A 72089-nucleotide genomic window follows, 5' to 3' on the forward strand; every position below is an offset into this window, starting at 1 on the left:
TTTAGACGTTGTTTTGAATTCATGCTTTTAAATTGTGAAATTCAACTTTAAATCATATGGTTCTTATCATGTACCAACACTTTGACCTACATTGGTGAACATATTATTTTTCCAGTATTTAAAGCTATACTTGGAATAAAAGTACTAAGCTGAAGCAGTAATACAGTCTCTACTTCCATTAGACCACTTAGGGCTCAAAGAGAGGGTTGCTATTGTAATTGATAGTCTTTACGTGCATCAAGGAAACAGAGGAGGCCACGTTTCGCAGCTCAGAGCTGAGGGGAGAAATGCGGTCTAAGTGTTGGAGAATAGCTCGCTCTGGTGGATCAAAGCTGATGTTGCATTGCTACGGATTCAAAGGCAAGGTGATGATCATGGAAAGTCATGCCAAATCAATGCAAAGTAGACGAGGCAGAAAAAGAACAGTGAAATTCTTTGTTGTTTTTTTTGTTGTCGTTTTGTTTTCATGTCTAAAAGAGAAAATAAATCAGGGAAAGATGATAGTGTTACCGCGATCCAAACCAGACTGGATAAAGTATTCATTTTATATGGTTGTTGTCTTTCTAGTCTGTGACATCTGACAGTGAAGAAAAAAGAGAGGAAAATCAGAAAATCTCAAATGGCAGTCATGATACAAGCTGAGGCAGAGCGACTCTTTCTTCATATGAAACGCAGATTTGTTGCCTTGACAACAGCACTCTCAAAGCTTCCTGAATTTGGCTCTACATCAAAAAAAAAAGAAAAAAAAAATCATTGCATGGAGAAACAGTCTCACTCATTTAGCAAAGAAACGTCACTTTGGGACAAACACACAGCATAGCCTTATGTTATTATTATTATTATCTTTTTTTTTTCAAACATTGTGGATGTTTAATTATAAATTTGCTCAAGTTTTGCTTGTTGTACACAAACAAAAACTGTTAAAAATCAGCCTCTTCAGTTAAAACGATCCCAAATGTTACTTGATCAAAGCTATCAGTTCTAGATAATGGTTCAAAATTGATCTTTTTTCCTCACCGTAGGTGCGATTTAAATTGATTCCTGCTTCCCTCTGTGGTAATGGGAAATATCTATTGATTCATTTCCAGCCTCCCTCCCACAAAAAAAGATCCAACATTAGTACTTTAAATATGCAGTGTATGTTAATGTAAATGATGTAAATGTGCAGGAAGAATATTTTGGTACTATTTGGTCGCATGTTTAGTTCCAGACTGCTGTTCAATGCGAGTTATTTGGTTTTACCTTAAATAAATACAATTCTAAATTAAAGGCAGTATAATTAAAAAGCTCAGTGAGTGGTCATTATGATTAACGGTAGTTATCAAACATAAATTGTCATATCACCAGTGGAAACATGTCTAAATCCTGTAAGCAACAATTTCTGCAAATTTTTCCATTCATTCTTAATTTTCTTGTTTTATTATTTTTGAGAGATTCCTGTCTCATTTCCTTTTTTTAAAAAAAAATCATACATCTTCGTTGAACAAATCACAAGGTGGAAAGAAAAAAAATGCAACTTAGGCTGGTCAGACCTATGTGGGTTTTATTTGCCATGATCTGCACAACAACTCTGCGTGCAACTGTGGAGTAAAAGTGACAGAGGGAGCTGCTGCCTGGGCTTCATTTGTAGCGACAGAACGTGGGCATTTTATATTCATTGGGTCAAGCAAAGTTTTGAGACCACTGTGAGGCCATCTGTCTGACTAAGGCTCAGACAAGCAGTCGCATCAGATTAATCAAAGAAGAATGGGCAGCCATGTGAGAAATCTTAAATCTGTCAACATGCAGCCACAGTCACTTTGCTTTTCTGTCGCAAAAATAAAATATCAGATCACTGACATACAAATCCTGTACAACAAGTTCAAACCATTTACTTTAAAGCAGAAGTGACCTGACCTATTTAAGCAAGATGTGCCAAGTCTTTAAAAAAAAAAAAAAAAAAATGTTCCCAGTGTTGTTATAAATTAGATGTTTGTGAACGTTTTGGTCTGTCCATACATTAACTCTGGGGACTTTATTCATGTCTGTGTAATAGAAAGTCAGATAATTGCAGCTCCTTCCACCCGGTCTCTATGATATGATAACATTTAAAACTGAGATAGCAGAGAGGTGTGAGTGGAATGATAATGTGCTTCCTTATATTTAACACTCGGTTATTTTTTTCTCCCCCTCCTGCTTCTTTTTCCTCTTCTTTTTCTTCCTCTCCTCATACAACCCCCTCCTTCCTCTGAAGGAGCACTTTACTCTCTCCCCATCCATAGCTATGTCTTTAACAGGATGAGGGAAAATCATGTTAAAGGATTTAAAACCTCTGCAGTGAGAAGCTGCAGCTTTGCCAAGATGACTCTGTGTCGTTCAGTCTCTCATTCATTTCGTGATCCCCCCCTTAAGCCCCCTCCACCACTGAAACAGTCTCTCTTCTCCCTGAACTACTTAGCATTGGCTAGCTCTGTTCAAATCCACTGATCCAGACTATTAAAAAAAAAAAAAAAAACTGCAGCTAAACTAAAGAGCAACTACAAACCTTGTATCAGTGTGTCTTTTACCCACAGATACGATGATGAGGATCTCTAGCGAGCGAATTAACCAGTCTCAGACAGAATCATAAACTCTGATGGATCGGTCTTCGGAGGAATAAAAAATGCAACGACTGCCTGCTTCTGAGGAGCCAATCCCGAGCAATCACAAGTGTGAAACAGAGAGGGTACAAAGCGTGCCGCCATGTCCCAGTTTCATCATTGTGTCCACATTTGCAGAAGACCTTTTGAATCAGTTCGCATCCAGTCAGACGGCGACAAAAAGGGTTACAAGTGCCGTTCTGCGGAAGCAAAAAGAGCCCTCCTGAGGGATTAAATTTGAGTGGCTATCAATGTGGGTCATTCGTGTTTTTTACAAACTACGCTCATTTTTGGATGAATTTACTTGCTTCCATTTAACCTGCTTGTGACTTTAAGACACCCTTCATACCCTTCCACATTGAATTTCACAAAATATTTCCATACTCTTGGTAATGAAGTTGCATGACTGTACTAGTCGTTGAACTAGCAAATTGTAAACAACAATAGACAATGAGATCCTCGGAATAATATCGCAATTTTCTCACGTTCGTTTCACCCTCTCTGTACCAGGATGCCAGAGAGACATGTGTAGTGAATTGCAAAAAAACTGATGAACAAACGAGCCAATTATTGATCGGAGGAATGCCCTTGTGGTGCTCTTCAAGGGTGCAGCAGGCGCCACCGAGAGTCACTGGCACTTCCCGTGCAGCAGGAGGTGCTGGCTGACTGCGCTTCGCTCTCGTCATCTCGCTCTAATCCATGGCAGCTCTGTAAGCAGGAGATAGTCACGGTCTGCGGGTAAGACCATCAAGGAGGAGAGGGAAACCGGGATCGACGAGGAAGATGGGAGGATACACGGGCACCGGGCAAGGCAAATGGTGCTTTACCAAAGGTGTTAAAATGAAGGAGGGAGCGGGGCGATGGGGTGTAAAAGTGTTGCGAGTATGCACAGATGTGTGTGCCAGAGTGTTTAAGTGTGAGTGCGTGTTCTCAAGTTGGATGAATGATCCTGAAGGACATGGTTTGCTTTAGTTGAGCCACTTTTCTTCTCAGTGGCAGCCTCTCTTTCTTTCTGGTCTCTTTTCTTGTCTTCCCTCGCTGGCTACAGACCAAACCTTGCTCTACTGTTACATCCCTCCCTCCCCCATCTCTCTGTTCTCTCTTTTCCCTTCATCACCCTGTGAAATACCTCCTTATCCCTTTTTCTCCCACAGGCCTCTGTCTCTTGGAGTTGCAGGTGAAATTTGGTGTGTGTGTGTGGTTGTGTGGGGGGGGGGGGTACAATTTCCCGCAATCAGCAGAATCTGGTCTTTAACTCCACAACCTCCTCCTGTGTCCCGCCGTGCCGCCATCCAACCACACGTTCTCACGCGATTCCTCAGACCCTTGCTGGTTGGCCTGGGCTAGAGGAAAACCCGACGGTTTCAGTGAGAAATCTCCTCTCTGTTTTGGGGTCACTTTGAAGAGGATCGGTTGCAGGATTAGGACAAACCAGCGAATGCTTAGATGGTGGGTGATGCATGCGATGCAAAGAAGTGGGAAGACTGCGTAGAGGAGTGACAAAAACGAGAAAGATGGGGAAATAAAGGAGCGGCATTGATATAAAGGAGGGAAATCAAAGCTCTTAAACATAAACCCTACATGGATGCACACACATATACACACATAAATGTGCACATCACACACTGAACCAATCTGCCATGGATAAGAAGATTATGCTTCTGAGTTTCCTGGAACGTTCTCTGCTGTACCCCCTCACTGGCACCACCCATCCACCCCCACTTGCACAAAACACTGTCTGTCTCTCTCTATGTGTCTCTTCTGCAGTCCTTGGAATCGGGCAGGGAGGCTCTGATCTTCTATAACTTACATAAGCATGGCCCCACCCTTTCGTGTGTACCCTACGATGCCCACTCAGTACAAGATTATGGGCCCTTTTTTTATTCAAACCCAGCCACAAACGGTCTCAAAAAGTCCCATTTGCTCAACCAGCCCACACAACCAGCCTTAGACTGGATTTTAGCTCTTCCACAGAGACAAGGTCATCCAAAAAGCACACATTTTGTGACGACTTGGATTTTGCTCACAAATGTTGGCAGCACTTCCTTGTCTCAAAATAAAAAAAAGATCAAAACCCAACCAGGGCGTTTCTGTGGAGAGTCTCCATTGTGCCTATGTGCAAGTGTTTCTCAAGATACACTGCCTTCTTTTCAGGGTCCAAAAACCTCCTTGTTAGGTTAGCTGGTCACTAGATTCTCCTGTCTGTGTTGTGTTTCTTTCTTGCCTTCATGATGAACTGGCGACCTCTCCAGGATGTACCATTCCTCTTGCTCAGTGACCCTTGACCACTGAGATAGGCATCGGCTTCCCCAAAGGACACTCTAAGGAATGCAGAAAATGGATGAATGAACATTTTGTCATTCACTCCACCTGCCCACGTTTCTTTTCAGCTACATCTTGTTGCACTTATCCCACCTAAATCAATGGACTTTGTTTCAGACCACTCCTTTACGAATTTGGAGTTTTGCCTGATCAAGCCATTTCAAACCTCCCTTCTAGTGATGTTGAATACAACTGATAGTTTACCACATGCTTTGTTAGTACAGTTTGTGTGTATTTATCAGACAGGACGAGAAAACCCTGTTGCATATTTTTTGAGTACAGTAATAACTGAAGCAAAAAAAAAAAAAAAAAGCCACCATGTTTAACTTATCTGCCGTTCTTGATGAGTTAACATTAGGCGTATCAAACTGGAATTGCTAATGCCAACTAATCAGAAATGACTGAGAAGGATTTACCAAACGCACAAGGTTTGAGTTATGCTAGATAGATTCTCTGACAAGAGTAGACTGTGACATTTTCAGAGACATTTTTTTGCTTCTGACTGAATGACACTCAAAACCATGATGAGAAGGTTAGGCTGTATTCACTCAAAGATGCCAATTATGGGGCAGAAAAACAAAAACAACAGATTGGTGATGAAAACCTTCAGCTTTGCTATTATAAGGCAGAATTTAAAAAAAATGTTTTAAACATAGTCCATTGTAAATAGAGCAAAAGAGGACAGCAGTGATACATTTCCCCCCGCAGAACAAAGCCAGAGTATGAATGTCTAATACAGCAGTACTGTGAAGTGTGCAGCTCTCCAGCAGCCTGTGTCTCCTAGTCTTGTTTTGAAGGCCAATGTTGAATATTTTCAAGTTTGCTAACAAGCTGAAATAAATAGTGTTCTGGCTCTGGCTCTGACTCGATTAATTAGTATTCTCTTTGACTGTGATTTTTTTTTTTTCAGTTCAAAAAGGAAGTTTTGGGTGCGACATAATTGGCCATGGCTCAGAACCTTTGAAGTAAAATTGCTTGGGTGAAGTCGACCATTGTAAACTGGATTAAGAGTCAAGGGGGTAATAAGTAATCAGTTTTTCTTTCTATATCAACTTTTGCTCTCAGACTTTTTCGACTTCTTTCTTACTTTCTCTCTGCTTGCGTCATCTATTTCACTCGGTGGAGCTGTCTTACCAGTGCTGTTTAGTCTCTGCTTCGTTTTCTATATTTTAGATATCCAATAGCCATATTATGGCAATAGGCAGTCACAGTTTACATTATGATGTCATGTCCCTACCACGGGATGCTACATCACTTATAGACAGCATCTTGTATTATTATAATAGTCTAACTTTACACTAAACATTTGAAATAAAATAGAACTTTTATTTTGGGGGACATTTATTCAGAGGAGGGGGAAAAAAAATCCAATTTTAAATTTTATTTTTGCTACAATAAAATAATTGGCCTAAACAAAAGATGTTAAGGGCAAAAAATATCACTTTTGGCAAAAAAAAAAAAAGACAGACCATTATTTTAGGAAGATAACACTATATTCTTATTACACAGAAATCTCAGATGACATTTAAAAGCTGCTTCAGTTAGATTAATTTTATAAGAGTTGGGAGTCTGTGTGGGAGCCGTGAATTTGCTAAATTTATCATTTCTTATCATGGAGCTATTTTTCCCAATCAAATGTTAAACTTATCTTAATTTGTGTCCAATTATTTTACTGAAAAAAAAATAATAATAAAATAAAATACAGCAAACAACTGCCAGACATTTTTGCCATATTTGTGAATAATTGCTGAATGTGCTGGACATAAATATGAATTATTAGCTGACGGCATGATATACAAAAAATCCAACTGGATAGGTAAAGAAACCAACTCAGATTATGTTCGGCATATTAAACCAGCATGTTCCGCTTCTATGCTAGAAAACTTGTCAAAATAAAGTAGCTCAAAGACAAACGGATGGATGGATGACTTGATGAGGAATTTCTACGGATTCACACTTTATTAACCTACCTTTTAAAATTAAATAAACGATACGGAAGAGCTTATAACACAGAAAATGTGAAATTGTCCTTATATCACCACAAATTATTGGATCTTGCCAGACACATGGATAATAAGCATGGTTATTGGCAACTCTGTTGCTCTATAAAGATTGTGTCAGGTTCAGCCTACTGGCTATTAAAATGTGCTTTTCCAAGAATCCTGTAGCAGATCTTAAATACAACAACATGAAACACGATTGATAACTAAAAAAAAAAAAAAACACATCCCCATGCCACCACTTTTGCAATGCAATGTGAAACCAAATTACAGTAATACTTTTTCTGCTGAGGGCAATAGGAAGTAATGTCACTGAACCGTTGTCAGTTCTAATCAGCATGATTTCCAAGTACCATGAAGACTAAACGTTGCATATGATGCCCCAGTCATTACAGTTTAACTTGAGTAGATGATGGTAACATTGCATTTAGTCAGTTGACTGAAATAGCATTGAGACAACTCGTATTGAACGTTTTAAAACTCATTACGAACAAACCATTTGGCTTCCAGCATTTATGTAGCAAAAACTCATTCGGCCAGTATCTCTTCAGCAATGATCTTTTCTGGCTCACCCTTCATTTGCTGATGGTGCCAATGACTGCAGTTGGCTTTTGTTACCTCTAATTATCAAAATTAAGGAAAATAAATGATTGAAATATATCCCTCTGTCATAAATCTACATTTTCTTGAATTCAATTAAAAAAAAAATGAAATAAAGAAAAGTTCATCCTCTTACAAAGAAATCAGCCTCCTCTTTCTCTCCAACAAGCATCCACTCGGTCTGCATCGGTTTCTGTGGGTACTCAGCAACATCTGCACACATTGAACGCTGCCATCAAACAATCCGCTCATATCAATGTCAGCGAGGCCCATCTGTGGGGACGTGTCTAATGGTGGGAGTAAAAGGTATCATATTAATATTTTAATCACCCACTGTTCTGGCGCTTCTGTGTGAGACGAGCTTATTGCAGTGACAGATGAGGGTTAGGGGTAAACAGGGATTTGGCTGTCCTCCATAGGAACTGAGAGGACACAGTTGGTGGATTTAAACACAGTTTTGGCTCAGTGGCACCTTTGCCTGCAAATATTAAAAGACCGATTGGAACCTACTCGATAAAACGGCGACAACTGAACAAAATGTGTTTTCAGGACGAGCGAAGGGAAATCCTGTCACTTCGCAGGTACTTTTTTTTTTTTTTGCCATCTTCAGGCAATATGCAGGTGCTAATTAAGCTGTAGTGACAGACTCTAGTGGGTCACTGATTTGCTCTGTTGCCTCGCAGCGTGAAGATGCTGTTTCCTCAGAGGTGAGACTATGACCGCGATGGCGTTAACCGGTTCCAGCCTTGTAATTGACTGCTAGCCTGCCAAGTGCATGCTGGGATAAGTTCCTGCCCTCTGCGAGGTAAGTATAAAGCATGTCATTGTCTTATTTTAGTCACACAATACGTTAACAAGGACACAAATCTCTCAAAAAAAAAAAAAAAAAAAAAAAAAAAAAAAAGAATAATCTGTTACATAATCTTGATCATGCTTTGATCTTTGCTGACCCTGGACAGAATCCTCCAATTTCTAAGTTGGAATTAAATTACATATGAGCGACTGGCACAAGCTTTTACTGGATATGTGTGTGTGCGGTGTGTAAAAATACAAGCTTGGACCCCGGCGTGCCGGATTTAAAGTTGGCTCACATGACAAAAAAACAGCAGCTTTTGACCGCTAGATTAAACATGGCACACCTCACTTCAATGCACTGTGGCTCCCAAGACAGCAGGTAGAGCCAGGCATGGTTTTTAGGAACTGACAGTTATTTTCACATTAGAAAAAAATAAAAATAAAAAATAGAAACGTTGCGCAATGGGCCCTACAGATGGGACGGTGCGATTTCACCAGGCGGGTGCGTCTTCCACAGCAAATAAATAACTGTTTTTGTAAGAGATGAGATGTGTGTGTGTGTGTGTGTGTAGACAGGAGGGTGTGTGTGTGTGGGTCAGCGGGTGGCTTGTGTTTATATCTCAGCGGGGGGCTAATTGTCATATGGCAGCAAAATTGTGCTTTTTCATTCAGAGTCAGTCCCGTATTTTCATTTGTCAAAGAAGAGACGCAAGACCGATGGCGTCAGCCAGAAAGACAGTCTAGAGAAAAGGAGGATTGTTTAAAATGCAAATATAGTCACTTACAAAAACATTTCTACCCCTAAATAACCTTTTATTTTTTCCACATTGCGTCACATTACAACCACAAAGTTTAAACAATTTTGTAAGGATTTTATGAACTACAAAAGTAGAGAAATTAGTTAAAGAGGTGGTATTATATTATATATTTTTGAGCTGTACATCTTCTTGCCAATGTTTTTCTCTCATCAAAAAACATACCTAAAATGTTGCTTTGATTATTTCGTGCATGTTTGAGAAATGTTATAATCTCCCATGGCAACCATTCAGCTGTGCAAAACACGTGGTGGGACTGAGCACCGCCTTCAAGGACGAAGCTCCTCCTCTGAGCTGCAGATAAGTTTCCGCTTTACAGAGCAGCCCTTGTCCGTAAATCCCCCACTCAGCTCCTTCAGACTAGCCAGCAGCGATTAGCTAACACCTGCTGGAAGTGCGCATTGTATGAGCTACATCTCAGTGCAAGGCTGTTAAAGTGTTAACAGAGGAGCAACGTTGCGATGACTTCCTGAAGGCAGAGTGTTGGAAAGAGCAAACATTTCTTAAAGAGTCAGAGGCCCAATTTCAAGACATTAAATTACAAAGTCAAATTTCTTTTAAGTGACATTTGATATATACAGCATTAGCAATATAACTGAGGATAACCACCAGTGAACAACAATTCTCAAGATTTATTTTTTACCGATTCTCAAGTCAGATTCAGGTCCAGATGATGACTGGACCATTCTAACAGACCATCATGTTTTGATTTAAGCTGTTGATTGCAGCTCATGCTTTATGTCCAGAGTTGTCGCCTTTTTCGTTCTCAGATCTTCCAAAGACCTCTGACCTGCTTCCCTGTCTCTGGCAAAGAAAATCATCCCCACAGAAGGACGATGCTGCCGGAACCATGTTTCACATGTTCTCGCTGTGTTCCTTGTGCACCACGCATAGCGTTTTGGATGAAGGCCAACAAGTTGGTCTCGTTTAACCAGATCGCAATAGTTGGTTACACTGGATTTTATCCAGAGTAAAGTACGATACAAAAATACTTTGCAAATGCTCTCCTACTTTTATTTTGAAAAACAAAACAAAAAAAACGTGTCTTTTTTTATTTTAATTCAGGTTGCTAACAATGACCCTCAGCTTAGCCACACGCCACATAATAATTAGCAACAAATCCCTAGCCAGTGAAAAAACAAACACTGGGATCCCCATGTTAATTTTTCCAGGCTGGGCCATATGCGAGGCGTGACTTATAGTAAGCTGATAAGAAAGATCTGCATGGTTGGCTCACAAAAGCCCCCAGCAAAAGACTTGACTGCAATATCCATTAATCCACTGCAGTTTCCCACAGATTCAAAAGCTGTCTTGCAGCAGAACTGTGCAACATCAAAGAGAGCGCTCTGTTAAAGGGTAGCAATGAAACGAGGAGCTCTCAGCTCACAGCCATCTACCAAGCTGGAGAGGAGTCTCTGGACCTCACCAATAGACACAATTACAGCTGGTTTGATGACAGTGACCTGTGCATAGATGAAATGTGAACGGTTAAATCAGTTCTTTCCCTCTGCTCCCCTGGTTCTCTAACGGACTCATTAAAGGACTGCAAACACAACAGTAGTTGTTTCTTTAAATCTTATAATTAGGGTTTACAGTGTAGTCGTCTGTATTGCTTCATGCTATCCAAAACCAAGCTAAACAAAAAACAAAAAACGGGATACATAATACTGTGCTGAGTATCATATTTTGTGTATTGTGCTTTTATAAATCAATCGTTATTTAAAAGGGAGGAAGAAGAAAAAAAGCATAATCATCAAGTCCTTTCCAGTTTTTTTTTTTTTTTTAAGGTTTCTTTGGCCTTTACTCAATAACAGCTGGACAGGAAGAATGGCAGAGAGAGAAGAGGAAGGAATCAAACCCAGGACAGCAAGGATTGTAACCTCAAAACATGGGTTGGTATTGGTAAAATATTTTTAGAATTGGTCTACTATTGAGCCTCACAGCAGACCCTCTATGTTTTATAAGGAAAATATTCATCTAACCCAGAATAATGACACCCTTCGCCCCTTTGCCCTCATATTACAGATAACTTGGAACTTCCACAGCAAGGAAAACCAACCTATCAATCATCATGTGACAATTCAGACAACGCAGCTACGAGTCCAATGCGTGTGGCTTACAACTCACAACTTTCACTTCTTTTGCCTTATTGTAGTTTTTCACCCATTTTTATAATGCGAGTGAAATGTACTGATTTTATTTGTCTCATTATTGTTTATTCAGTGGTGTTTTCCTGACCACATTCATTTTGAAGTAAGGAGGTTAATTACAAGCTTAAATTGATGCTTCTAAACATGATGGTAACAAAAACAAACATAAGTACTAACTGTTTCCTTGTGGTTAAGGAATAACTTGAAACTACCTTAGCTCATCTTCAAATCATTATTTCTAGCTCAAAACTCAGTTGCAGTACTTAAGTGGCGAAATCGCTTCGATCCAGTGAAGCTGTAGGTTCTACTAATTTGTTCCAGATATCATAACTCGCCTCCTACAAGAGTTGGGTTGAAATTTGCAGAGAAACATAATAAGATAGAAACAGCATATTCTTAAGACATGATTTTTGTTTATCAACTTTGGATCGAGCATTGCTGAAATCTAACTTTATCGAGCAATTGTCAACTAAAACAAACTGGAGTCAGAAGAAAAGCAGACGAGAGACTCGTCAGGTGAGAGGTGGGATTTAAAAATCACCAAAAAGCAGGACTTCCAACACTCTACATTCACCAAGGCGTCTTCGTTAATCCTCGAGGAAAAGAAAAAAGAGTAGGCAAGTTTAATCTCACAGAGACTTCACCTCAAGAACAAATGATGAAACAGTAAGACAAGATTGCACACAGGTGCAAAGGAAATGTAGAAGTACTCTAAACCTGTCTTTACAATTTACTGAAAAGATGCTCTGCGACAGACTGGCGACCTGTCCAGGGTGAACCCCGCCTCTCGCCCAGAACGTTAGCTGGAGATGGGCACCGGCAACCCTCCCGACCCACTAAGGGACAAGGGTGTAAAGAAAATGGATGGATGGATGAAAAGATGCTTTTAAGTAAAACTTTCAACAGAAATCGGATAAAAGATACCTTGGCGAAAATAAAACAACATGAAACAGCATTAGCCTCTGTTTCTCATCCTTTCTAAAGCCAGATGTTGTATCACTTGTTCTACGCTCTGCTTCGTACAGAGAGACCGGAAGACCGTCCTCGTTCATCCGTTTAGGAAAGTCTGTGGCTGTAGTTCCCCAAACTTAACATAAACAGGCTTGTGCTATATATAAGTGATAGTATGATATTGATAGTTTGCCACATTTATCAGCTTCTAGATGTTGATAGGTAAATATCAAAAATAGTTGATAGTATCAAACTTGTCTTTAATAAATGAGTCCTACTTAAGTTTTCATCTGTCTTTCTACATTCTCGTCAACCGTGTCATTTCTGAATGAGTTTGCTTTGTGGCTTGGACAAAATATTAGAGATTAGTTTGGCTTTGGAGAGCCCGAGCAGGTGGTTCCACATAAGCTTTCCAGTTGGCCTGTTATGTCATAAAACATGAGATTAGTAAAAAAAAAAAAAAAAGAAGAAAAAAAAAGAAACAACCCCAAAAAACTATTCTAAATAGATTAGCAAAAGAGTGACAAATAAATACCATTTAATTAACATTTTACGACACGTGGAAAAAGGCTGAAGAATAAAGGAAAAACATTTATCCTAATTTTAACATGGTTATCTACTGCCACTCAGTGCAACAATGAGCCTTAGTCACAAGTGTTACACAATGAAAAAAAAATTAAATGAGAGAGAATTCTCATCCAGTACTGAGTAATGAATAAAACCTAATTATCAGAGTGTGATCTGAACAGGGCTTAATAAAAAATGAAACCCGGTAATGTGTTCCACTAAAAACTAATGAGTAACTCGAGCAAGGGTCACGGTCGCAGGAAATATTATTTCAAGAAGCCAGCCTTTCTTGCATACAGATTTTGTACGGCCGCATAATAGAGGGAGGATTAACAAAGAATACCTCCTGTCATCTCTGGACAGTATGATGAGCTGAGAGGGGATTGAAGGAGAGAGAGTGATGAAGAGAGGATTGAGGAACAGACAGAACTAGGCCAATTGTTTTAAATGCACAGTTAACTTTCCCTTTGGCTTCACGGGCATATTCATCTATCTGTAAACACAGTCGAAAATGGTTCCCCTGTAAGGGGAAACTTTACATACCAGGCTGACTTAAACATCTTGTAACTGCCTGCTCTTTTTTTGTGTGAAGGAATTCCCCTTTGTTTCTTTTGTATCCAACGATTTGTAGATATTTTTTGCAAATGTAAGAAATGCTACCAGATTTATAGGTTGGATTGACCTGAAAAATGATCACATTTAGCGTATGTTGTCGTTGGGCATGAATGGCTCCAATTGAGCATTTTTGTGCAACTTAAATCTGCACTAGGTAACTTTTGAAAACAAAATGTTTCTTACATGTTTGCTAAAACTGTCACAATGTCTTGACAGTATAACATGAGTCAGGTAATCTGTGAAAAAAATTGAGCTCCTCTGCCTTCTTCAGAAATGCAGGTATATATAATGTTCTATACTCTTACACATAGTAGGTTTTTATCATCATCTACTTGGAAGAAATTCAGTCATTCTTTCTCTCTGGAGTTCTGGTTAGACATTTTTGTCTCCTGTTGTAGAACTGACATCTGACTTATGGCAACAAACTTAAATTTGGCCATTTGTGCAGAGGAGGCGTCTAGCTGTTAGGTCACATCCTGTGCAGCTCGATTGTTAAATGACTCTTAAAATGCAAATGTTTGATTCCATCTGTCAGCGCTGTTTATATGTGTACTGTGTATGTATCTCTGTATTGAAATCCAATAAGTGGGGGGAAAAAAAATAACATACTTATTTTGCACTTTTCTATTTTTACTATTCAGATGATGCCTTCTTTAGAGCTAAAGAAGGCAGACCTTACTTAAAAGTCTATATGACTCTAAACCTTGACAAAATATCTAAGTTGAAATTATGGCTATGAATATATTTACCAATAAGCCATTGCAAAATGAAGTCTATGCAGGCTGTAGCTTTAACGTTAAAATCAAGTCTGCTCCTCACTGGGAAACTGAGTGTTTGAGATTTAAACAGGTCAAACCTCCTTCAAAATACTACGAAACAATACTGTTTATTCTTCAGTATTGCTCTGTTTTGCTGTAGCCTATCTGTTATTAAAAAAACAAAAACATCTGCATAAAGAACTCATTTACCTCTGCAATAATTAAACATGCCATTGACTCATTATATTCAAGATGCTTTACTCCAAGCAAATATGTAAAGCTGTTTTTCCACTACATTGCAATCTGATGATTGGACTCCGCAAGTCTTGCTGGGTTCATCTTATTAAGCTGACAGTTTTTCTTCCGTATCATTAGGAAACACCATTTCTTCATCACAACACATTTAAAGACGTGCTCAGGTAAGACACACAGCATCCCTGTATGTGCATCTATTTGTTACATTAAATTACAGTTTTACCCAAAGCGATTTATGATTGAGGATTGTACGGAGCGGGGCGTAGTTATTGCACCAAATGAGCTCGCAACAGCGCTACACTCATTAGTCATGCACACAACATTCCAACCGTGTGCACAAATAAAACGCTCCGTGATTTATGCTTTATTTTAGGGGCTGAGGCAACCAGCGAAGTTATCTGATTCGCAGCTGAAGAGCTATTCTCACCCACAAGTAATATTGCTCTACAGTATTTTTATGGCTCACTCAGAAACTCGGCCGAGGAAATACATAAAATAACTGCCACAAAAGTAACAGTAAAGTGGTACTATGTGTGCCACGGAAAAACCATCAGCGCTGAACTGTAATGTACCATGTAATAGAAAAGTGCCGTAAAGTGTGACGACGTGGAATTACAACGATGTGACATTAGAGTGTCTTTGCCGGCATATTTCGCACACACAGGAGCACCGGGCTATGTAACGTACAACGTGGCTCTTCGTGGAGCAGCGTAATCGATATCAGGTTTTGTCCAACGTGATATGATCATCAAGGACTTAGCTTTAAAGTAATTAAGTCAGCTCAGACATTTTGATAAGTGCTAACACAATTTTCTTGAAGTGCTCTTTTGTGCTCTACCTGTTTAAGCTAACAGGTGTTAGCTTAAAACATCCAAGGGCAGGAATACGTCTAGGCCTGTCACAATAAACAACAAATCAATTAATCGCATGAAAGCTTAAAAGAAACAAAAATAATTTCCACCTTGCTTGAGCTATCGTTTTTCTCTCTTTCCCTCAAAAACTGAATGATAAAAGTCTTCAGTCTGGTGCTTTGGTCTCAACTAGTAAAGACTGTGTCCAGTGAACTGTAGATTTACACAATCGTGTCATGATCCATAGGACTTCTGAGTTTAGTTTTCTCTTCTTGAGAAAAAGTTCTGTCTTGTATTGAGATTATTTTATCCTTTGCCATTTGGCTCTCCGTGTTTCTTTAATGCTTACCTATGTCAGTCATAGTTTAGTTCCTCCTGTGTTAATTTTGCTTTGTTATTTCACTTCATTTGTCTCAGTTCCCTGCTCCTCTAAAACTTTTCCACATTCAGTTGTGACACCTGAAACCTCATAACAAACCCGGTTCTGCTGGTCTGCAGGTTTCTTTCTGGAGAAAGGAACAAAACCATCTTGTACTATCATGTATTGTCATCCCTTTCCTCTCTCGCCCACATTTTGTTCAGGTGACAAATTAATCGAAAACAACTGCGTTTCCTCAGATAACATTTGACCATTTGGCTTATGTAATCAAAATCAAACCAATTGTTTACCTTTCTCTTTTTTGTATCTGTGAATCTTGAAAATTAAGTGTTGGTTTAATTTCTCGGGGCATTCGGGTTTCTTCCTATGAATACTCTGAGCTTGCTGGGGGAATGGGTTGTTTTTAGCAAAACATCTTCATTTAATCGCCTTTTAATATTAGATGAAGACAATTCCTATAGAGACACATGATGTAATATTCATTTGCTATACTTCTTACTTTCAAAGGGATGTATGCTGAATTTTCTTAATTTTAAAAAGACTTTTATGATGATTATCCAAAGTTTTGGGATGCTGTAGAGCATATCCTGAATGGATCAGATGTGTATACACGTCTAATTTTGATCTCAAATCAAATAATTTATATTGTACAGAGTCACAACATGGCGAGTTTGTAGCTGTTAGGTGTGCTGTGCTCATAGAGGCTCTTGGATCTTTTTGGAAAAGTACAAGATGGTTTCATTCTTAATGTGTTCACTTGCTTTTTGTCACAAAATTTCATTAGAATGATGGAAACATTTCTTAACCTTGAGACAGTCCCAACTTAGCTTTCGTTTGGTGTAACTTGGCGTGTACTTGCAAGCAGAAACAATCAAGACAGAGAACAACTTTTGGCAATGTGCGTAATGCAATGTCCATTAGGAGATTGATTCTCAACCCAAAGCAGGAAGACAAGTGAGTGACTGGGGGGACGGTTGGTGAATGGCGGCAGGGAGGGGTGGGGACGTCATTAGAAAGGGAGAGAGGGGAAAAAAATATAATCTTTACTGTTTCCACATCAATACAAATTAAATTCCTTCATCTGCGGTTCCCTTTCCGCTAACCCCACCTTGCCCTCGTCCTTCCAAAGAGACGGAACATCTGCTGTCACCTGCTAATCAAGCGTTGACAGCCGGCGCCCTTGTTTGGCATGGTTAGAAACTATCGCGATTGACCTTGCTTTTTTAAGTCATGCTCGCTGCTGGTTTCCCTGGAAATTGGCTTGTAAAGGAGATCCCAAGCCACATAAAATGGGATTGATTAGACCTCCGTTAAGCTGATTTATCGGGTTGTAGTTTAAGGGTTTGGACAAGAAGGAACGCAATTTTTTTCCCAGTGTTGAGCTCTGAATCAGATTCCATAATGAGGTATTCGCATTTTGTCTACGACTACATTTACTATTTAATCAAAAGATTAAAGTTTTTGCTTGGAATGACAAAAAGACTGTCGATTGGTCAGCTATTGTTTGGTGAAAATAAAACACAAAAATATAAACCTTGTTTGCTTAGGAAAATTAAACAGGGCAACAAAAGATGGGCAAAACAAGATTGTTCAGAAATTGGTTTGAGTAGACTACTGTCATGATCCGTGTTTCTGTGTATTTATTTTAAGGTTTTTCTGTGTTCAGTTTCTGTCCTGAGTCTGCTGTTTCTGCATCTTCCCCGTTGATTGCTTCACAGGTGTGTCTCATTCCTTGATTACCCTCCCTGTGTATTTAATCCCACCTGTTGTTTTTGTCTCTTGTCGGATCCTTGTCATATGTTGTGTTTACGTCATTCATCGTTGGTCCGCTTACCTTCCCAGACGAAATGTTAAGTCCTGTGTTGGTCTAGCTCTCGTTTTCAGTCTTCAGGTTTTCAGTTGCTACCGGTATTTAGTTGTGTGCTAATCTTTCTGCCGTGCTGCCTGATCTGGACTGTTTTTGAGCATCTTCATTAAATTCATCATTTTCTTCTACAACCTGGGCTTCTGCGTTCATGCTCACCACCCCCAGCCACCACCTCACCTCTAGAAATTGTGTTTATTGTCCCACAAAAGGGGGCAATTCAGAGTAACTCTCTCAAATAAATGGAAGTGGTGTAAAACACTCCCCCAAAATTATAGCTTTTAAGTGAACAGTGTTTTATTGATTTTTACACTTTATTAGCCTGTTGCTGTGACAGGCAAAGATTTACACGTTCAGTTCCAAGTACATTTCACATATAGATCATCGCTGGCACACTGCTGCCTCGCTTTTTTGCCCCCTCTGTGTAAATAATCAACAGCTTCTCTGTAAATCACAGTCCTATACAAATGTGACAACAATGTTAATTAAATGCTGTTTACATGCTGCTTAAGCATACAACTGCTTTGGTGTTGTTTGTTTTTGTTAATGTAGTTATTTTAGCTTACATAACTCTCCTTGGATCTTAAGTAAAGATCCCAGCTAACAGCTAGCCTAGCTGTTAGCCTCAGCTAGTCTGGATTTATATTTAATCAAGACACCAAGAGGTCTATCTACTGTTGGTAAGACATTAACTGGTTATGACCTTCAGCAGAATTTGCTTTATTTGAATTTGCAAGCGGTTTGCTTTATTTGAATTTGCAAGCGGTCCCACACCAGCCACTCCTGGCTGGTGTGGGACCGCTTGGAGCACCCTTTGGTCGTTCTGGTGTCTGTGATGGGTCTCGGGTTGAATTTCCGAAATCATCTATTATATTTGACCTTGAAGTCTTGAGAATCTAACACGAGGATCTTCCATTGCGTCCTGTGTGAATGTTTGTTTTTGAGTGGGTGATTTGCTACTCTCTGGTTGCTCAGACTTGATCTGTGTTAAGTTTGTTTGTGTGTTTGTTTTTCTTAGCTGTCACACTGGATCTGTCCAAGTTTGTGCTGTTGTCAGAGTTAAGGTAAGTCAGCGGTCGATATTAGGAAGCAAAATCACTTGATTTATCCTAACCCTAACTTCACTGTGGGAAATAAGGGTCAGAGAATTTAGGATAAACACTAAACAGAGATGGAGATTGATATCTGTACGATGATACTGCCCTCTGATTCAGGAACGTGTTGGAAAGGTATCTCAGGGTGAAGCTGTTCCTCTTGAGGAGTCAGAAAATTGTCACAATCTGCTCCTCTGTCCTCTCCTCCCTCCTCGTGTTCGCCCCACCCCCTCTGTTTCAGTCTGGCAGTCAAAATGATTTAAGCCTTTTTTTTTTTTTTTAAGGGGATATTTCTGTAAAATAACACAATTGTGCTCTTTGCGCCGTTTCCCGTCTTCCTCCCTCATTTTTATCCTTTTTCTAGGCAAGCTCTTTTCCTACACATCACAGCATCCCCTCATCCTTACCTCCCCCGTATATCCTCTCGCCACAACACCCCACACCCCTCATCTCTATTTCTCTCTCTCTCTCTCTCTCTTTCTCATGAATGTCACCTCTACTGATGGTGGCTGCCGAAATCCACACACACATACTCTTGCAAGCGCTCGCTGACTTTGAATGGGAGGGGGAAGAGAGGAGGAGGAGGAGGAGGCGAGGGTGGGGAGGGGGGGATCTGTGAGGGCTGTGGGAAAGGAGCGTGCCATCCGGAGGCAGAAGAGGAGTCTCTTGTCTGTCTGTGTCCATGTCTCCGCTTTGTTCTGACAAAGACCCCCAGCGTCCCTCCTGCTGCTGTTCTCCCACCTCTGGATTTAAGTCGGCCGGAATACCACCGGGACCATCCGCTCATCATTCCGTGGTGCCACGTTCGGATGGGAGGCAAAGTTGGACCTCTGTGGACTGTACGATGGGTGACAAACACTTTGGCTTTTCTTGCGCTTTTCAGAGTTTCCTAGCATCCAGGATGACTTCACTTTTCTTCAGTCGAAGAGTTTTTATATGTGACACAAATTGAGCGCCTTCTCTTTTGCTTTTGTCTGTTTAAAAGTAGGTTAGCTATTTGGGAATATAACATTTTGAACTTGGCTTGTGAGGCACCTCTTGATGTGAAAGATGAGTGGGGAAGAAGGTTAGAAACATGTCTCCGTCTCCCTCCCCACCCACCTTTCAGAAGTCAGTTCTAACCTTGTTCTAAAAATGTGACTGTAGCACATTTTTGTGCTCTTCGATACGTTTATGTTTTTATTATTTTTGTCCTTGACTGGACTCTTTACGGTGGACTACATCTGATTTTACAGATCTTCCCTCTCCAAGGGAACTGTCAAGTTAAACTCTGTGCTGTTAACCCACTTAGTTGCCCAATCTCCCCTTTGGGGGTTTCCTTCAAACATCTGTCCTACTCTAGTTTTCTTGAGGAAAGCAAAAAGACAAATCAGCAAAGGGAGCACAGGGAAAGAAGACACCCCCCTCCCAAAGGTGTGAGGGGGGCAGAAGATGGCAGCTCTCGCCAGCTCTCTCATCAGACAGAAACGGGCAGTAAAGGACGACCAAGCCAACCGACCGGTCGCCAACAAGCGCAAGCCCTGTCCCAAGAGCAACAAGTCCTTGTGCCAGAAGCAGATTCTGGTGTTGATATCCAAGGTTCGACTATGCGGGGGTCGGAAAGGTCGTAACGAGAAAAGACCAGGTGAGTTACTCATGTTTTTTCCTCGTCTTTCTTGCTAATTGCTTTTTAAATTTGGAGATAAGAGTTTTTAAAGTTGCTTTAAAAAACAAACAAAAACGTAGTTAATATATTTGCCTGTTGTGGTTATCGTGGTTTTACTAGTTTAAAAAGAGCTCTTATGCGTACAGTGATAATCTCCAGCCAATCAAAAGCCATTGCGCCATTAAAATCCCCATAACTCATTTGTGTTGCTACAACAACCACAACAGACTTATCCATGTGACATAAAATTATAAAATGATATTGTGCGTCAGTCATTTCTCTTAGTATAAGCACGCCGCTTCCCTTTTAGACAAACTCAGAAATCCGTGGCTTTCAGGAAAAAAAAAAAAACAACTGTCTGTTTACATAATCATACCAGATGTTTGGCTGGCATTGCGGTGCCAACAGAGGCGGGGTAGGGTGGGGTGGCGGCGGAGAGGCGGGGAGGGGATATGTGGACATGAATCAAATGCCTCTAAGCTCTACACAGAGTTACTGCATTATCATTATGCTTCCACGAAAACGTAAACATTTCCTGGGATGTCCCGTTCTCTGTGTTAGCTGCCAGGGTTACGTGAGGTGCATTAGCTTTTTAAGGGTACAGATATACTGAGAGATCCTTAGAGAGGATTTATATTCCCAATTGCATGTGGGATAAAGGATGAAAAAGGGTTCAGCACAATACGCTGCAGCTATGGCTCACATGTCTATTTTCTGTCTATGTAAATAGCATCTGAAGTTTATTTTTGAAAGAAAAGACTCAAGAGAAGACTCTGGGGCTGCATATATCCTATCATGTAATATTGAACCTTATCATATGCAGGATTAATGATTCAGTACCGAATTTTGGCAAGTTCTCTTTAAAAAAAAGTTCAAAAATGTGTCATGAGTTAATTTAGTAGTTTACATTTCAGGAAGTTTTATTGCCTTTGCTTTTAAATATGTATTTATAAATACTAAATGGGTAATGGACAAAGCCAATAAAAGACAATTCCATGTTGAACTGACAGACGATGCTGCTGCCACTCATCCTTTCCTCGTCTGTCATCTTCACTTGAGCTGACGTGCATACGTGACGACCCTCAGACCCTCGGCTTGTGGGTTCAGCTTTGAAAAGGGGAAAACGCGCATCAGGCAAGCGATACTGGTGCCAAAGTTGGAAAATAGAATGTTAAATTTAATTTAGTACACAGCCCTGTTTTGTAAAAACCAAGGGATCTTTGACAGAATGTCTTTCCACAATCTCTTCAGATCAACCTGGGTTTGTTTCATCAACTCTCTTTTCTACAGGTCATCCACATGTTCGTCTACCTGATTGACTTTGGGAACTCTGATTGTTAGGAAACATTAAATACTTATTATTTCACTGATGAACAAGTTATGTGTTATCAATCAATCAGGTTCATTTGTATAGCAACAAGGCAGCTCAAGGTGCTTTACATAATGAAAACACATCATGTCGTCAACAGCTGACGACAAGTAACAGACATTGCATTTTGTCAAGTGCCATCAGCAAACTCATCAATACACATCAAATATATTGATATATATATATATCAATATATATGAGTTTTTTTAAATTAGTTTTTTTTTTTAATTATTTTTACTAAGAGTGCCATTTAGAGCACGACACCTGGTTAAAGAAAGAAAGCTTGAAACTTTACACACGGTAAAGTAAAAACAGATTAAGGGATATTTCGTCGCTACACAAGCATCTTCTTAGAGTGAAAATATGGTAATGTATTCTCTTACGCAGCAAACAACTTACAGGGTCTTACATTTTAAGTAGCAGAGTTTAACCTGTCATATTAGTGTCCCGTCAGAAATGTGCTCTCCTGATGTTTAAAAGAAGAAGAAGAAGAAAACAAATCTCCCACATATTTACTACTACCATAAAGCAACAGGCTTCCACAACTGTAAGGACAGCCATAAAACCTGCTGCAAATCTGTGACGGAACGAGATCAGTGACAAAGCACAATGCCGGCCTTATTTTAGATGCTTCTGTTCTCCTCGTCAGCCTCCACCAGAGTTTCCGGTGCGATCTCCGTACTTTGAAGAAGGGCCCTTTGAAGGGGGTGGCCCTTTCGCCATCAGCGATCTGCAGTGTTGCCCTCTTTTACGATCAATTCAGCTCATTAATGTGTCGCGATTTATCAACAACCCACCTCTTGGTTTGCTCAAGGGTGACTCTAGCTCAAAGGGGAAAGGGGTGGGCGTCTCGGACTGTAATGTTTGCGCCGCCGCCGCTTTGTTTTGACACGGTTTATTTACACGGAAATGTCTGCGGTGACTGCTGAAACGCCTCGCAGTGTCAAAACCTCAAAAGGGCAACAAAAACTGCTAGCTGAGTCATTACAAACCAGAGCACGCAAACATTGTGCTAACCTAGACATCTTGCAGCTGTTTGGCATGGAGAGGTGCAGTAGTATGTCGTAGGAGTAAGCATCCGAGGGGCCAGTCGAGTGTTGGAACACAAACGTAGGCCCCGGCGGGCGGACAGCGGACCGGGTTACAAGGAGACATCCAGCACAGGATAGGATTAAGCTGACCCCAAGAGATCAGGCCGGCAAACTCGCTTACTCAACAACACCTGATCAGACAATGCAGTGTTATGTAGCTTCCCATCAGAACTTTACTGACTGTGGCAGGGGTCAGAGATATAGAATGGGTGCAGGGCGGGGGGGGGGAGACACGAATCTCTGTGGGGTAAATATGAGACTAAAGAGAAAAGCAGTGATTTTCTGATTTTTAGAGGAATCCTCGTCCAAAGAAAGTACAGGTGGCTTTCAAGGCACATGATGAGACAAATAAAGAGCTCAGCAAAATCACTCTGAAGTGAAAATACTCTCTGACCTTTTTTCACATTCGGTCATTTCTTACATATGTATGTTTTATGGTGACATTTTACAGTAAACTAAGCCAAAATAGTTCATAACATTAAAGTGGTAGTGTAATAAAACGTGGTTTTTGATGAAAATTTGAATAACGTGTTGAGCATTTTTATCCATCCCACTGGAAATACTTTATAGAACAACCGTTTGCTGCCGTTACGCCAGTAGTAAGTAGCTTACCTTATTTATTTATTTATTTTTTTAACCTTTTTTCTTCTTCACAAAAGTGCAGCGTGAACATGGAGGTTCAAGAGCCACAGCTTGTTCTGAGAACTTGGGAATGAGACCAAATTAGCTCCAAAAGCTGAAACTATTTATGCATGTTCAAACAACCAAATAAAACACTACTTTACATAAATAAAAAAAAGTCTAAAATCATTTGCTTAGATTATGCTCTTGTAGACAAAGACAATTTTTCTAAGGCAGTTTTTTATTTAAGTCTAAAAACTGAAAGCATTGTGTAATTTTCATTCCACGTTACAATAATGTACGTCTTGGTGTTTTCATTTCTTGTGAAGTCCCAAGGAAATGCATGACATTGCATTGTACAAAGCACTATGAGTGCATTATGATGGTGTTTGTGGTAACAATTCACATTATTGTTTGACTTTAGAGCAAACTGATGGAATAATATTTCTCTCATTTACCTGTTTGCAAGTTATCACATTTCTTTAGCCTCAATGAAGCTGAACTGCCTCTTTGCAACCAGTGTTCATCAGATTTGAAGAAGTATTTATCATCGAGACAAATAAAAGATTAGCACTTGATTACTGTTGAACTCGTGCCACCAGCTTCTTAGGATTTTTCAGCTTTAAACAACCCTTAGCTCACCATGGGGATCCAAACTGTCAGGAAACAGATGTTGTGGCTGCAGCTGTTTGTGGCGAAAAGCAGATGATGTAGCTTATCTCCAAAAATGTTTGCCTGAGATACACCGATCAGATTAAATTCCCACTGAAACCTAAAGTTAATTTAATCCTTCGGTGTTCTGTTACATAAAAAAAATAAAAAATAAAAAAACACATAAGCGATGATCAGAATTCTCCTTGTGGTTTAAAAAAAAAATTTGCACAACTGTTTTATCTACGGTTTTCTCACGTGGGAGCAAACTGGAAACGTGAGTTCGATTACTGGAGGTTTTTTTTTTTAATCTAAATAATCCCCGTCGACTAAAATACATCCCAGTCGAAGCAATAAGGGGCATGTGAGATGTGCATAAAATGAGTACCGTGTTGTTTTGTTATCCTCCCGAAGGTCCTACCTTAACCTCCCACACATACCCGCTAAATGAGATATGTGGATTCTTTCATTAAGGCTGACAAAGTTAGATTAAATTTACCTCCAACATGAGGAAGAGGGAGGATAGAGAACCTCTGGTGGGGTAATGATGAGAGGATAAAGGCACAGTAAGTGTTTAGGTGAAAATATATATGAAAAAATACACTTGGAAGTTACGAGAACATCAGTAATTACTTTGATTGAAAAGTTTGAAAAGGGCATTTTTTCCAATTGGAATTAAAAAGGTAAAGAGAAACATTTATTTCCAGATCCTTGTACTTGATTTTTAAATTAGTGTCCGCTAATAAGTCTGGGCAGAGAGACCATTTCTGACCAAGTTAATCAATCTAAAGGAGGTGCAACAAGATTTTATGTCACAAGGTCACGTGACATCCTTGTGTTGTTTAGTACATTATGGTACTAAAACACCACAATGATTCTAGGCAATCTTAAGCTTCAGCAAGCATCACCCATTTGGTCTTAGCATGTGACTTCAACCAGTGAATGAATGAATGTACTTTATTAATCGCAGAGGGAAATTCACAAATCCTTAAAATAATTTGTATGGTAGCATTTATAAAGAAGGGAAGCCACTTTAAGTATTTAGGTGAAAAATACATATATATAAAAAAAATACATTTGGACTTTAGGACGTTACCAAATATCAAAATAAACAGTGACAGAGTGACTGTCAGAACTCAACGACTGGCTAACCATTAGCTGCTAATGTTGCTATGTTCTTTGAATTATTTATTTTTTTTAATCCAGAATAAATTATATGGCTATTAAATGATTTTCAGTGGCCTTCATCATCTCCTTCAAAAGATAAACTGACCAATTTCTTAAAAGAAATTTCCTAAAAGCAGAGCAAGTTCAACCAAAACCTCTGTTACGCTTTGAGAAACAGCAGAAACAGCTCAACGGGAACCAATTGGATTTTAGCACGGCGCTGGTTTCAAATTGTTCTGCAGCGATAAGCATCTGACCAACTCACAGTCGCTGAGTTAAGACAACGATAAGGTACGCTTTTACGGACATCCCTTAAATTATTTTGCTGGTGTTGGGGTGTGGATATAATATAAAAAAATTTAAAAATGCCGTAATACCTGTACCACACCAGCAGGTGGTAATAATGTCAACATCATTGACGGCCAAATTTAAGCTGATCATTCAAATATTTATGCAGTTTGCTGCACAAAGTTTCAGAAATCTCTTTGGAAGTGTTTTTTGTAAATCCTGTTTTTTCTCACTAAGATCTCTGTGGACGGATAAAAGTTACAAATGTAGCAAAAAAAAAAAAAATATCAGTCTTGCTAATTACAATTGTTAGCCTGGAAAGGCTGAAGCTTGGTTGAGATTTGTATCATGCAACAGTATTCTAATCCTAAATACAAATCTTAAGCAGTGTGAAATAAATTTAAGACAAAATAAATAAATAAACAAAGGAAATAAAAAACATTGGACCCAGCCAAAGCAGCTTAATGGCGCTACATTCTGAACTTCGAAGCCCCATTCACTCCAACATGGACAATTTGAATATTTAAACTGTAAATGTTGATGACAGTTCAATACACGTGGATTGTATGTTTATGGAAGGAATAACAATCAGACAAATATATAACACAGTGTTCGGCTGAGAAACATCTGGAGGATCCAGAATAACATATTAATGGATTTGTTTTTGTTATTGGTAACTATACCCAAAGTCATTTAGACAAAGCACAGTTTATTAAACAAACATCAATAAATCTAAATTTAAAACAATGTGGGCTCTAGATGCTAAACATGATTAATGTCTGTAATCCTATAACTTGAAGCAAAGATCAAAATACCACGGTTGATAGAAAAAGCTGGGCTGAACAAAAAAAAACAGTCAACTACTCTCCAGGTTGCTGCTTTTAATTGATTTAACTTATTCTGTGTTTCTCCTCCAGTGACAAGTTGCCTCTACCTGTTGTCAATGAAGGTTTTCATACTTTTCTTTTGACCGAGTGACTAAATCGAAGCAAATACAAGTCCTTCTGAGTCCTTTGTGGTTTGTTTGCGCGTTGAGTTCGCTGCTGTGATCGTCACACTTTTTGACAGAGGTTCGAAGCCCTTAGCACCGCTGATGATGCTCCTATTTGTTTGTTCTGCATGCATTAAAGGGCCTATTTGTGTCCTTGCTGGAGGCTCCGTGGAACAAAGGGATATGCGAGGGTAGCGGCGTGGCGGACAGGTTCTTGTGCTTGTGTGATATGCAGTTCATGTGGGAAAAAAAAAAAAAAAAAAGAGGGAAAAAGATTTCAAAGCAAATGCATAAAGACTGCGCAATGTTTTTTAAAGATGCACCAGTCACAAGCTCAGTTTATGTAAAGCTCTGACGTGCTGGTGCGGTTTTCAACTGAATCCAATTACTGCCAAAGAGCTATTAAATTATTAAAAATACAACATTGTTTATGTTAGGCTAGAAGCGTGTGTGAGGGAACGGAAACAGGAAAAGATGGTGCAATTCTTTTCTAAAAAAAATTTAAATTTAGAATCGTACATTATTGTCAGCTAACACAGTTAGTGTAGTTACTGGCATAACTAAAGTATTGATGCCCATGTGTATATTTTAGCAAATGTTGATGCTGATGTTACCTGTGAGCTTTACAAAAGACAATCATTTCCAAATCCACCAAGTTCAATGATTGAGAGAGGTTCAAAACTCAACAGGATTAAAGAGAGAAACTTTCCTTTAACATTTAGCCTTCCTGTTATCTGCTAAACATCTCTCTCTCTCTCACTCTCTCAATGAACCACAGACTCTTTCCTCCAAAAGTGTTTCAGCACAGAGTAATGTCAGCCTGACCAGCTAACACTCATCGTGGTCCTGAAAAAAAAAAAGAAAATCGGAGTTCTTAACTGGTTGGACATCCAGTTACTGCAAATCAAGCAGAAAATTAGTCCGATTTCTGCCGCCAACAAATTTTCCTCCTCGCATCTCTAAAAAAAAATTTCCACCAAGTTTAATTTAAAAGTCTGCTGCAGCGCCCGTCGGAGCATATTGCTAGCCGTCACCGATATGGTCTTGTCACAATGCTAATGAAGCGCATATGTGATTATTGAATGTGTGTCAGGGAATCAGTGCGAGTCCTATTTGCTCCCGTCTGTGTTTGACATGCTCTTGTCAGCAGCATTAATAAGCTGCAGTAGCTCCGGCCCAAGTTTGAGAACGGCTCAGACCGTCACGTTAAATCATTCAGGAGGCCTTGAATTCATATTAGGAGGTCATTGTTGAAGCTGCTACCCGATCCGTCCGTATTCTTTTTTTAACCTCGCCGCGTCCCATTGGCTCTCTTCTTCTTCTTCTTCTTCTTCTTCTTCTTCTTCTTCTTCTTCTTCTTCTTCTTCTTCTTCTTCTTCTTCTTCTTCTTCTTCTTCTTCCTGCATCATCCTTCTGCACTTCCTTTAAAGCTTGTCACGCTGCGTGTCTTTATAGCACTCTGGCACTCCATCATTGGCCTTTACCCTTCCTCCTCCCGCCCCTTCCCTCTTTTATTGCTGGACAAACACGGAGCTTTCCTCAAAGATGTTTGCAAGCTTCGCTCCATCTCCCCATAAGGTTGATAATTAACGGCAGCACAGAAGAGCTTGTGGCCCAGTTTAGAAAAGAGAGAGAGAAAAAACAGAGAGAGAAAAATCAGATCCTCATTTTATTTGGCACAGAATCAAACATGACACGAGAGACACACTCCTTTTCATGCAGCATGCAGGACAAACGAACATATGTGCACACGTGCACCCGATCAAGCCGAAAGAGAGGCAACCGTGAGAGCACAAAGGGAGAGTCGGGGGAGTCCTGGCTGCATGAATCGAGGAAAACCCCTGTTGTTTGGTTCGGTCAAAGTGAGAGAAGAAGAAATGCCCTTGGATGCTCAGTCATGCAGCCTCCACCCCCCCCTCCTCCACTGGTAATTACCTCCACCTTTTACCAGGAGGAGCTCAGTTACAGAAAGATCCGCCGCGAAAAAGAAAACAAACGGAAAAAAAAAAGAAAACGGTGCTCGAATCAAGTAAGATGTATACCTTAGCGAAACAACAACCCCAACACTGAGCCAGCAGCAAAGACTGCTGCTTATTTTTTTACCGGCACAATTGCATTGCAGAGAAGGGGTCTGAGTGTCCTTGATGGCAGCCGTGAGCCACGCGGCGATTAGATCGGGTTCTTATGTGCTCTGACCTCATTTAAGCAGAGACACACATAATTGCTGTGTGAAAGGGTTGCATCGGGAGGCGAGGCACCGTCCCCCCCCCCAAACCCCGGGTGATTTTCGAGATGATCGTTCATGCCAAATGTAAAGTGGATGAGGGGGGCATCCCTTTGTGAACCGTGTTGGAGTTTTTTTTTTTTTTTTTGCAGGGATAAGAGGCACTCACAATTTAATAAACAAAACACACTCGTAAATATGATCTCCTGCGGTGTTTAACTGAACCTAATTCCTTCGGTGTTTATGTCAGTTGGAAATGAAATGACATTAATGATAATATGTTCCCCCTTGCTGATTTTTATTAGTTGTTAATATCAGCGATACCTTGAGTGAATCCCGAAACCTAGTAACAGGTGTTTACGGTTAACTAGCGATGCGTTTTGTTCTTTCTCTGTTCTCACTCAGATTTAAATCTTGACATTAACTAGGTCGCTTTGAGATCTTCATTTTTTTCTGCTTTGATGTTTCAAGGACATGCGTGTGTACTCGGATCATTGTTCTGCTGTTTTGCCAATGTGTACTTGAGTTTAAGACCACAAACTGATGACCAGGCATGATACTTAAATTCCTTTCATTACAACAAGTCAGGTCCTGACAAAGCAAAGCAGCCCTAGACCGTCACATGACCTCGCTTGACTGTCATTTTGATCATTGTTTTTTGAAATCCGTCCATTAGTTTTCTCTAGCGGTCTTTGAATGAGAGGCGGCGCGCCTTTGAAAATCATTGAGATGACTTTTGGTCAAATGTGAGATGGGCCTTTGTGTTTAGCTGAAGTTTTGGCCTATTTGACCAATTTTTGCTTTCTTCTTTTTTATGTTATGACTATTATCCCTGTAAAGATTTAAATTATTTAGTTTTGTGTCGTTCAGGAATAAGATTCCCCACCTTTCCGTGTTTTCTCCATTTGTACTCAATGGCTCTTAGCATGATTTGTTGGAATCTCAAAGCCCTGGAAATAGCTTAGCAAACCTTTTCACAACAATAAATGGTAAAGACTTTGTTTCTCATTTGTTGTTGAGCTTCTTTGGGTTGGATGCTGTTGCTTTTAGAGCTGTTTTTTGCCTACTTCAAGTTGTTGGATAGGTTCTATTGAAGTGATTATTTTCATTCAGAAACTCAAATCATGTGAGGTTAATAAGAGGTGATTCTTGATTTAACTAGGGGGGCATTATTTCTTTTATTTCGGGTCAAGATGGGTTTTTTAAGCTGTTTTCCCTCTATTCATAAACTCATAACAGAAAACTACATCTATATTTATTTTAGTTATTTTCCACCTATATTATTAAAGTTTATTTTGCTGAAATGAAACATTAAAGCATGGCAAAAAAGTAAAACAGAATAAATTTGCATAGGGAAATTTCTTCCTCAAGTCTTAGCACTGAGGCTAGTTAAGCATTGTAGTATGTCTCTACAAGACATAAGGACAAATATCAATATTATTGTCATATCATGTGAAGTGGTACTTCCTACACCGCTTTTGGGAATCGCATCACTTTCTGCACGACACCCCGCGCATTTCTGCATGTAAGCTGCAAATCCCATTTTCCCTCGTGTGGGAAGAGGTCACTTGGATGCGAGCCGCTGATGAGTCAACATGTTGTCAGAAGCGGCGACAACACCTGCGTGCAAATGCACATAAACAGACGTTGAGCTCTTTGACCCACTCTCCGCTGACCTGGATCAGTGAATGTTTTCTGTCACTCAAGCCCACACACACACACACGCACACACACACACACACGTGTGTCCCTGAAGTGATTTACCTCTCCGAGGTAGATAAAGTGGACACACATTGTGTATCTGGCAAACGTGTGTTTTCCTAAAAAAAATAAAATAAAATAAACAATAGAGGTTGTGTGTTTATGATGGGAATGACAACCAGATGAAAATATGTAACCTGGGGCTCAGTTGGGTAGCATCTGGAAGCTCCAGGATAACATATTTTTAGCAGTAACTAAACCTTACTTCATGCTCGCCAAGTAGTTTCATTGCACTAAAACAAGTAGAAAAGCATGCAAGTGTTTCATAAAAAAACATTATAACTACAACCACTAGCAGATAGCTAAAATTTGAGAAAGCATACCCTTTGCCCCTCTTTAAAAGTGCTTATAACTGCCTGTTTTGGTAATTCAGACATCAAATATACCAGAATATACATTAATGTACACAGTGGGTAGCATCTTAGGACTTAGGACCATCGAGTAGTGTGTCAAGTTGCATCGCGCATAAGTACACGAGGTTCCCAACTACAATTTCCTTTCAAATATGTTAGAACAAATGCTGGATCATTTTTAACGCTTAAATTGCTTGAAGCTGTGATGGAAAATTAATTCACATGCTGCTAAAGCTTAAAGAAATAAAATGTATACATATAAGCAACAAAAAAATTTGCAATGACTTTAAGTATTATATATTAATATCCCCAATGACTTCACAATCTTAGTTATCACATTAAATTGGCAATGCTGATGCAAGAGTGTGCAAGTAGGTCTGTTCCATCGTAAGTAAATGAGAAAGAGTCGGGCAACTAAAACAAAAAACAAAAAACTGAGAGTTGATGAAAACTCCAGAGTGATAGTAATTGTGGGTACACCTAGTTCTGTTTAGATGATTACTGGAGGTTTGAATTAAAACAACAGAAATGTTTGATACTCCATTTGGCTCTTGAAACGTCAAACATTCTCCACCTTGACAGCAGCCGTTTTCAAACAAAACCAAAGCCACCGCGCGGGTCCTTCACGAAATCATCTCCATCACCAGCTCTGCTTCCTCTCTCAGAGCAAACTCCAAAAACCAGGCCTCATGATGCAAAACCAGGGCTTTTTGCTCATGCAAACAACTCTGTGTGTCTGCTAATCCAGGCAGAGTTAGACTGCTGTCAGAGTGTGTCACTATCTGACAATTTGCTCCTTAAATGCGCATGATGAGGAAAACAAGTCGACTTGCTGATTAATTTGCGTTCTCTCTGCTCGGGGTTGGTCACAAACCATCGAGTTTGGAACGTTCTGCTTCGAGATTAACTCGGGCAATTAAGTTAACATCCAGCAAGACGGAGAGCTGGATCTGACTTGAGAGGGTTTTTTTTTTTTTTTTTTTTGCATTTTCAAAAATGTGACGTTTTTATTCTTATTTATCTATTTTTTTTGTGTGACGGAGCCACATCTGGAACTGAAAAAAATAAAAAAAAGTCTGAAAAATCAAGCATTGCAATTATGAATGTTTCTCTAGACGCTGTGAAAAATGGGTTTGGGAAGGTAGAAGAGTTAAAACCTGAACACAGCTATGAAATATGCGATACATCTGCTGTTTAAATAAAACGTTCAAATATCAGGGGGTGGACTGCGTTAAAGAGTAACACATTAAAATAACCAATGGAAACAACTTGATTTTGAGCTTCAGGGCAAATGTATTTTCCTTGTTTTCTATTTTTAGTAAGTTTGGGGAAATCCCAAAACCTTTTTTCACACATTGTCATAATAAGGGAAGTTGCGTGTAGAATCTTGAGGAAAGAGAATCTGTGAATGTCAATTTTCAGGCCTTGCCATGGATTCTATTTTTTTTTTATCTTTTTCTTTTTACAACTTTTCCGTAAAGTTGTAAGAAGTCCACCATAATTGTTATCCTGATGACAAATTTCCCCACCCGAGCTGTTGATCTTGGCAGCTCCTCCTTCCCGTTGGCATATTGGCTATTTCAGAGAACAAAAAGTGATTTATTTATTTTTTTTCACAACCTGAAAAATAAAATCACTGTTGTTTTACAACCTGACCCTGATGTATACCTCTCCCCATCACTTTCCCTGGCCTGTCTGCCATTCTCTTCGGTCTGTGTTTTTTCACTGATATTTTAAAAACAACCCTCCTATCCTGATTTATAGTGAGACCAAATAAAACAAAGTGGACTCTACTCATATTACGAGTTCTGAATGGTTTCTCTAAAATTTGAAAGAGTGTTAAAGTAAAGCATGTTAAATGCAAATACATGTTTCAGATTTTTATATAATTTCCACATATAACCGTGTCATTATGTGACACTGAGTTTTTAATTGGCTTCCACAGACATGAACTATGTTGGGAAAGACCTGTTCGATTCAGGGAAACCCTTTTGGTTTATTACCTTTAATGCGACGTACTGAAGGCTTGATTACAAACTGTCAACTACATTTCCGACTAAAGTTGAACAGTTTATACCTGCGCACATGCAGCTGCAACTCTTAATGGCTGCACGATCTCTCTCTCTCTCTCTCTCTCTCTGGCCCCTCTGCTCCCGTCTCTCCGCCCCTGATCCTCCCATTCCTCTTTCCGTCTCACTCTATCATCTCTCTCGCTCGCCTCTTCGGGGACGTGTAATGACAGGCTCGCGTGGTCTAATTGGATGATGCATTGTGTTATTAGGTGAGATGAAAAAGAACATAACTCAAAGGTTACGGATTCAAAAAAAAAAAAAAAAAAGAGAAGAATGACTGGGGCAGCGAAAAATTAGCGACTTTTTTTTTTTTTTTCTCGACATGCACCTTTGAAAGAGAGAGGATGGGTGGGGAGCTGCGTGAAAAACAATGAGAGTAGGTCACACTTTCACTGTTGTTTCAACCCTGGCACAGTTCCTCTGAGAAATAGTGCTATGGATCTCATCATTTCCTCCCCTGCCACTCTTTCCTCCACCCCTCCTTCTAGTCCAAGGAAGACTGGTAGATTGAGCTGTGCCCCGTAGGTATTTCTCCTGGGAGCGCGTGTGAAGGCATGGGAGGAGTTTAATTCAGAGGAAACTCCTGGATGACTCACTGCAGTGTCCTAAACCTCCGCTCCGTGTTTACACTTCCTTGTTAAAGCCGCAGTAAAGATGACTTGTCACTTCATTTGCCGGACTAAATGAAATTGCGCGGAGCCGTGTCAGGGGTCCTGAAGGATTCTTGCAGATGATGTTTGTGTCTTCTTGCTGCAGAGCTGGAAGCTCTTTACCCTTCAGAAGCAAACTCCCTGTGTTTCATGTACTTTTTGGTCCTGGAAATAAGAAAATCTTTGTCGTGTTACTTCAGCAGCTATAGGCCAAGTTAAATCCAGTTTCTGGGTGTGTGTGTGTGGGGGACACACACCTGCATTATCCCATCACTATTTGAATTTGCAAAGAGCAGCAGTTTTGGGCAGCCGTCTTGGACTTTCCATTCCCTAAATCTCCAGCGGTTCTCGGAGGATGTTCTGATGTATTTTGGGTTATTATTATTATTTAACGTAGTCTAGCACATTTAGCTGACTTTTTTTTTTTTTAATAGATGCTTTCACATTTTCCAGAAAAAAAAAAGTTGATACAGGGTGAGCTGGCTAGATCATGTAGCAGGAAAGCATTTCCCAAAACTTGACACTTCCATGTTTCTCCAAACGTCCAGGAAGCGTTCTCATGGAAACATCTTTCTAGCCTGTGACAATTTAGAGAGCAAACGTTTTCTCCTCAAAGTTAACCTTATCTTACCTTTTTTTTTTTCCACCCCCGATTGTAAAGGCAAACACTTTCACAACAGAGTATCTCCTGTGACAACATCCTGGGGTGTTTAGGGACTTCATTTAGCATCTTTGGGTCTGCTTTCAGGATAAACGGTCTTGAACAGCCTTGTATGTTGTCAGATGTTTTGAATGTCCTCTGCTGTGGGGGCTGTTCTCCAGACAGCAGGACAGCTGTTTTCTGAGTCTCTTACGAAATGCATAAGCTACCTTTTTTTTTTGAAGGCCTGAGGCAGCTCTTTTGATGTCAGTCAGGATCACACCAAACTGAATTTCAAACCGAGGTTCAAACCTTTGAGATTGCTGAGTAATGAGTCTCATGTCTGTTTTGTGATGTAATATTCTAGAAACAGCAGTTTATATATATATATATATATATATATATATATATATATATATATATATATATATATATATATATATATATATATATATATATATATTTTTTTTTTTTTTTTTTAACAAAGAAGGTCTTTAATTACATTTAAATTGTTCAGAGGGCTTGGATTTGCCAGGATTGTTAAAGTCGATGTTAAATATGTTAGAAAAACACAGTTTTTCTTCCATTTTTTCCTACTTTTTGTGACATGAAAAAAAAAAGTGTGTTTTTGTGTTGAGGTTTGTAGAGGAGTCTGTATCTGCTGTGTGCGCCCAACTGTTTGAATTCAAGGTGATTGGTTTTTCTCTTTTGATCCTGTAACACATTTTACATCTCACTTATTAGCCAATCTTCCAATCACTTGCAGTCCGTCTCAAACACTGTAATGCCTCAGACACAACACGTTTGTGTCCAGATAACTAGATGTATTACCACAGACCTGAATTTTATGGTTAGAAGGTTAGATTAGGACATTCCAGTGAACACTTTTTATGTTGGTAATGTTGAAATTTGCACAAATCAGTGTTTTCTAACTGGCTCTTGCATCTTGTTGTAGCTGTTAGCTTTGCTAACCTCATAATCTATCTGTGTGTTGGGAATATAGATTCTTACCTTATTGTTTGTCAACATTTACACATCCAAACAATTTCAAAGCGACTATTTGCTGCTCTCTAATCAGCCTTCCTGTTTAGGTTTTGCCTTCTCTTGCAGCTCAAAAGAAGATCCCAAATATGTCTTCAATTTACACAGGAAATTTAGTTTCCTTTCCTTCTGTCTCTAGTTTGACATCATTTTCCTTCTTCTGGCTTTACTTTTGAACACCTCGCTGATACTGGAAAAAAAAGAAACATCCACAATTGATATTGTTGGCTAGCAAAACCATAAGCGTAATGTGTGTCTGAAAAAAAGGTTGGATGGTTATCCTTTTTTTTTTTTTTTTGACTGGTTAGCTTCTGTCAACATGCAAAAGACTGACGAGTTTCATTCAACAGCTGATTCCTAATTTGTTTTAGTAACTGCAGCTTTCTTTGTAGAGAGCATACATGTGTCCCAACTTCTAGAAAATGTGTCACTGTTCCAGGACTTCTGTTGCCAGCATCTTGAAAACATCGTGTCTATGCATGTTGAAATCCGGTTTAGTCTGTTTTGTAACTTATCGTCTATTGATTTGCTTGAGAGAAAATAGGATCATAGTTTTGTCAGGGGTCAAAATTTGTATCAAAGCTTCTGATAAACTTACTTAAAACCAGAATTGTAATCTTAAGGATATTCTTAAAAAGAATATACGTAAAGCAGGTGTACCACCAAATTACATCCCACAATTCCTTTAACAAGATGTGAAAATTTGATTGTGTTCAGAATTGAACCACATGCGACCACAGATACTCACTTTTCACTCGGTTTGTCTTGAATCCAAAGAAAATGGTGAGATTACTGAACCATGTTTCTACATGTGTTTATCATCTTTATCAGGGAGTTGTAAATGCCGGAAGGCATTGACTTCACAGACATTTCTTTCTTAAAATGTACTAACTTCATGCCGAATCATGCCTGCTTTAAATGACTGGGATTCAGATAATCAAACAATCTTAAACCGTGCGCCGATTGTTACATCGCACTCTGAAATCAAACGGTGCCAATCTTCTGATCAAAACTGAGACGTTTGAGTCACAACTTTCATTTTGTAAGGTTGCGTTTATGCGTTTTCCACCTTCTGTCAGCATGCGGCCGCAGCGTCTGCCTAATGCTTCGCTTCCCTTTGTTCTCTTGCAGAGCCGCAACTAAAAGGCATCGTTACTCGCCTGTACAGCCAACATGGTTTCTACCTGCAGATGCAGCCTGACGGCACCTTGGGCAGCACGAAGGACGAAGGCAGCGCATTTTGTAAGTGTACTACATCCCCCCCCCCCGTTTGGTCGTTTGCGCCGGTTACTAGAATTAAAAGTGAGCGCAGCAAACAAAAATTCAGGTAACTGCCTTTTTGACTGTCGTCGTAACTGAAGAGTGGAACGGCTCGTGTTCGCATTCGGAGCCTGCGGCGCCGTGTGCGTCAAACTAAACATAGCTGCAGCAGCAGCTGCCTGGTGGTGCAACAGGGGCCTCGAGGCTAAAGAGCTTTGGAGAAACTTTGGATTTTCACAGCTCAACTGACAAATGTGTTGAAATGAATACTGTTATTATTATCTTTTTTTTTTTTTTTTTAACTTTGAATGAGAATGGAGTGTCTTGCCAAAAGTGGCTGTCAAACTTTGCCAATTTACTGCTACCTTGCTCTGAAAGGCATGGATTACAGACAGTGAATCACACTGGCTCTGGATTTCTCTTGCTGAAAGCTGCTAACAATAAAAAGGCTGTGGCATTGTCAGTGCCAAGATTGCGTGAGCGCGGATCCTGACCTTTTGCAAAGAAAGTGTGTTTTACAGACCAAAAACCTGTACAGCGTTCGTCTGACGCCTGGACGGCTTCCATCCATTTGCTGACTTCCAGGACTTAAAACTGGAATCAGACATATACATGCACTGCATAACAATAGAAACTCATACTTTTAGTTCAGCTTGCGGAAATGATTATGCTAAATGCCAAACGTAACGACAACGTTTCTCTTAATGTCTTCAAATTCTGAAGTTTACTTAGATTCCCTTAGTATTACTATAAACTCTCAATCTCAGGCAAATTTTGAACAAGGACTGAATGTTTGTTGACTCCACAAAATACATCTAGATGAAGCTAATAGAAAACCATAAACATTTCCACACAATTTGGGAACATTTTCTGATACAATTTGTGGAAATTGTATCGTATTTTTCTTTTTCTTTTGTCATACTTAAAGAAAAACGCATGCAAGATGCTTTTTTTTTCTTTTTTTTGGGATTTCCATATTCATTTTCTACAGAAACTAAACTACTTTGTTTGATCATTAAAATATAGTGACCAGACGAAAACAAATAATTCAATAATTAAGTGATTTTAGTTTTTCTATGAACAAAACAAAAGCTTCTGTGGCCCGGTAATAATTTTATCTGGACAGTTTTGGACCCCGTGCCAAAAGGTTTGCCCACCTTCAGTCTATGGAACTGAGATCAGGGCTTTGTGTTGGCCCCTCCAAAACACAGACTCTGCTCTCCTCAAACAATTTTGTGATTAATTTGTTCATCTTGAAGACCCATTTGTGTCCAAGCGTTAACTTCCTGTCTGATGTCATGAGACGTTGCTCCGATATTTCCACATATGTCCTCTCCTCGTGATGCCGTCCATGTTATAAAGTGCATCAGTCCTTCCTGCAGGAAAACAACCCTGCAACATGAGAGTGCCACCCCTGTACTTTTCTTTAATAAAAGAAAACCTCATTTAAAAACCTAGCTTTGTATTTACTCAGGTTATGTTTATCTGATATTCAGTTTTATAGATGATGTAAAACAAAACAACAACAAACAAAAAAAAAAAAAACGTGACAAAAGAGGAACAATTCTATGAAAGGGGAATACATTTACTTACTTTATATTCACAGTAAGACATGTCTTGGTTTTGGGTTAAATATCCGCTCAGTTACTGCTGTACTGTAACTGTGCGCACTTACTGTGTCGGCTGTATTTTTAGTTGCTGCTATTTTAGTTATTCTTCCAGGTTTAGAGGATGTGAAAAGCACAATGAAGGTGACATGGTGTATTGTTTCCATAAACATGAACTCTGAGAGGTCACAGCATTTGGGCTTCTGAGAGACGCAGCACAGAGCGGTGACACTGGAGCCACGCGGCCTCCAACAGCGAACACAGAATGTGTTGCTACGCAGTACTGCAGGTTGCCTTCACAAACCTCTGACTTTCTCTTGTTTCCCTTTGTCATGCTCTCTCTCTCTCTTTCTCTCTCCCTCTCCCTGTCTCATACTTTATTCCCTAATTTAGCACAGTTCAACTTAATCCCGGTGGGACTGCGGATTGTGGCAATTCAGGGGACAAAAACAGGGTTGTACCTCGCCATGAACAGCGAAGGATACCTCTATACCTCGGTAAGCACAGGCTGGACATCCTTAAGCACAACAGAGCACCCAAAAGCATGCAAACGTGATGCTAGAGCAGTAAAAGTACTGTTTTGAGTACGATGCACAGTTTTGTCCTCAAGTCTTGATTCATTAGCCATATTACAGAAGCTATAACCAAGCTGATGTGGTACATACACGTTAGCAAACGCTAAAATATTGTACCCAACTAAGCAAGAGAGTGAGATGCACTCCTCGTTGTCTAATAGATGATAGGTGTTGAAATAAAAGCCAATAAAACACTTTCAGTTAAAATGACTGTGATGTTGTGTGTGGTCATGAGGCGGCTGGATAATGTCACTCAGTCCAAAATTACAAAAAAAAAAAAGGAGGATAATGTGAAACAAATGGATGTTAGATGATGCTTTTCTGTTCTAAAAAGAAGAAAAAAACAACTAATGTAAAAAGTATTAGTTTCAACTCATTGTACAGTACTTGTACACTGTGAATAAACTAAAAAAAACAAAAAACAACAACATCACGCCAACCCAAACATGTTTTATGAAATAAACATGAAGCAGCTGCTCCATGGACGTTTCAGATTTCATTATAACCTTGGGGAGTGTTTGTTGTGTCACAGTTGGCAACAGCACACGTTCTCCCAATTTCTCACATTACAATCACAAACTCCCTGCATTTTAGTGGGATTTTAAGACACAACCAACACAAGGTGGAGCACAACTGTGAAACGGAAGGAAGACGATGCAACCTTTAGATTAGGGCCGTCAACGTTAACGCGTTAATCCGTTAGCGCGCGCAAATAATCTGAAACGTTCAGGGCGCGTTTGACTTAAACGGCTCTCTGTCGCAAAAATGTTTCCTGCTTTACAGCAGCGCAACCGTGTTGCACTGCGGTCAACAATATGAGCAACATGAGCAAGGAGAGCGGTGGCAAATCTGGCTTTAAAAATGGAAATTTGGACAAGACCAAGGTCATATGTACATGTGAAATAAAGTGACTTCCTTTTAACCTTCCTGAATGCAAAAACCTGGAAAACTGAAAATTTGGCTTGAGACAGTAAAGCATTTGCTGAAAACGTGTCAAGCTTACAAAATGAAGCAGAGTGATTAATCGTGATTAGTTATTCCATTTCCAGAAGGATGCACGAAACTAATTGAGAACCTCTTTCTTTAAATGATTGATGTCAAATAAATAATAATAATAATAATAATAAAATGCCAGTGGTAGAGACTGAGCTACACATGACCAGGCTCAAGGGGGAGAATATATTACAGTTAATTAATTCTGATCATTTCCACCCTTACATTTTACAAACTAACAAACATAAACCTGCAGTTTAAAGACACCCAGTGCACATCGAGGTATGCGTGCTGTGTGTGTGTGTGTGTGTGTGTGTGTTTGAGGCCCAGTGAATTGTGAATTATGGGACAGACCACACTGCCTCCCCTTATCTTGCGAGGAGCTGCTTAGCATGGATAGGCTGTGGTGGCTCGCGCCTGTGAACCGACAGGAACAGGGATTCCCTCAGAAACAATCAGTAGTTAAACTGCGTCCCGCACTGACCTTTTACAAAGAAATTCCTCTCCTGCACAGTCGCACTGCTGAGTTTATAGGCGTGGCACGGCAAAAAGAGCACGCTTTATGCACATTTTTACGTGTTTCTTTTCATGTAGCCATATTTTTTGTCAGTTATTTCAGTGACAAGTAGAGGCAGTAACTGTTTTTATCTATTTTTCTTTTTTTATTTGACATTTATCTGCACACAAGGACACTTGACAACATTTTTTTTATTTATTATAAGTAATTATTTTGTACTTTTTGCTCGTTCATGCCCATTGCTCTCAGATTTGCTGGCCAAAAATTTCAGCCCCGAACAAGCAGAAGAAATCAATCAATAGTACTTCATATACTGATACACAGGGGGGAATAAAGAGGGGGCATTGCAGGTAAAGATGTTTTCTGAAACTGCATCCATTAGATGTGGTAACACAGATGCAGACACATGCATGCACAGGCAGGTAATGGAGACAACAAACCAGTTTCAAACAGAAAGCTTAAAGAAGTCCTAGCAAAATGTGAACGAGAACTGGAAAAAAAAAAAAAATCGAAACAGAACTGAGATGTCAAAATAACAAAGACACGCATGGCTAGAACGGAAACAGATGTGGAAAATCCTTACGGAGAGACTAAGAGATGTGCTTAATGAAGGGCAGTGTTACTCATTTGTTTGTCACTTACTAATATATCATCAGTTCCTCAACATTAGCTTTCAAACCGAGTCATTTAAACCTTTAGAATCTAATTAATAAGAACTAAAAATGCACACATGATCTGTAAAGAAGGCCTCCTTGCAACTTATGAACTGATTCGTAGATCTGGAGGATTTTGAGCACCTTGCTGCTATGCTTGTTGCAGTCTTCATGCTTTCCATGAAGGTTGCAGTCTTCATGCTTTCCATCTTGGGTGATGTATTTTTAGCCCTTTGTTTTATTCAGTCATGTATTTTATTTTTTTCCCTAGAAATTACCTTATTCTACACAGATGTTTCTTATTATTAATTGCGCGTTTTTCTTTGCTGACTCGTGCGCTCGGCTCAGTTTCGTTGTTGCACTTGAACTTTGAGTCATGCAGTTTATGGCTTTTGGCAAACAAAGTCGTACACTCTGCCCACAATGACTTCACAGTTCTGCTGCGTCTATTTATTCAGTCTTTATTGCCATGTAATAAAGTCAATATGTAGAATTGTTGAGGTGAATATTATAAAAGACAAGTAGGACAACCATAAAGAAAAGAAAGAAGCTTGGGAACTCAGAGAAAAATGAGACAATTAACTCGACAGAAGTTGCAAAGTTAGTTGAACAGCTCATTGGGAGAAGACCAGAAATGGATGCTGAAAGGCCTGGACATTGTGAACCTATCATAGTTTTTGTGTGTCATTCTCGCAGATTCCACCAAACATGAATTGAAACACGTTTTGGTGGCGGTGGTGATGTGGCCGGGCCCAAATCAAATTCAGCCAAAGGCCCGACAAGACACACACAGCGATGAAAACTCTTAGGTACAACAGGCTTGGTCGTTCAGTGTGTGATGTCGACCCACATGGCAGGAGCAGCACACCGCTCACCAACACTCAGATGCGAGACCAAGCATGAGTTCAGATTAAACAAACATGGCCGACTGGGAAGATGCAATGTCGACAGTTTGTAGAAAGACATTTCCCTCATCCACCAAACCTTCTGGTCCACCATGCCAACATCTTCCGTCAGCCCAATTTTACATCGGAGCGGTGTCGGCATTCTTCCATCCAGACCCGATCGCTCTCAACACACCACGCGCTGAAAGTCATGTCTCTTAAGATTACCTCAAACTGCATCCTGATGACTGGTGCGTCCCTAAGATTGTTGCATAAACCAGCATAAAACTCTTGCCGTGTGAACAAAGACGTCTCAATAAACTAACAACACAAAGCAGACGCACTGAAGAAGCACCCACTGCTATAGCAGAGCGCCACACGAAATACAAACAATTTGGAAACATTGTCCCGTAACTGCTGAACCGCTAGCTGCCGATAACGCTAACAAGCTAATGTCAACTTCAGAGATTGTCCATTTTATGAAGATCAAATCTGGAATTAGGGAGCAACAAGGAAGTGTTGTGCTGTGCGGCAGCAATCAAAGACAGTCGAGGCATAATCCACATGTCAACACAATTTTCACACTTAATAAAAATCAAACATATCAACAAGGAATAAAAGCGTTAAATATTCTGAAATGTGCCAAGCAACGATTAAGAGCTTTAATTCCACGTAGGACAAAATAATGTTTGTACAGATTGTTCCCTATAGTTGGCAACTTGCACCTTAAACTGAAGTGAAGGAGAACAAATTCCTCTAAAAGTCGTTTTAAGTTTTAGGTTTTTCTTTTCTTTTTTTTTTTTTTTTTAAAGCAGTTTATAGATGATAAACTCTTCTAGCCCAGATTCACTATTGAGGTTAATTTCTGCCCTCCAACCAACTCAAAATGAAGCATTTATATTTTGAGTGCCAGCTGTACAAAACTCATGTCCACGGGGAGAAAAAAATATCTTGCTATATGACCATACTGAATTGCTTTCATTGTATAGGAGGAAGATAAGAGAGGCCAAAACAAATGGGTGTTTTCTGCGTTTTGAGAAACATGGTGTTGCAAGCAGAGGAAGAAAATTGGAAATATGAAAAGGAGTGAAGTAAAAGGGTATAAGAGGGACAAATGTCCTTTCTTTGATTTCCAATGTCTGTTCGCGTTTGTAACAAAAGAGGAGAAAATGTGAGCAGGAAAAAAAAATGTGTAAAAGTCAATTTGTGATCAGAACAAGAGAACAAAAACAAATTGAGATCTCTTTAGAGTAACGAAAACATCACGAAGGAAACCCTGTATATAAAAGTAGACCAAAGGGATTGCAAGGCTTAATCTTTACGGTACATTCATAATCTTTTTTTTGTATTAACTTCCACAATTGCTCAGGGCTATATTGGAAAGTGGTGCTTCATGCAATTTGCTGAGACGTGAAATAACTAATTGTCCAAAAATAGACAGGATTCTCTAAAGTTTCGGAAGACTTAAAGCTGAGGAGCTTTTTTTTTTTTTTTTTTAGTAAGGAGTAACATCAGTCACTGTCTGCTCTGAACAGAAGTGTATCGACAGGGATCTTCATCTAGCAATCTGCAAAGCTGGGCAATAAGTCTCCGCACATCATCATCTGCTCGGCTCACGTCTGGAGAGCACAATTTGTTTTACAGAGCGCCAGGGACCGGAGCAAACATGCGCGGAAGGTATTAACTCCCAGTTTCATCCCCTACAAAGTCCTCATAATAAGCACGTCTCAGCCCCGCTGACTTATGTAACGTGGCGCGTTATTGTGCGTCCACATGTGGCTCGACGGCAACACCATCATCAACATGCCCTTCTGGTGGCGTCCCTCTCTGCCCGTGTGTCTGCGTAACACGGGAGGAGGAGGTGGGGGCGGCTGTTGCTCCCAACAAGCTTTACGTGAACGAAAGAGCAGCTCGCCGCAGTAGAAACGAGACGGCTCGGTGCAGCTGGGCAGATTTCACAGCAGCAGCTCCCAGATTACTTGAGGAGCTGACGGGACGGTCAAACACACACACACACACACACACGCACAGAAAGCCTGTGACCCCTGCTGTCCGCACAGGGGACTGCAAATAACTGCTCATCACGAAAGCAGAAGCATGTCCCTTTGAATTGGAGAAGCAAGGGTTGCATTTTTCAGGGCGTATTTACATTAATTTCATGCTAGCATGTGCATGGTGGAGTCAAAGTAAACAAGACGTAGAACATCGGTCACATGCAACACACTCCCGCCTGTTTATCATATTATTATACACTAATTAGGAAAAGATGTCAGATTTTTTTTTTTTTGGAAAATGTGCTCATGTCCTTCTCTGCTAATGGCGCTTTGTTGGTAACTACACTTTCCATTGTACAGTGCAAAGCTTTCCGAAGCAGAATAGATGTAATCAGACACAAGGGATGGAGCGGGAGGGGGTGCGTGTGGGTGGAGGGGGGTCGGGACGACACTCCGCATCACTAAAAAGGTTCTTCCCGTCTTAGGGATTCTCAGCACGGACGACAGATATTACCTTTCACATCTGCTGTCATTCAAGTTCATTTTTACCTCCAGGCATACAGGAGGAAATACAGTGGCTTACCCGAGTCACTTTGAAGACAGAGGTATTTGATTCATTTCTATTCCAAGCAGCCAGAATTTACATTGATTTATTCCTTCATCCCTCATCTGTAAAAAGTGCAACTCTTAACATAATGTCAGCGGGAATTCGTCTGAGCCAGTTTGAGGGATATCCCCATTGTGTGCTTTAAGGACAATTATTCTGCTTGCTATGGGTAATTGAATGCGATACTTAGGTAAAAGAGCAGTGTGCTTTCAGGAAGATAAGTTGATGCATTTTACCAAAACAAGTTAAGGATGCAAGGCATCGATTCATGAGTTAACCTAAAGTTGATTGATCTTATTGATCAGCTAACGATTAATAGATAAGCTGCTACTTAAAAAAAAAAAAAAAACAACCCTGAGTTTTCTCTTGTATGAAGAGGGTCAACCGTCTTTCCATAACATTTTAATAATACGCTGGATTATAAAAAAAAAAAAAAAAAAGCATTGTGAAAGTTAAGGAGATGGTTGAGTGTTTATATTTCAACCACATAAATGGCGTTTTATAACCCATGTTGAACTCTGTTAGGACCATGGCTTGGACCCTTTCTCTTTTCCCTTCTGGTATGGTCCTACCATATTTATTTCTGTATCAACTGGCCCCAAGGATGGCCACTGGAAGAAGGTCAAAGCGGACGTTATTAGTTAATTGATTGAAACTAATTTTAATCTAATGAATTATTAATCAACAATCATAAGTCAATTAACTGTTTGCACCCCTAACCAAAAAGGTTTTACTTTTCTGCTTTACAATCGTCTTAACTTGGTTTTTGAGTGAGAATCGGGCCATGACATCACAAGGCAACACATAGACACACAAAGGACAAACAAACTTAATTCCATTTAGTCTATAAACATTTCACCAAGTTGTAACAGAATTAGTTCACTTACAAATTTAAAAGGTGTACGATGTACACGATTTGTCAAACTGAATTCACTCCATTCTGTTCTTTCAGTGAAATGATTATAGAGCATTATAACATGGTGTCTTGGGAGAGGTGTTCTAACCAGAACTTCTTCTTTCTTTTCTTTTTCTTTTTTCTTAAATAGGTTGTGCTTAAAAAGTGTCTTTTTGTCACAGATCTACATAAGTGTTGGATCCCGGGCCCCCGGGGGCCTCATTGCACCAGCTCTTCAGTAGATCCCTCTTTACTTTGATTCACTTCCTTATCCAGAAACCCCATTCAGTCCCCTCTGAGTGATCTTCTGCTCTCCTTCCTGTTTCTCCTACCTTTCCCCTCTGGCTCCTGCGCTTCCTAATCCTCTTTCTCGCTCTGGCCTGATTAATAATGAATGAAGCGGATCATCTATCGATCCCATCCTCTGTGTTAGCGCAGCAGAAGATATCAAACCTGTCAGGGGATCTTAATATAGCTCTGCCATGTGAGGGCAGTGATGGCATTTGTTGGGTTAAGGGTAGTTTTTTGTTTTTTTAAAAAAATCTTTTCACTTCAGTGAGAGTAATGAAATAACAGGAGAGCGGACCTAAAGAAAAGGGATGTTTCCTTTTAGAAGGAGAAAGGGAAGATCCGTGATAGGTGTGAAACTGGCGTCTCGCTCTCCTTCCGACTGTTTATTAAAGCCTGTCTGTAGCAAGCTGCGAGCCTCCAGGCCTCCCGTGTTGTCCCGACTCTCCGAGAAATTCTGTACTCAGCCATTTCTGTCCTGCTGCTCTTACTTAATCAATCCAGCAGATTGACTTTGCTCCCTGTCGAGACCCTGATGGTGGCTAAGAGAGATGTATGTCTGTCTCCGTTGGTTAATATCACCGGTCAACATTATGCAGGGTTCAGTAGCCGTTATGTTGAGGACAAGAAAGGGAGGGGGGCACGGCTGCTGGAACGTGATCAGTTACTGTGACTGGATTTGGTCCAAGTTCTGCTAACTTGATTTTATTCTGCCTCTTTACATTTGGCCAGTAAGGCAAAAAGAAAAAGAAAAAAAAGAAAAAACCTGACAGAACCCAAGAGGGTTTTCTATTAATTCTCTTTTGGGTGACTGGAAAATGATGGATTTCAGCTGCGTGAAGTTGGACTGTGCATCGAGGTGGTGCAATCCGAAGACGTGCGGTGTATTCTAAGGCGGTCATGAGTGTGACCGCGCATGCAGCGACGGTTTCCAAAGTGGAAAATGTCTCTTGCCCAACAGCAGCTCCCTTCCGCCGCATCTATGCTCCCCCCACGATGGATTAGATATATGGTGAATGGAGTAAAATTTGTTTCTGAATACCGAACGGAAATGCAGCGGCCCGCAGTCATTTTAATTTAAACCAAAGTCCGAAATCACGAGCCACCAGGCTGTGTTTTAAACCAACCTGCCAAGTGTTTTAATTTCAGTCATTTACATCAACATTTACTGTTCTGGCGTCCATCCAAAGCTGCTTAAAAAGGGACAATCCAAGCCAAGACCAATCTAGGATACAGCCCAGGATATGATTCATGGATCATCTTAATCAGCTAATTGAATTGGCAACAACTTTTTATAACCAAATAATTATGTCAAAATATGTAAATCACGATTCTAAGGAAACGTACTTCCAGCTTCAGCTGTTTGCTTCGTTTTCTTTTTCGTGAGTCATTGAAAGCATGTCGATATGATGAAAACTTTACGAGTATCGGGAATGATTATTAATTTCAGCCTTATTCATTTATATTTTCTACTTTGTGCCTCATGTGTATTCTGTCCAGGGCACAAAGTTCAGGTTAATCAGGTTTTAACCTGATTACAAATTGCACTGAAGATAATTTGTGGTGCACAACGTACCTACAGCTTATTCAGTAAAATAATTAACTAAATTAATCCAAAAATATATCAATAAAACCCCTAAAATGTGCAGAAATGTAAAGCTACTCCTCATGTCTTTACATTTAGCGAGGTTCATGTTTGTAGCAGGGCGCTCAGAACTGGGCCCTCCAAATCCAGTCACGTTTAGTCCACTTTAATCGAACTGAGGTTCGTTTACCTAGAAACTCTGGTTTGTTTGAAAAGATGTGAAGGTGTAACCAAACTCTGATGTGGACCAAAACAGAGAATGCTGGTCCGCCTTAAAATGGCACATAAACAGTAGAGGCAGCCTAAAACACCTTACCAACAGCATGTATGGAAAGCCAAACTTGCCATGATTCAATAAATCAAGAAATGCCCCCAAAAATATATACATGTGGACATTTTAAATAAAACTTGAGATGCATGTGTCAAAAAGAAATATAATCTATCTCTATTTTAATAAACAACTACTTTAACATATCTGGATTTTTATCAACAGTTAGCTTCAGCCTCAGGGAGTCTTTAAAAGCAAAATGCTCTTTAACCTTGACACAACTGCAGCTGTAGCAAAAAACAAAACAAAACAAAAAACAGCTTTAATTTAGATTGGTATGCAGTCTGTTAGTCACAAAGACACCAATTGCTTCCATTTCTTTAATTAAATCCACAAACCATTCCAAAAAATGGTTTGTAGACTTACATAATTTGGCAAACACAAAACAGCATTCTATCACCAACAGGATGTTTCCAAAGAACCATTAGCTGAAAACTTGGCACACAGTAAACGATCATCTCTGAGATTCTGCATCAGCTTTCTGCTGGGCTGCAGCCTACTTATAAAGACACAACTTTCAGATCAGATTTATCTGCTGAAGATTGTTTTTCTAAAGCTCCATATTTTGCATTTGTCTGTTTTCTGCGTTCCTGCTTCTTAAAAGCACACAATGTTTAAATAAGTCAACAGAAATGAGAATAAGATTGGGAAGGAAGCAAAGTTTATGGGGTTTGTTTGAGGAGAATAGTGAACAATTTTCTTCACAAAGATCCTCTCTGTCGTAATATGTGCAGTTGAAACAAGGCCAAAGTGAAAACAGAAGCTCAAAATGAACTTAATGGCAACGTTTTAGTGGTAAAATGGAAAACTAACCGGACCAAGACGTACAGAGCGGGTAGAAAAGTTTCAGTTGGGTATTTTTCTGCTGTGTGCGAGAAGTGTGAATGATTTTAAAATTTTGCTTGAGGAGGTAAACTAAGGGAAGATGAATAATTAACACTAAACAGCTGAACTGAGACTCAAAGAAACTACAGAACAAGTTGAAAAGAGCAATGCTACTGTACAAGAACTCAATGCTAGTGCACAAAGAACAGAATGCAATTCAAAGAAAACATCCAGGTTTGTTATGATCTCTCCACACGATTTTCCTTCCTTCTGCTTTCGTTTAGGAACACTTCACTCCCGAGTGTAAGTTCAAGGAGAGCGTGTTTGAGAACTACTACGTTACGTACTCGTCCATACTCTACCGCCAGACCCAGTCCGGACGCTCCTGGTACATCGGCATTAACAGGGACGGCCACATCATGAAGGGCAACCGGGTGAAGAAGACCAAGGGGGCCGCACATTTCTTACCGAAAGTCATAGAAGGTTTGTGTCTTGGATGTTTTTTTTGTTTTTTTTTGGTTTTTGTTGCAAGTATGTGTTTTTAACACACATCGCTATTTCTTAACACAGTCGCAATGTATAAGGAGCCGTCGCTGCACGAGCTCGCCAGCGAACCGGTGAGTCCTCCTCGGAAGACAGCAAAGACGTCAGACTCGCCGACGCTCAAGAATGGACGGAAAGAGTCTCCCCAGGCAGACGCCTCATAGCACAGGAGATCGAGGGTGGGACAAAAGGGCAGAAGTTACACTGGGAACTCAGTTGCCCATAATGCACTGAGCGTGGCTGAAGAAACAGCACCTGCCGGCCACCGTGACCCAGAATTGCGCTTCCAGATGCTGAGAGTTAAAGAGCCAGCAGAGGGCCTGAGAGAGAGGATTCCCCGCCCTCACCTGAAGCCACAGAAAGAAAGCCCCGGGTTTGTAACAACCCACCCAACTTCCTCATATATGTGTCTCTCTCTCTCTCTCTTTTTCACTATGTCTCCTGTGACGTCATAATTCACATGTCTCTTTATTTTCCTGCCAGACTCAAGCTTCTTTTTCTATTCGCTCTGTTGTGCTCAATGTTCAACCCTAACGAATCTCCCTCCTGACTCAGCGTCATAATCCTAACCCATGGGGAGCTCCTTTTGAGCCTCAAAGTTGGTGACAGCGTGGTTCTGCCTCACCCGAGCTCTCCACCCACCATCTGCCCACCAGCTAAAGTAATAACCAGAGTCCTCTAAAGCTTAAATCGAGATGAAACGGATCAGAGGGGAAAGCAATCAGCAGGAAGCCTGAGTCAGGTCATACCAGCACGCCACCGTGAGCAAAGCAAGTTTATCGCATCGAAAACTAAAACCTGTTGTCAAATGTTTGTTTTTTTTCTTCTTGTTTCTGTTTATCTTCTAAAAGTTCAAACTGATGATGACTTCAGCCTGTCAAACGTAAGAAAGATGATAAAATTGTTGTGTACTCGAGTTAAAACAACAAAAAAGTTGCTATAAGACAGAACAAAAATAAATAAATACAATACAAACAAAATAAAGCAAAAACTAAAAACATGATGAAAATCTAAACAATTCGATTAATATCTCTCAAGGAACTTATATATATATAAAAAAACAACTTAAATTCAGAGAAATAATAAAAGAGGAAAACGCCGTCCTTCCTGTGATCGCTACCACACCACCGCTAATTACCGTGCGCGCTCATCAAAGACAACAAACGAGCAACCGTCCGGGACGCAAAGTTAAACCCGGGGCGGATCTGAGTTCAGACGCATGGAAAAAGGTGCAGTAATGTATACTTCAGTCAGCATCTGCTGTCAGCATAAAACCAGGTTTGAAGCCCAACATCAAAGCCACGCAGCCTATGAGCCGGAGCACTTGTTATTCCGAGGACGTCTGGCAGCTTATCCACTCACTCGCTTTATCAAATCACCTTGGAAGAGTTGCCCTGAAAAAAAAAAAGGGAAAGGGGGAAAAGAAAAAAAAATGGAGTTGTCTGAGTGAGTGGATTGTGTGTAGATGGACAGTAAGAGTGAATGAGAGCCTGAGCAGGGGGATAGATGGAGGAACTGTGGGGAGGCATCCTCTGTGTCCTTCACACTAAGCTCGGCGTCGCGTCTTCGATACGTCGGCTTCTGTGAGTAAGTGATACTTCATCTGTCTTGTGAACCATTCGCAGTGACTCTTGTCCGACGCACGATTTAAAATAGCATTGTTTCAGGGCCGCCTCGGCGCATCAGACTGAGAATGTATTTCGTTCAATTGAGTAACTTTTCTTATATTTTTTTATTTTTTGGGGGGTGGGGGGGGGGGGGAAATAGAAGCTTCAGGCTATAAAAGCAGAGTCATCAGCGTATGCGTTTATCGGCACGATATTCACGCAAAAACCTCGTTTTGCCAGGAAAACTGGCGAGTGGAAAGTGCAGAGAAAGCAAACAAGATGCTCGTTATGTGTCTAAGGTGGTAAATTAATGTGACGAAGGGTTGCGCAATGTGACATAGGAGCCTTATGAATGTGCACTACACAGGGGGAAAGCAAGTCTGGAATAAAAAAAAAAAAAAGGGAAACTGCAAAAGATGTATTGGCGGTTCGTTGGGAAGCCTGAAGGATTAGCAGGTGCATTCATGGGGAATGTCGATAAGGAAGTTATGCTGCAGAGGAAGCAGGAGAGGTTCGACTTGCAGCACGTAGATATGACAATGAACGTGAGACAAGACAAAGAGGCACTGCATTCAGTTTATGACATGGAGCGTAGTCAGAGAGAATTAGTTGAAGGGCTTCACTCAACCCTCCCCCTTTGCGAAGTCTTTGCATTTTTCGGAGTGTTTGCAAGAAAACAGTCCCTCGCTTAGCACTGGGATATTTTAACCATGTGGCAAATACAGCGGCACAGACCTTCCAATCTCTATTTTTGAACACAACTCCCTCTCCCTCTGGGGAATTTAGCATACTCAAACTGAGTTCTAGCTGTGCATCACCAACCACTGTATAATATCAAAGTGTTCGCACAGCGGTTAGCTCACGGTTGTATATTTCTAAGATGCCCACAAGCTGGAGATATGGAAGTATTTGGAGGCACAAAGCAGTGACATCAAAAGATTCTTTCAGAGTCAAAATTTTACTCTCCGTGCATACAGAGTCACTACAACGATAAATATGATAATTACATACAAGGAGTTCGGGGGTTGTTTACAATTTCCTTTGCTTGATAAGGTGCAGTTAGCATCCAGCTAATTCTTTTCTGTTCGTTTTACATTAACTCTTTGAGTTACTATGGATCTCAGCGTAGGATGATTAAATGAATTTCATTTCAGTTAAATTATATGTTTTCTTCCATATAATTTTACATAACTTTCAGACTCTCAGCAAAGATGTGGAAGTGCATGGGTGCTCGTCATTTCACTCCTTTGCTTGGAAACTTTTGCAGTTTCCAAGGTTTTTTTTGTGTTTGTACTGCCAGTTACATGTAAAGAAATATGGTCTCCATTAATCTACCACAGGGAGCTCACTTTTATTCAGTTTCATTTGATTAGGGTGCATAAGATTTTAAGTCAGCTGGTCCAAACAGAAATTAGAGTCTGTTTTAATATCCGTAATTCAATGTTTTCACCTCATTGTCTTATGCTTGAAAGTTGAGCATTTTATATATTTTTTAATGAAGCAGTTTTCTTACTGGTAGGAAGTGGAAAAGGTGGCGGTAGGAAACAGGCCTTAAAATTGTCAAAAGAGTGAATTGACTCAAGGTAATTAAAAAAAAACAACTTAAATATGGTTGTAATTTCTCTTTAGAAGGGAACAATTGCCAGTTGTATTAGGAATAAAAAGCTTACAGCAACTACAAAACCACACCCTGTTCCTACTAAACACCAATTGTAACATTAGCATGACGACAGGTGTGACGACGCCGAACTTTATGACACTTGTAATTATGAAAAACTGGAGAAATTTACTCATTTTCTTCCCAGTAATCGGCTAAGTGTGGCCAGTTATATTGGATTTTGGTGGCAAAGTTGATAATGACCTAATAATTTTGAGTCCAAAATACAAGAAAAGTTGAAATTGATTTTCATGACTTGCAACTTAGTATTTGCTTCATGGTTACTTAATTATCTGCCTCACCACAAAACTTGTGTGACATATACGGAGGAAGATTAGGGGGACTGAAAAAATCTTTTCTCAGGTGCCTGATTAAACTCAGAATTGCGAGATTAAACTCAATATATATTCCTTTCCATAGCCCTACTCGTCTTCCGTAGATATGCATACAGCCTTCTAACAATTTTAATGACTCCACAGACTATACGATTACAAAACTCCTATTTAAAACGCATTGCCTAACACGAAAGAATTTGCATGCTCTAAATGAAAATTATGCGTTCGGATATTTTTAACACTGAGGACAAAAGACATGAAAACGTCAATGCCGGTGGTGTGAAATCGCACAGTTTCTTCTTCTTCTTTTTTTGAATTGGCACACCATCGCCACCTGTTGGGCAGAAATGAAACTGAAGTTAGTTGAATGCTGCAGCTGAACCTAAAAAACAAGGCAAAACAGGTACGTGAACACGCCTTCAAGGCGGTGGCGGCTTGGATTTGCAATTGCTGGGAAGCATGCCGAACCCTAAAGAACAGCGAGTCCTAAACTGCGCAAGAGCGAAGAACGCGGCAGTAAGTTGTTTGTCGGTGATTTTGTAAGTAAGACAGACGGCAACAAAGAATGTCAGGAAGACGAAAAGAAACTGAAAGTAAGAGAGAGAGAGTTTAGGAGGGAAAAGGTTGAAAGTTTTTAGATGGGATGGGGTTGTAGGTGAGAAAGGAAAAAAAAAAAACAGCTGGAGTATTAAGATGATATTTTTGGTTTGACGAGATCTGACAGCGAAAGTACATTAACTGGACAAAAACAAACAGTGAGGTGTTAACAAGGAAAACAAAAACACTTTAGTTCGTATGCCCACACATGAGCTTTTCATCTCCTGAACAGCAGCATCTACACCCCATTAAATCTCTCTTCAACATTATGTTGCCTGTGTAGGCGTATACTTACAGCTTCTTTATAAAGCTCTGTGTGGTTGCGTGTTTGCATGCGTCAATGAGTAATGGGAGGACGAAACAAAAAGAAAGGGGGCACAAGAGTGAGGCAGTCATCAACAGATTGAATAAAGCAAGAAATGAATAAACTCCAACTCAAAAAGCAGCAAAACATTTAATCAAAAGTGAGTTTCTTTATCTATTGCAAATTTAAAAAAAAAAAAACAAACAGATGGAAAAATGTTTAAAGATTTCAAAATAGGAGCATGTTGCACCTTAGAAGAAATGGGAATTACTTAAGCTATCAGAGGTTCAACTCATCATCTCGACAGGGTTCTTAAAACATTTTGACTTCATCACCGTACGACGGAACTAACGGGCAATAACTAACGCCACACGGCGTCGATTCATCAGAAGTGTCTGAGAACCCAAAGCTGTATTGCACTGAACAACCAGCATCCAGGGAACCTTTTTAAAAAGACAGTCAGGTCTTCGATTCGAAGTCCATCGGAAACAATCAACCTGACGTTCCGATCACACAACAACGTTGAATACCGCGGTGCTTTTGGTGCACCTACTGAAACCGGTGTGAGCTATGCATGTTTTTGATTTCAAGCACTGAAAAAAAAAAAAAAAAAAGGACTGTTAATGTTCTCAAGGATCTTTTGGGTGAGTCGTTCAAAGCTCATGAGAAACCATTATGCCCGGCTGTACCGCGGGCACTTGTGATTAGAAAAGCAGCTCATCTCTGTGGACATCATGGTCCAGTAGTCACTTTCATTAGACTTTTGCAAGAACTTCTGTCACAACGCAGTTCAGTTACAGCGTAAAAAGTATGTGCGACTACAGCTCCCTCTAATGGCCTAATTATGAAAGGATGGGTTCATTTCTGTTGCACTGAGAAATGTCTGTCATCGGAATTACACTCAAACAGAGCAAGTTTGGCAGCGTAACATCGTGGCATTTGTATTCAGAAAGTCATGTTGATTTTAAATCTGTCCAATGAAGCCACTTGATTTCGTCCTAAAGTGTCACTAATGCTACAAACAGCAGTTATTTACTGAAATTTAGGAGAAAACTCCATGGAAGAAAGAAGTGAAAGGCAATGTGGAAGAAATGCCCAGCAAAATGACAACATTGTGTGGTGACAAAAATACTTAGAGGGCAGATTAAGCCAATTAAATGACCTGGATGTCAAAGAAATAATCGGTCCTGACACATTGCCAAGGGTGGTGTAATTGGGAATTTTAAATATTCAAAGCTGTAGATGAGACTTTGCTGCAGGTTTGCTTCTGCTTGTTCTTGTAAGTGTACTTAGGAATTTTAGAAATGTGTGGAATCTCAGTTTGAGATAAAAAATAAAAAAAAGCGTGCTTCTGGGCAACAACATCTGTCCTAATGTGTAAAATGAATGGACTGGTGCTTGTTCTGTCAATAATACAGTGTTTGTATATCTGGTATGCTTTTTCTCTGTCTTTTTTTTTTTTTTTTATTCTCTGAAATGAGCTTATGCGTGTTGCCATTTCTGTTAAAAGGTTTTTGTTTGTTTGTTTGTTTGCCTCTGGTAATGCAAATCTCTCAGCGGAAGGCAGAAAAGCTGCTCCTGTTCGGTGCGTTTCTATCATTTATAAATGTGTTTAATGTGTTCGGTCAGCACTGTTGTATCCACAATTGTATGAAATCCTGAGCGAAGACGAATCCAAAGCGAATTCCGCCGCGTGGGTAAGCTGTGTGTTAAATGAGTGATGCATTGTTGTGGGGGCAATGCTTTGCCTCACTGCGGGCGTTTGCCCTAATAGCCCCTCTTCCCTCACCGCCCCCTTACAGACGTTTGACTTCTCTCCCGCTCTCTCAGACCAATCGTGTTGTCTTCCAAAAAAAACAAAAAAACACTAACTCCTACTTTTTTATTCAACAAACCAACAAAGAAAGCCATGACATTTTTATTATTTTTTTTTTTTCGTTTGTTTTTCCTTCTTAAAAGGCCTTGGCTGTGGTTAGAGAGCAGGACAGACTTCTAAGATGCTTCACGAGTGTAACCAGGGATTTAAGCCACATGTTGGACTGCTCTCGCCAAGAGCCCAAAGACACGCCAACGATCCTCGTGCACCGGCTTTCTTGAACACCCTTCAGTGAAAGAGAAGCAAAAACCGAAGACCAGCAATATGCAACAAGAACTACCAGCCTGCACTCAAGGAGATCAAGCAAACCCATAAGGCTATCTAACAATTTTCCAGACTCTGTGTTTTTTTAAGCATGCATACTTTGGCTCTTTAAGGACGACTCCCTCTCAGTATCTACAGAGACAAGCCCTCGATTCACCCTCTCTCCACTTTGACCTGTGTACATTTCTACAACCTCTACATGAATTAAAGGGAAATGTCTTATTCTGATATATTAATCAATAAATTAACATATATTTGTATGATTGTAACTTTTTGTGATCATTTTTTGTCTTTTTTTTTTTTGGGGGGGGGGGTCCTTTCCTAACATTTTATTAGTTTTCCCTGCAGCCAAAGAAATAAAAAAAAAAGATAATCCAAGAGTCTAATACTTCTAATGGGAAGAGAAGGGAGATATATCTGTAACAGAGGTGGGAGATGCCAGCTGACCGTTTGACAGGCAGGTCAAACACTTTGCGTCATAGATCAGTTGATTTGTGATGGATGTGTTATTGCATTATTGTTTGAATTTTCAAAAAGTCACCAAAATTGTACTTTCATATGATTCTGGTCCATTTCAGGGGGAATACAGAACTAGCAAAGCTGCTTCTAAAAGGCTTAACTACTGCAGCAGAAGGTTAGGAAACATTAAATAGACACAGAAACAGTCTTAAGAGTGACTGATGCATTAGAGAGTGCTATACTTTAAGCAGCTTTTTTTGTTATTATAATGATGTGATGATGACTTCAACACTCAAAAAAACCAATGTGGACACCTGGAGGGTTTCCACACTGAAGTATTTTGTGAAAGGGGTTAAAGACATTTTTATAATTTTTTTTGTTGTCGTTTTGTAGCGTAGATATTTGCAGTTGTTCATCTCTGAGTTCTAGTCTCGCCTACTCCTCCCCATAAATATGACAGCAGCATAATAAAACTCAATTATATATTTCATGGGACTGGCTTTTTGGTGCTCGTCCCCATGACTGTAAGTGTCCCCCGTCGGGTCATTCCCGTGAAAACCATCTGGAGGTGACACGGCACAACACACAAAAGTTAAAAAAGTTAGAGCCTACGATTAAAATAAAATAAAAACCTAAAAAAAAAACAGAGTATTATGACCATTCTTCTACATAGTTTGTTACTTTCTTTCATTACCGTCATCCTTTCCAGCTCATGATAAAAACTTCACTTCCACGGTGTCAGGACAAATGAGAAATATGTAAAAGAGCTGGAAAAAAATGGCTTTGCCATGAAATATTTCTCTAAAAGCATTTTGAAATACTTTATATCACACTAAATGCATCTGAGTTGTAAAAAAAAAAAAAAAACTAGGTTAATGTTTTAAATTTTTGACTCCAGCTCTATATCTTTTCTCTGGGAAAAAAAAAAAAAAAGTGTTCTGTGGGGCTGTCTCACACTTAAAGCATGCAAACATGACGGAGCAAAACACGCAGCGAGAGGCAGGCAGACTCAGTGCCTCCTGCTGTATTTGTGCCAACAGGTATAAACCTCTAGCAGGTCAAAACACCTCTCATGATCCCTAAAACTGAGCCGAGTTATCCAGGGATCTGCAGGAAACCGCAGATCAGCACGCTCGCACAACTTCTACCTGTTTTAAAAAAAACATCCATCTGTCATAAGAGATTAGGTGGGGAGTAAGCGTGGATTATTTCAGAGGCCTCACTGATGCATCGCATGCCGACAACATCAACACGGATACGAAGTACATAATGTTGACATTTCCCTGCATACATAATCTAATAGACAGTAGCACTGTTGTGTTGTGGCGCCATCATTTCCCATTTGCATGACGTAAATTCAATCGGCAAAATGGAGGACTCTTCTGCGACCGCTTTATGAGAGCACACTGACGACGACTTGGTCATTTCAGCTCAGGGAACTGGTCGGATAAATTGCAATGGGATTTTAAGTTGTTCTGTTTTGTTCAAAGCAAACTGCGTTTACAAGCATGAGCATTCCAGCATTATCTTTTTTTTTTTCTTTTGAAAATAAAGCCTTTGCGCTACTTCTGTGAGGCGGGACAGTGCTAGGAAATCATTAAACATCTAAACCTAAATATCCTTCTCATAAAACGACACTAACATGGAAGTTTGTGGTTGTAACAGACATGCTGTATGCATCATACATTCCAATTAAAACAAATTATTACCAACTCACTATGTCATAAAATATACTCATTGAAGACTAAAATGAAATAAATAAACAAAGATTGTAAAATAATTATAATAAAAAAAAAACATGTCATTAAAAATCTATTTATTTCTATGTTTAAATTAACCTTACATTTTGTTAAAAACAGATCCACCCTTGAACCATGGTGGTCAGATAAGTAGTCACAGGTTGCAGAACCGCTTAGAAAAGGAGGGTAGAATTCTTTCTGCATCATTTGTTTGGGACTTTTTTTGGGATTATTTAGGATTAATGAGCTCACATCTATCTCATCTACTGCTCAAACAATTCTTTTCAAAGAATTGTTTGAGCAGAAAGTATAAGACGGATGAACGGCTCCATTTACATCTGCGTTTTGCAGCACGCCAGTCGATTAGACGCTACAGTCGCTCGGTGACAACGATGGCAAATCGATGTTTGACAGGCAGGATAATTATGCTTCAAGACTTTCCGCAGAACGAGCTGAAATTGAGCCGCATGTGATGTGACAGATTATCGTGAGCTCTTGGGCTGTTGCCGCTTTTACATCGAGTTCCCCCTATTGAGACGTGACCTCAGTCGGGGTCAGACAGCCGCTCTTTTTCCTCGTCTGATCCTCCTTATGTACTTCGCTGTGCCATCTATAATCTCGTGGAAGCATGACTCGTGCATTTGTATGAGATTATTCGCAGTAAACCCACACAGAGCGAAGCAGTCCATGGGCAGAGTGAATGGAGCTTTATGTTTCCTAATGCAGCAAATAAGGATTACAGTGTTAAACCAAATATAGTTGCCTGGAAAGCTGGGGGAACCAATTACTCTCAGAGTGTTTATGCTTTTTTTTTTTTTTTTATAGGAACCTATATGCTAAATTTGACTAGACGAAAACAAATCGCATCCTTGTGTTAATTATGTTTTGCACCAGAAGCCATTAATCTTCTGTCTACTCCTGCATCAATCGCAGATCATCAATGTTTGCAGGTACTAAATACCAAAACTATGAACGAGTGTCAGCGCTTGTGATGATGAAAAGGCTAAAACAAAAGTGACTAAAGATGGGATGGAGCTCTGGTGCCTAATTCTTTCCTCGACGTGTCAAAAGGGAATCCAGAACCGAAAGTTTGTCTGAGAAAGTAGCAGTCTTTGAATATAGCCTAGCTCTTCATGAAAGGAAACGCATAACACATTATGTCTGAATATCTGAAAGTTATCAGTCAAGAAAAAAATAATAATAAGTCACACTTAACAATGTGAGCCCTCTTTACTCTCTCTCTCTCTTATGCTCCCTTCCTTTCCACGTTACTCCACAGTTGTTTCATAGTACTTAGATCTGGGTACTGAGAAGTTTACTTATTTTCTGTTGAATTATTTTGGTATTGAAAAACAAAAACAAAAAAACCATACATTTCCAGCTCACTCCTGGAGACAATGCAGATCAAAGAAAAGTCGTTTTAGAACTTGTTACTTTATAAATACTCTTTCTAGAACAAAACTGAAAGAACATAAACCGAGTAACTTGGTCTGTATGGCTTTTAAAATACCCATGGTCACCTTTAGGTGGCAGTATTGTACCTCAGCGTTGTCCCTATTTAGCCGTTCTTCCCTAACATGCTCTGTAGTTTGATGGCACAAAATGTGCATTGAGATTAAAGGATTACATTACAAGGTAAGATTACAGCACTCTCAGATTGTGAGGTTTAATCCAAAGCAAAGTGATAGTCTTAAAAAGTAATTAACTGCTAACTGTACACCTCAACATATCAAAGCAAACAATTTCAAATGGGTTATGGCTTATAATGAACTTTTACAAAAATGTACCCGGATTTAGCGTCATCAAAAATGATCAAACATAAAAATTAAAAAAAAAAAAACTTTAAAAGTACCTGTCAAAGGAGCAACTGTTATTTTAGAGGGTGAGTCACTTTCAGAGTAAGTTAAACACTAGGTCACAACTTTATTCAAATTAGCTCCGCTTGGTATTGTCGAAACGGTTGGAGAGAACAGAGACAGCTGATCCGGAAACACGCCCCAGACAGGAACAACCATATTTAAATTGTTCCATTCCTTGTCGTCTCTCTCACCTGAGATGACTCACGTGACAACACAAGAAACCGGCGGCAAGGAGAAAACATTTACAACATATTCAGTGTGTTTGTGCTGTGTGATGACTCAGAGAGCGGCTTTAGTATCAGCCTAAATAAATAACAACAACTGGGGTGTTGTGGAAGCTGAAACCCAGCATTTTTCTTGCTAAGAATGTGGAGATTATATCACACAAGTGTTTAACATGGAGCAACAAAAAAAAAAAAGAAAGAATTTCACAAGTCCATGCATGCTGTCGTTGCTGGCGCTCAGAGAGGGAGAGCGGAAGACATGTTCTGTGTTTTCCAAGAACCGAGTGGTTAAAAGCTGGAGCCCGATGAAACCAGTTTGACCAGTGAGCAAACTGAATCAGCCTCCATTGTGACTTAGACGTCTCTGCTCCCACACCAAAAGAGGTTGTTGGAGACAGAAAGAAATGTTTTTACGGTGTATATCTCCTCAGACTATTCTGGCCATTTCAGATGGATGCTTGTTCTGAAATAAGGGAAATTATGTTAGAACTGCTGAATGACAAAAACAAACAACATACATAGCAAAATAGCAATTATTACAGAGGATTTTGGGTTATAACAGATAACATTTGAGCAAGTGTTAAATATGAACTGAACTTGTTTTAAGGCTTGATCTGGATAAAATGACATATGATTTTTGACGATTTTTATCGTTGTGTCATTTGATGACACATGAGGACTGTACCTGATACGATCAGAAGATCTAACCAGGTCGTAAAAAAAAAAAAAAGGTTTCAGTTTACAAAACTGATTGAACACAGTTTCAGATCAACAGCATCTGTTGATATCCAAGAGAAGTAGGTCTTCACAGAAAGACATGATAAAAAAAAAAATGAAAAAATGCTGAAAACATAAAAAGAGTTCAGTTTAGGGTTTAAATGTGGATTTAATTACAACACCCTTTTTACTTAACATTTGAAAACTTTTGTTGAATGCATCAGCCTACAAGAAATTAACAAATCATGTCCACTCAAAAATGACGCATTTCTATACTGAGAAGGTATTAAGATCTTAAGGTATTAAGTAACTCCACTTATGAGTTACTTAACCTCAAAATTTCAGATATTCCTCGTAATTTATGAGAAATATCTGAAAGGTGTGGCATGCATAAGTATTCAGCCCCCTCCTCCCTTGACAGGACATCATGATGTACTCCTGCCTTGAAAAGCTTATTTCCTGTCCTGGTTTTCAATTGGCTCAACCTCTTTTGATTCTCATATAATGGATTTAATGAAGAAAGATTGTTTAAAGCTTTGAATATTGCTTTAATACACGACTTTGCTTTAAACTTCTCCACAGCTGACTAGAACATTTTCGAAATGTTTCAACAATGATTCACTGAGAGGAGTTCTCTTTTGTCCTCTCTTCTTCTTCTGTATTTAATGATGCAGTGCTGAGAAGTCTCAAAAAGGGAAATGACAAGCGCTCATAATAAAAACACTGTTCCAGCATACAAATGATCAGCAGATCAGCAACATGTAACTAGGCCCACGCTGAAATCCAGAGCTAAAAACATATTTTCCTTAGTTTTCCTTTGGAAATGTGACAATTTATATCAATAGCAATGTTAGAGTTAATTTAAATAAACTGCATTTACTACATTAGATGTCCCTTTGGGTTAGAACACCAGTTGTGTCTCAGTCCTGGAATTTAAATGAACTAAAATTGTAATTTCTTTTAGCCAACAACAGCTTTCCTGTAAATGTATTAGTCATTTATTTAAACGCGCGCATACATCCACGTAAATGAGTCATTCAAGTTGAATTTGTAGCCACACATTTGACTCTATCACAACTATAAAAAGAAACCTTGCTATTGCACAATATTAAGATAAGATATTCCTTTATTAATCCCACAGTGGGGAAATTTCCATTGTTACAGCAGTATAAAGGACAGAGCAGAACCAATATAAAAATTTATAAAAATCTATATATACACAGTAAAATCAGGTGAATATAGAAAGTATTGAAACAGTATTGTTTGAAATATAAATAAATAAATTCCAGGTTTATTGCCTATAGTAAAGAGTAGTGGACTACTGAGAGCAGCAGGTGTTGTACAGTCTGACGGCGGCCGGAAGGAAAGACCTACGGTATCTTTCTTTGTGGGTGAAAGATCTACATCTAATACTTGTTTACCATCAGGCTTCCGGTTTCACCTGGGGAACGTGAGCTAATCGCAAGTGTGTTCACTTTAAGTTTGATCTTAAAGTGTATCCAGTAATTTAATTGAATGACCATAAAGACTCGTTTTTGTTTCTATCATTAGAAAGAATGAAGTGAGCAAAATCATTTTAATTTAGACAGGTATTGAAAGTGAGACGAAATAAACATGTTGAAGTTTTATTTTGCTTGTTTTTACTAGAGATTTTCTGATTCAAAACCGTATCAAACCAGGTCTAGTATCAGTATGACTTCCCTCTGTCCCACTAGGAAACGCTTACATCACGAAACTTCAGGTGTTTCTTTCTTCTTACGCCGATGAGTCGAAACCGCGTGCGCGTCCCCGCCCACCTGCCCTAGAAACCGCCTAAAAGAGCTCGCTCCCGCTGTCCCCTTCCTAGTTAAGGTGCGGCATAAGAACAGGTGCGCATGCATTCACCGACAGTTTTTAAGCCGACATATCGCTTCTGTGTGCTACTCTTTCATTTGCAGAAAGCAAAGGACTTTTTAAAATATATATAATTTTTTTCTTTTTAAAAAGGGACATAACTTTGTAAGAAGCAAGTAAGTCTTTTCTTTTGTTTTTGTTTTGCTTGTTGGATTTTAAAGGAACAGGACTTTTCGCAGCAGGTGGACCTCTTTGGCTTTTTGTTGCTATTGATCCCAACTTAGGAGAAGGGAGAACAAATCGTCGAAATGGCAAACAAGGGTCTTCAGATTCTGGGCTTCGCTCTGGCTCTCCTGGGCGTGATTGGATTGATAATCGGCACCATTTTGCCACAGTGGAAGATGTCAGCCTTTGTTGGCTCGAACATCATCACGGCGGTGTCCATGTACGAAGGACTGTGGATGTCCTGCGCGTTTCAGAGCACAGGCCAGATCCAGTGCAAAGTGTACGACTCCATGCTGCAGCTCAACAGTAAGTAACAGTAATTACACTTTGTCTTTTTTAAAATAAATATATATAAAATAATAAACGGTGGTCGGTATGTAACGATGAGTTTTGACGGCGTTAACCTAAAAAAATTGACCCCCTCCCCCTCCACACTTCTAGTTCTACATGGGCTTCGTGAAAGGTCACCTAGACATTTCTTCCTCTAAGGAGAAAAATGACGCAACTAACAATTCACCTGTTATCATTTTATTCCCCCTGCGTCATGCCGGTTGCTACTTTAAAGTTGGCGTCTGTGGCCTTGACAAACAGGTTTTTCTTTTGAATAAGTCCCTAGTTTCCCTTTGCTTGGCATTGCATTTTTTTTTATTTTATTTTACTTTTTTAACCCAACGCCCATTTTTGGAGGGGAAACTGCTTAAAACCGTTGCTAGAAATTCAAATGTTTAAACACTCTTTGCGTTTTTCCACCTGAAAAGCTGGGAATCTACACAGCGGCCTTGACCGTGTTTCTCCTTAAGGGCATCATTGTCCCGTAAAGCCCTCCCTCTTTGCGGTAATCTTTTTACTGTTTCTTTACACAGCAGATGTAGTTAAAGGTTAAACACCTGGGTGAGCCATTGTTTAGTCAACAGACCCTATAGAGCAGTACCCGAAGGAAGTTCATAGCAGTGGGGGAAGTTATTTATCTAAAACTGCCTGAATAAAGTTTAGTTTTGTTGGTTGTCAAAGAGATACAGGAAGTATAAGAGATTTGACGTGGAATACTGTTAGATATGGTGTGAAGTTTGTTTTAACTTCCTGTTGGCTGACTGAGTAAATGGCAGGTGCTACTTTCCCCCATCCTCCATTTTTTTTTTTCTTTTTAAAGATAATCAAACCTATCAACAAACTCTGGTGCCATCTTTAAGTATGAAAGCCAATTGCATTCATAAGACCGATTCCAAGAGACTGGGAAAAGAAATGGTGGCTCCGAACACTGGCAGCTGAAGTTTCTCGGAAAAGCTCACTGCGAGTTTCTAGAACTGGGAGTGTCCTCCATAACAGAGAAATCTGAAACCCGGTCAGACCTGTTTTAGCACACCTACACATTCTACCACCCCACCCCCACGCCATTTCCTGAGTTTCTGGCTGAAGCCAGTTTCTAGAGTGGCAAGAGATGGCAACTGTTCTGTCCCAAATGAGTTTGTTTACAACACCTTTTCCCCAAACGGTAGCGTCTTCATGCACACATGAACTGGGCACGACCAGTATCGGCTCATTGAAGCAATTTTATTTTTTTTGTCTTGTTTGCGCCGCACCTGTAATGACGTGTCCCCCTGTTAATAAGTGTTGGGTTTGACAATAACTGATGGCCTAACGGACTTCTTTCGTTCTCTTAACCAGGTGCCCTTCAAGCAACCCGCGCCCTCATGGTCGTGAGCATAATTGTGGTCGTAGCTGGGATGGGGGCAGCTGGCATGGGGATGAAATGCACCAACTGCGGAGGCGACGACCAGGTGAAGAAGGCCAAGATTGCTATGACTGGCGGCATTATTATCTTGATTGGAGGTAAGAGGCAAAACCCTAAACTCAAACCAGGATCTTTCAAAACTAGTGGAAACGCGTCAAGTAATGCATGTCCTTTTGCAGCGTTGTGTGCCATCGTGGCCTGCTCTTGGTACGCCAACGACATCGTCAGAGCCTTCTACGACCCCTTCACTCCTGTCAACACAAGGTGAGTTTCTCTGGATTTTTGGTTACGCTCACTTCTGTACAGTGCGGAAGAAGGTTTTACATTTGTGTCTCTCTGCTCTCCGAAGGTATGAGTTCGGGTCTGCCATCTTCATCGGCTGGGCTGGATCTTTTCTGGCTATAATTGGAGGTGCCATGCTGGCGGCGTCCTGCCCAAGAGAAAAGCGTTCGCCCAGCTATCCCATGTCCAGCAGGCCCCCCAGCAACAAGCAGGACTACGTTTGAACAGGATAGGAATTGGTTATTGTTTGAAAGAACATTTTAATATTCACCCTGAATCCATCTGGAGAAATGTATGGGGGGAAAAAAAAAAAGTATCCATGGAGTACTGACCTTATTTTATATCACCTTTTTAGTTTTTTGCAGGATTACCATTGATGTTACTGTAATATTTTACCAAATGCTTTGTAAAGTTTTTTTTTTTTTTTTTTTAATACCGGCTGTTTACTTCAGAACACACCGGTCCCGCCCTTCTGAAACTGAAGTCTGTGTTTATGTGTACCGCCTATGTAGCTCACCGCTGTAAAGCACTGAGTTAATTATGGAGAACCTTGATGTAGGAAGCGCTTTTCATGCGATGTACATTTGAATGGACAACGTTTGGTAACATCTGTTTTACTGTAAGGGTTTTTTTTTTTTTTTCTTCCTTTAGATTAAGGTTTAGTAATGATACCATGACTTGTACACAGATTGCCAATTTTGTAACTTGTGATACTATGACAATTTAATATCTACTTGTGTGAATGAGCTCTGCTTGTATTGGCTATTTTTTTTATCTTAAGTTTTTATGTTGTAAATAAAGTTAAAGTGAAAGATCAAATTTCTTGATACTAACTTGTAAGTGCTTAATATATTCAAACTTTATGTAATCATGAGATGGAAAGATGGTCTCTGCCAATTTAAATAACTTTCTGTCAAGAAGGAAGGCACAAGTAAGGTATTCATGAAGGAGAGCTGTTAAGGATTTTTTTTTTTCTTTTTGTCTGTGCATATTTGCTCCATGCTTAAAAGCATACTTGCATAACATAAGATTGGTGCCGGTCACACTGCTGAGTGGAGCCCAGCACTGGATGGTGACCAACTCTCTGTTCCAAAATGAGTTTGGGTTATACGCTGCGTCATTGCGCATTAAATCTTTTTTTGATAACCTCACATTTAAGGTTGACTGATTAGGATGTGGAATAACGATTTTGGTCTTGTGCAGACTAAAGCAAACAAAAATGACATTGTTGCATCTGTGGGGGAAACTCCTTTGTACCAAAAAAGTGAAAGACAAGTTGAAGCATGTAGCTTTACACTTAAGACTGTGCAGTAAAAGCAAATTTACAGTGGGCACACTGATCCAATGAAATGTTCAGCTGATTAGAATTTCAAATGTGTGTGTATGCATGAAGACCAAATATAAGAAGTGGGAAAAACCTGTGAATGGCTCATTTGAAATGAGAAACTACCAAAACGCCGATTTAAACGAGCCACAAGTTTCTGTACCAGTGACGATCATGCTATAAAAACGGCTGGGAGGAGGAACCCATGATTATGCTTGGTTGTGCACCCAGGATGCAGCAGTCTGGATATTAAACCTCTCTGGCTCAGCAACAACTTTTTGCATTAGTTTTTCTTTGAAGCCATAGTTTTGTCTCTCACTACCTGCACTTGGTCAAACTGTCATCACAGGACAGTGTTGGGCTTTCTGAGGTAATACACTGCTCAAAAAAATAAAGGGAACACTCAAATAACACATCCTAGATCTGAATGAATGAAATATTCTCATTGAATACTTTGTTCTGTACAAAGTTGAATGTGCTGACAACAAAATCACACAAAAATCATCAATGGAAATCAAGTTTATTAACCAATGGAGGCCTGGATTTGGAGCCACACACAAAATTAAAGTGAAATGTTCCCTTTATTTTTTTGAGCAGTATATGTTCCCCTGAAACACACCATACCTGCTTTCTAAGCTACAAATCTCTACTACATACTTTTATTCTGCGGTAGAAAGTCTTCCTTTTCACAGCCAAACTGCAGCTTGTTAAAATATCTTGTAGTGCCACTGGGCCTTTACTCGGTGGACAAATCCCAATTTAACATGGAGCTCCAATTGAGATACAGTGTATCTGTAATCCTTTAAACAAGCCAATAATCTGAAGTATATTTCTGGAAGGTGGGGTGTTCTATTTCAACTCATAACTTGCTTTGGTTCATCTTCAGAGTATGTTTTGATTTATTGATCATGTGTTGTCTTGCTCTAGTTCTACCTGCAGTCTGTCCTCATTGTGGCTGCCGGACTGATCATTAGTGTCCCATATTGTCATATTATTAAAATAAAGTGGCTTAAACCCTGAGATCAGGCTGCTCCAGTTCCTCAAAGGTTCAATATCCAGCAACGGCAACATACGGGCCAAAGCTGTCCCTCCTCCGCTGCAATCCCCTTTTCCTTTTTCCTGGAAAAGGAAAAGATGTACTTCTGAACCAATTCCTGTCTCAACATGTTTGTGAAAGCTATCACACACACCACAACCAATCAGAGCATTGCAATAGCTGATCATAAATTTATGCTCTCTAAGACTTTACTACCTTTCTAATAGCTCAGGCATTTAGAAGAACGGTGCAGCTGAACCAGTGACCTAAATTAAACATCCAATTCCAGTAATTAAATTGAAAAAAATAAGTTTTCCTTACATGTTACATCAAAGTTAACAGTCCTGACTCATTTAGAATACAGATAGACATTTTTAATCACCTTAGCAACATAAAGGTAGTATTATCACACTTCCTCATAAAGGGCTTGTCGAATCCAAATTCAATAAAGCCCACCTACAGTTATAACAATCAAACCTCTATCTATAGTCGTTACTTTGACTCCATAAAACAGTCCATTGGCTGCTTCTTTTGTCAGATGGTCAAACACACATCTGTAAAAAACTTTATATGATCAAAGGTCAGAAAAACAGCTTTTACATCCTTCTCCCAACACAAGAACTCTTGCCTTAACCCACCCAACTGAGCACAATAAGCTTTAAGAAACTTTTTAAAACAAGGCCAAACAGAAAAATCAAAGGGAGGCCAAACCCGTAATATTTGGTTTAACAAATACTCCTCTTTTTGAATTTAATCAAATTGTGCTCAAACACATTAAATTCTAAATGCCAGAGAGGAAAGTAGACTGAAGTCAAAGTTCTCATGTGTACAACCGTGGTCCATAAAGTTCATTCAGGTTCGTCTTTAGGTAAAAACACTACAAACACCAAATGTGTTAATTTCATTGAATTGTTTTAATAAGTTGCTTCAAATAAAAAAAAAGGAAAAAGATCAAACACTGCAAGCATCCTGAAACCTGGGAACATTTCTGATTCTAACAGAAACGGTGAAGAAAGAGCCATGCCTTATTGTTTAAATCGATTTTGAGACATGAGCTATCAAACCAGAGATAAAAAAAAAGGACAAAAAGTAATTGATTAAAAAATAAAACTACAATGGAAACGGAATGGAATGATCTCTTTTACCACTCCCACACCTTCATGATCTTACTTTAGTCAAATGAGCACTGAATTTGTACCTTTGAATCATGAGCACACTGGAATTTCAGAGAAAGATTACACAAGTCATTTGCAGACTCCCTAAGGCATAAAACACATTTCAACGGTACACAACCTTTGACCTAAGGGACTGACGAGTTTTAACAACATGACAAAGCTGTGGCTTATCCAACTTGTTACTTATGGGGAAGAAACAAAAAAATAAACAAAAAGAAAAAAACAAAACAACAATTGGACGGTTAAACATGACATGAGTTTTGAATAAGTTGGTCATGGTAGCGTCAACAAAATATTAAGGTAGATTATTTCAACAGTCATTTAACAAGGTGTGTTTTCCATTTGATGTGATGCTTTTTACACCCAAGAGAACAATTCAATAAGTGGAAACAAATTTACACATACTCGCGTCCTAACAGTCCAGCAACTTTCATTTCCAGTAATCTTTGAACAGGCTTCAGTTTGTCTAAAGGAGAGGGTGAAACTAATGTTTCAGATGTTCACCATATTCAACCTCTACATTCAGGAAGGCAGAGTGATTCCAAGGAAAACTGAGGCACAGACTTAGACGTGGAGAATATGAGAGGCTATGGGGATGAACAGGTCATAAAATTGGTAAAAACTAGAGAGTCAGCTACTTTTCGTCCTTCAGCGACTGTCGCCACTTCCACAGATCTGCAACCATCTAAAGAGAAACAAAACAACATACAGGTCACACCCACAGAGAAACAATCAAACAGCCTCAGGGGAAATGGAGTATCGGAGCTACGTGGACTCAGTTCTACATTTAAATATGTGGCTATAGTGCCCTCTTGTGGCAAAAAAAACAAAAACAAAACATGAAACATGACAAATTATGAACATTCTTGGGTTGTTTTTGTAATGCTTCTACAAACCATATAGCTTAAAAAATTATCTGAAAACTGATTACTTTTCATAAAAAAAGTGGGAACAGTTGTGGTTGTTTTACCTGGGGGTTGGTCACTTTGTTGCAGTTCTTCACAAAGTTCTCAAACTTGGGCTGCACTTTAGGTAATGTGGTACCCTAGAACAGGCAAATTCTTTGGTCATCACAGCAAAATCAACAGCCGCCAATAAATTAGGCAGGTTTGAGAAGTATGTGCAAGTTCACAAACCTTCTTCATTGCCTCCATCAGCTTGGCTTTCAGCTGAGGCAAGGTTAATTCCTGTTTGGGAGTCGCCGGAGTCTTCGGTGACTTCTCGGCTTTCCCCTTGGGGGTCTTCTAAAGTAAACAAAGGTCAACTTAAATTAGCCCCGAGCTTTCAGGAATTCATCAATGCTTTGGTAGACTCCATAAATATTTCAGAGGAGCCGTGTTTGTGGAAACCGTCTCACCTGCTTTGGGGCAGGTGTGCTCTGTGCGGAGTTCTTGCCATTCTGAGCCGGGCCTTTTGGTTTGGCTGGAGTTGCTTTGGGTTGGGTTTGTTTGGCCTGTGATGAAGAGATAGCCATTAGAAAGGGCACACACATACACACACAAAAAATATTTAAATGCACAAAACCTCTGAATGTTTACTCACCTTTACTGGTGATTCCTCAGCTTCACTCTCTTCATCCTCATCATCCCTTGGGGAAGAAAAAAAAAAAAAAAGAAAAATTCAGAAAATCTGATTTGTAGGTTTGTAAATGTATATATAAATATCAGACTGGCTGAACTTATTTTCCAACAATAAGGTAACATAATCAGGTAGGTTCTCAAACTGTGGTAGAAAAGCGCCATCTAGTGGTTCTTATTAAAACTTATTTTCACAATCATTTAGAAATGCAGACATCGCATAAGGCTCTGTATCTGTAACAAGAGGAGGCCTTCATCATTGTTAGTCGATGCCATTTTAGAATTTGCTACAACCAAACCTGAATTTTTATTTTTTTATTTTTTAAACAAAAACGAGGATGCGTAGAAGGTTGCAGAGGTTATCCAGGAAATGGACTCCTGGGGATGTTTAGAGGGCAAAACACACTACTGCATGGAAACAATTAGACTGATTCTGATAGTGGATTTCCCCTTTTAACATGAGTCATAAAGACAGTACCTGGTTAGTAAAGTATTCTACCCTTAATGCTGGGGAACCTCTGCAGTAAAGCTTCACCTCAGAGCAGCATCCTGCTCTGCTACAGAGACACAGTCTGAACTCTTAACTCAGATATATGTGCCATTTACAAATATAAATACATTTCTGAATCCAATTCTGGGAATTTCTCAAATCATTCCAATCCGAAAAAAAAAAAAAAAAAAAAAGTAAATCTTGATACTCACTCATCATCTTCCTCCTCATCGTCGTCATCTCCTGCTTCCATTTTCATTTTTTTCTGCAGACATCAGATCAGGTTTGGTTCACACAGACGTCTTTCTACATGGAACCTGGTGAGGTTCGTTAAATGACTGAGACAAACCTGAGACTTAGCAGCGGCGAATGGGATGGATCTTTTCTTTGACGCTGGAACGGCTTCCTCCTCTTCCTCCTCCTCCTCTTCTTCTTCATCATCATCTTCATCAAAAGACTGGTCAGTCTCCATCACTTTTGGAGAGGGAGGGGGGGGGGGATATTCAGACATTTAACATGAGCCAGCTGTAATTACTGGAACAATGTCAACATTTGGGCTCATTTGCCAACAAACACTCACTGATGAGGTGCTGTCCACTGAGGTGAACTGGACCCGAACCCGTCTTCAGACGAAACACTGTTGGGGGTGTGACTGTGAACCCACCAAGACACACCTGAAGAAGAACAACATCAACCAACAGCCATACGTAACATCTAACATGTGAATATAACATCAGTGGACTTACGCTGGGCAGGGTGGACGGCTTGAGTGAAGCTAGCACTGCCTTGACCTTCTGACCCTCCGAATCCTGTCCTTCAACCTCCACCAAGTGGAGTTCGTCCTTTGAGCTGGGGTCCACACATACCTGCAGGAGTAAGAAGAACAGTGGGCAGATTTGAAAACCCCTCCAACTTTATTCCTGGAGCCTTTCCGCAGTTTCAAAAACACTACACAGACTCCGACCAAAAATGGCAGACAAAGAGTCTGATTGCTGTGGAAGGAGATGGGATTATAAACTCTGGTCACCAACTCATGTTGGCACTGACTGATGGGGTTTGGTTGCAAACCAGTGCAAGGCCATTACCATGCATGATGAGCTGGTAACGAAAAACACAGAGGATACTGAGGGTAGGAAAAATGTGTCACCGAGTCGTTTTGAGCTGCTGAATGAAGTTAGACGTACCGTCTGCTACATGTTCTCCCTAACAACATGTTTATGGAAAAGCTTAAACCAGCAACATGCAACTCCTGCCCTTGTTTTGAAGTTGGACTCTGACTGAACTGAGGCTAATTTCTTTTTGTTCATTTCCAGTTTAATCTCATTGTGTGTAATATATCTTTATGTCCCATTTGCCTAGACTGGCATTCTGTGACCTTGTAATAATCAATACAGTTCACTATCTGGGTGCTGCCAGCAAAGGAGCCACAGACTGCATGTCTGATTGCCACTGAGCTGTTGTTGCAGAGGAAACGTCTTCTCTAATTTCCCCAAAGTGTGTAAAGTTGTTTACAGATATTAATTCGTTTAGAGCCAGCGATTACCATCCTGAGAAATATTATGACTGAACTAGTATGCAAGTCTGTACTATAGCTGCGCACTAGCATTTAATTAAATAGAAGAAATTAACCGTCTAAGAAAAGAAAAGAAAAAAAAGCATTATAATGTTCTGTGTGTCTGTTCTGAAACTTTTTCTTGCAAATCTGAGGGACTTATTGGACTCACCATCCTCAGATCTAGTTGATGCTCCAACTCATCATCATCAGGGTTGAAGACCACCTCCTTCCCGGCTTCCAGAACACACCCTGATAAAAACCCCCCACAAAAAACAATAATAATAAAATACAGAAAAAACTGAATCAAAATAAAAGTGAAATGCAGCTTCAGTCTTGAAATTTCCCAAAGAAATTATTTGGGTTTCACGTGAAGTGTTGAAAATTGACACAGGAGGGCGCTCTGGAGTCCAAAAAAAATCCTTGTGAAGATGAAGCACGTGCAAGAAAAGGTCCAAAATGTTGTTCAAAAT

At 39.8% G+C, this 72089-nt stretch overlaps 3 protein-coding genes across 5 annotated transcripts in view; 2 read left to right on the plus strand and 1 right to left on the minus strand.

Annotated features, from left to right (window-relative positions):
- The first annotated feature begins 19248 nt into the window (after positions 1–19248).
- On the plus strand, positions 19249–55652 carry fgf11b (fibroblast growth factor 11b). 3 transcript variants are annotated; one of them, XM_015037637.1, is made up of 6 exons: positions 19249–20258; positions 36330–36440; positions 38459–38562; positions 48494–48692; positions 48780–50339; positions 55212–55652. In XM_015037637.1, the coding sequence occupies exons 1-5, from the start codon at positions 20066–20068 to the stop codon at positions 48914–48916; spliced, it is 744 nt and encodes a 247-aa protein (XP_014893123.1). In that variant the 5' UTR covers positions 19249–20065; the 3' UTR covers positions 48917–50339; positions 55212–55652. The 3 variants fall into 3 exon arrangements, with proteins under 3 accessions (XP_014893123.1, XP_014893124.1, XP_014893125.1); XM_015037638.1 differs by having other exon boundaries at positions 48780–49513; XM_015037639.1 differs by having other exon boundaries at positions 48780–49125.
- Positions 55653–62218: 6566 nt separating this feature from the next.
- On the plus strand, positions 62219–64759 carry LOC106950637 (claudin-7-B-like). The gene is made up of 4 exons (XM_015037640.1): positions 62219–62754; positions 64114–64278; positions 64360–64444; positions 64530–64759. The coding sequence occupies exons 1-4, from the start codon at positions 62532–62534 to the stop codon at positions 64684–64686; spliced, it is 630 nt and encodes a 209-aa protein (XP_014893126.1). The 5' UTR covers positions 62219–62531; the 3' UTR covers positions 64687–64759.
- A 3654-nt stretch (positions 64760–68413) lies between these two features.
- npm1a (nucleophosmin 1a) overlaps positions 68414–72089 on the minus strand; it is a 4716-nt gene continuing 1040 nt past the window's right edge. Inside the window, exons 2-11 of the mRNA XM_015037641.1 lie at positions 71789–71868; positions 70811–70930; positions 70645–70738; positions 70414–70538; positions 70277–70329; positions 69540–69585; positions 69355–69450; positions 69134–69241; positions 68968–69042; positions 68414–68682 (exon numbers count right to left, since the gene is read on the minus strand). Of these exons, the coding sequence (XP_014893127.1) occupies positions 68632–68682; positions 68968–69042; positions 69134–69241; positions 69355–69450; positions 69540–69585; positions 70277–70329; positions 70414–70538; positions 70645–70738; positions 70811–70930; positions 71789–71868 (848 nt within the window). The 3' untranslated portion in view covers positions 68414–68631. The remainder of the gene's footprint in view (positions 68683–68967; positions 69043–69133; positions 69242–69354; positions 69451–69539; positions 69586–70276; positions 70330–70413; positions 70539–70644; positions 70739–70810; positions 70931–71788; positions 71869–72089) is intronic.

The sequence above is a fragment of the Poecilia latipinna genome, unplaced genomic scaffold, assembly GCF_001443285.1.
Source record: "Poecilia latipinna isolate Pla-1442-1.1 unplaced genomic scaffold, P_latipinna-1.0 Scaffold413, whole genome shotgun sequence".
NCBI classification, from domain to species: Eukaryota; Metazoa; Chordata; class Actinopteri; order Cyprinodontiformes; family Poeciliidae; genus Poecilia; species Poecilia latipinna.

Bases quoted from the DNA above. Each gene is read 5' to 3' on its own strand.
- fgf11b (XM_015037637.1), top strand. From the start codon at position 20,066: ATGGCAGCTCTCGCCAGCTCTCTCATCAGACAGAAACGGGCAGTAAAG. The intron at 36,441-38,458 runs GTAAGTGTACTA...TCCCTAATTTAG, and splicing joins GGACGAAGGCAGCGCATTTT to CACAGTTCAACTTAATCCCG. The intron at 38,563-48,493 runs GTAAGCACAGGC...GCTTTCGTTTAG, and splicing joins AAGGATACCTCTATACCTCG to GAACACTTCACTCCCGAGTG.
- LOC106950637 (XM_015037640.1), top strand. From the start codon at position 62,532: ATGGCAAACAAGGGTCTTCAGATTCTGGGCTTCGCTCTGGCTCTCCTG. The intron at 62,755-64,113 runs GTAAGTAACAGT...TCTCTTAACCAG, and splicing joins CTCCATGCTGCAGCTCAACA to GTGCCCTTCAAGCAACCCGC. The intron at 64,279-64,359 runs GTAAGAGGCAAA...GTCCTTTTGCAG, and splicing joins CATTATTATCTTGATTGGAG to CGTTGTGTGCCATCGTGGCC.